The sequence below is a fragment of the Bombyx mori genome, chromosome 28, assembly GCF_030269925.1.
Source record: "Bombyx mori chromosome 28, ASM3026992v2".
Lineage (NCBI taxonomy): Eukaryota > Metazoa > Arthropoda > Insecta > Lepidoptera > Bombycidae > Bombyx > Bombyx mori.
The window spans coordinates 773,921-840,133 of NC_085134.1; the positions used below are offsets into that span (position 1 = coordinate 773,921).

Consider the following 66,213-nt stretch of genomic DNA (forward strand, 5'->3'; position numbering starts at 1 on the left):
TTCGAAATTGCATATTCAATCATATTAGCCTTTGCCACAACACTCAGATAATTCCATCTTATCGTGAACCTTCCCACTCACTTGTCGGCCGGTGTCGGCTATCATATTGGTTTTCCTTGAGACACACGTCAAAATTGACGTCATCACATTGTGCTTAGGAAATCCAAGTCCGTTACGTCAAGACAGTTGACCAAGTCAACTTTCCACCTGATGTAGGTCCATTGTGTTTATTCGTCATTATGTGTCATTTAACAACAACAAACATATTTAAAATGATTCATTTCGTCTTATCAGTGAGTGGTGTGGGACGAGTGTGGCTCTGTGTGCTTACTGCGAGTTTTTAACGTTATCGATAGCGTAAAAGTTAACTCATATTTGTATGCAGTTGGACAAGCGCCCCTAGCGGCAAACGTAGGCAAACGTTGAACTCACGGACTCAATCTGCGAAGATTTGTTAATACTGACCCTAGCACGAGCAGTGCTTTGCTCTACCGCCGGATCGAAATCGCGCTCTACTGAGAAAATCCGGCGAAAAACTCGGTGGGTTATAATAATATAATCTCTTCATATCTCCACAAATGACCACACGTCATCACGGATTCTTCCGATCCACTAACGGTGCTTTTAGGTAACCCAAGCACCGGTCATCGTTCTCGTCGAACCCGTCGCTTGCGACGAAGAGCTCGGCGAGTAAATTAACCCACAGACACAGCCCACAAAGTTTCTCGTCGGATCTTCCCAGTGAGTCGCGTTTCCGATCCGGTGGTAGATTCTGCGAAGCACAGCTCTTGTTAGGGGAAAAATAACGACGTATTTAGGCACCTTAGTTGTTGACACTAGACATCTTTTGAAACAGTGAAAGTGTTACCGTCACGAAATTACGTATTACTCATTTAAAAATATTAAACTTCGACGATATTCCCATATTTGAGGTCACTTTTGGAGAACAGGTTTTGGAAGCGGCTACGGTATAAAGTTTTATATGAAGCACATTGTTAAAAGTAGGTAATTCCAAATGAAGGATTCGTGGTTTTCCGTTTGTATGTGTTGCGTTTGCTTTTCGTTCATCCAATTGAGTTAAAACTTTGAGGACTTCTGGAGATCACGGAACAGATTTTTAAAATACAATCAATGTACAAACAGGTGACGCGTGATTTGTCAAATTGATTTAAAGTATTGCAATGCACACAGCGCATGCGTCGATTGAACTCAATAGCATTTTTAAATTTTTGAAAACGAGCTACTATTTAAAAATATGGACATTTTGGACATTTATGGACATTAATATGGACATTTATGGACATTTGTTAAAATATGGTTTCATTGTTCAAGGCATTCGCAACGCTGTTTGTCGAAGCAGACTGTCATAATTGGCGTATTTTTAAATATGTCTGTAGCGATGTTTCCAGTGTCTTCATTCTTATGTCTTTAGTGATAAAGTTGAAGTTTCAATAAGATAATGAGGAAGAATCGATAGAACTTATCCAATTGAGTTAAGGCCTAAATTCAAACAAAATGAAAGTGAAATTAGTAACGCAGCGTCACGCGCGAATGTTGTTGGGGGACAAACAGCATCGAATGTTGCCTTGTTTAAAATTTTTCGAAAATATATATTTTTTAATATTATTCTTGTCTGTTTTACATGGAAATAATGTTGAATTCTAAAATTCTATTCATTTTGTTATATCATTAACATTTATAACGACACTATTAAACTATTAAGAAACTTTTCAATCATATAAAAGTAACACAACTCAGTAAACTGTGAATTAGCACAAATACCGTTCGAACAATTCTTCTTGAAAATTTTACCTGGGAATAAATGGCACTAGGCTACTTAATGGAGCCGCTTCAAAGATGCTAGTGCATTAGTTTGAAGATAGTGCATTGTGTTGAACATCCGGGTCCTATCACAATTGTATTTCCTTAACATGGCAATTATGCGTTTAGTAGAAAATATAGTTGAGACATTATTGCTAAACGAAAAAAATATTTCAAGAACATAATATAATAATAATAATAATAAATAATAATTATCCACCACACGAGTTCTACATAGTTTTTAAGTCTAGTAAATTTGTTTTATAGACCGGCAACACATGTTGAATAACCAGTTGTCTACAATCTACGAACTTCATTCAGTACTTGTGCGTCCGCGCATTGTTCTAGACGTTTTTGTGTTATAAACAAACACACTTTCACAATGTTTTCAAAACGCTCTGTGTTATTGCAACTTACTGTGATTTTGTGTATTATTAGTGTACAAAATGTGACATCCAAGAGATTCGGTGGTGGAAGCAGACATTCGTATCCAAAGTCCGGAGGACTTTCTGGTCACGGCGGATTGTCAGGGTCGGGCGGACACGGATATCCATCTTCTGGCGGCCTATCTGGTCATGGCAATACTGGAAGTAGTCACGGCTACCCATCTTCTGGCGGCTTGTCTGGTCATGGCAACACAGGAGGTAGTCACGGCTACCCGTCTTCAGGAGGCATGTCTGGTCATGGCAATACAGGGAGTAGTAGCCACGGTTACCCGTCTTCAGGAGGACAGAGCTATCCAAAAACGACCCATACCACGATACACAACCATTATCACTACAGTCCCCCGCAACAAATAAGATACAATCCGCCCCACGGCCCACCAATGGTCTACCCAGTTTACCACGGAACCCCTCCGACCTACGTTTACCAGGCGCAAAACTCTGGAAGCAAATACGGAACGCTTTTAGCCGGATTAGCGCTTTTGAATCTCGGCGCGCTGGCTGGAACGGCTTACGCGCATAGCCACTCCACCTACAAGCCGAAACCGGGCGAAATTTGCAAGTTCGGCGTGAAGAGAGACAACGGGGATTATGAAGAAACTAAAATCGATTGTCAGTTGATCACCCATTTCATTTTCGAAGCGGAAACGAAGAACGCCGCCAGCAACACGACGACCGTAACGACGACGGTCACGAACACAACGGTTGTGAATACAACCAATGGAGTCGAGCCGCCCGCAGTGGCAACAACTACAATCGCACCAGGACCTGTGATATACGCTATGCTTCCAAACGGTACTTTAGTTCCGCTGAACGCTACAAACAATGCAACCGATAACGCAAATGCAAATGCGAATGCGACTGCAAATGCGAACGCCACTGCAAACGTGAACACCATATCGACCGTGACAACAACAGTGTCCAACACGACAGTCGTCAACGCCTTAGACGTGAAGGGTAAACCAGTGGACGTGACTCCCGGGATGCAGTGTTACATCATCAGGATCACACAAACTTCGAATATGAGGAAGGCCATACCCTGCGGAGTGCTGCAAAATTACGCAGTGCAATCATTAAAAAAGAATTCGTCGGGTAAAAACATGTTATCCATTGGAATGTTGGCAGTTGTTATGGTCGGAATGATAATGTAATATTATGTGAATGAAATCTTTATGCGTAGGTATCTTTCATATGTCATCAAACAAAAAAGTTTTTTCAAAAGAAACTTCCAGAATGCACTATTAAGCTCGATCGGTAAAATAGAAGTTTTTATTTCGTGGATATTGTCTATCGAAAGTAGCATCTAATTTAAACTTTATGGTCGTAACCCTTGAACCAAAATGAATTTAAAAAAATATCCTAATTTTTATTATTTGAATACGACAAGAGTGCATAGAATCTAAATGCGGTGAGTGTAATTTTTTTCTAAACAAATATTCGTCTAATTGTGAACACTCATAAAAATAGCAGCTCCCATTAAACTTTGCAAGCGTTTGAAGCTGTTGTTAATTTAAGTGTAGGTAGTATAAAAACCAACAGAACGTGTTCTGACTTCGTCAAACAATGAAACCGAGTTTAAAAAAATATGAATTCAAAAACACCAACAAAAACTAGCCAGGTTTTTGCAAAATCTGTTTTTTAAACGATGGATTGTGAATGATGCAATTCAAATATGGCGGAGAAATAGTCTCACTGTGGTTCAATATTAGTGTGTATTTAAAAAATAAAAAATATGAAGATCATCTTTTCCTTATGGTTATTTTTAAGACGAGCAGCTAGTTATGAAGAATTTTAATGTTGTCAAAAACGACAAAAAATCCGCCATGTCTGATTTCGACGGTAAAATCAGGGTTTTTTGAACCACCCTTGTTTATAATGATAATTATACATATTTAGTATTTGAAAAATAACCTATATTCGTGTCTGGATTTTTTCCAATACTAATATAATGCGTTTAGATTATAGCAGATACTTTAATTACCATTCTTCATACCTACATAATTATACTTATAATTTTGTTAGTTAGTAGTTAATTGTACTTATTTAATCGAGCAGCATATTTCATAGGATTTGTTAAAACAAATTTTAATATTAAAATCCATAAATAGATTTGTATTACTTGAACCCTGGAAAATATTTTATTAATAAATTTAAATTGCACTTGTTACAAAAATTATATGTTTAATTTTTTTTTTAATGGCGGCCAAGTTGTGTGCGAGTGAGCGAGTGTGCGTGCGTATTGCTCAACAAACAGCACGAATTTTAAAACATCGTTCATCCTTTTCTAACGCTGGCAGTAGAGAGAAAGCGAGAGAGAGAGAGAGAGAAATAAATGACTATATTCTCATTTTGTTTACAGCCGGCTTATTTACTCTACCTACAGATGCAAAAAACAATAAATAATATTTATGTGGTATTTAATTTATTACCGATGTTCACCTAGTATCGCAAGAGCATTTGGTTATTAAATATCATGAGAAAGGTTGAGCTGAACCTGGAATGCAACTTCATCGTAGATCCTAGATCAGTGATTCTCAACCTTTTATTTGTTGCGGCACATATTTAACGATTTTAAAATTTGGCGGCACACATTAAACGATTTTAAAATTTGGCGGCACACAAAGAAAAAGATTTAAACTATTTACTTTCTAAAACACTGCATAAAACGTTTATAAAAAACCATTAAATATACGAAATAAACTAATATATGCTTTAATAATATTTAAACGTTTAAAAAGGGATTAATTACAAGCTAATAATAAAAAAAAATATTTGATATAATTTAATAATATTAACATCATTACATATTGGCAAAATTTGGCGGCACACTTGAAATTTCACGGCACACAAAAGTGCCGCGGAACAGTGGTTGAGAATCACTGTCCTAGATGATAAGTAACCTTTTAAGCTCACACTGCAAACGATGTATTTCTTTTAGTAAAAATGGTAAACTTTGTAAATTAAATCATGAGTGAAATCATAGTTAAGACATCAGCATAAAAAACGAATAAATGCAAAAAAAAACTTCGAAATTTTGTAGTAAAAATGATAACTATGTAGAATATTTAAATTCTATAGTGAGTGAAAAAAGTATTGAATTGCATTAAATTTTTAAATTTCGCCTTTAAATATATTGACATAAGATCGAGGTCTGTAACCTATGTTCGCTTGATGACCGAAAGTCGACTTTAATTACCGAAACTGAAGATTTAGATTCATGGTATGTATCATATTTTCGTTTTCATTTTATTTTTGACTTAAAACACCACTATTGCCAGTTTTTATAAAACATTAAATTTCTTCAACAGCTAGTAAATAGAAAAAAAATCAATGGACAAATAGAAGAGAAAACGGTATGTACCTACCTAATTATTTTATGTTTGTCCGCTTCTATATTGATGTATGTATACAGCAAATAGCGCATCGGAGTTTAGTCTTTAATTGATCGTGTTTAAAGGTCACGTTGGGTTGTGGATATAACTTCTCAAACGTCCCACTTCAAGGCACTGGTAAACAGTCGACGTCGCCCAAAACACGTCATTATGGATCCTCCCGATCCATAAACGGTGCTTTTAGGCAACACAAACACGGTCACCGTCCTCGTCGAACCCGTCGCTTGCGACGAAGGGCTCGACGAGTAAATTAACCCATAGACACACTGAGTTTCTCGCCGGATCTTCTCAGTGGATCGCGTTTCCGGTCCAGTGGTAGATTTTGCGAAGCACTGCTCTTGCTAGGGCCAGTGTTAGCAACACTCCGGTTTGAATCCCGTGAGCTCACCTACTAGTTAAGGTTACGCTGAAATACCCTCTAAAGGTTATTAGCTTAGGTAGGGAAAAAAATCGAGGCAGCGGGACGTACGTTGCGACGTACCTTGACTTGACAGTTCATTTACTGCATTCCGGCGAGGATAATTTTCGAGGGACGTTTGAGTGGAGGTTATTTTTACGATCAAGCATACCGAAGCTCGCGTTGGAGGTTGAGACGAGTCGAGTTAAACTCATCACGGCGTCCCTGCGTATCTCCGTCGGCTGATCGGGTCCTACCTCGAGGATAGATCGGTCGTGTGCACCGGGCACGATGGGACGGTGCTCCGCTTCCCCGTCGAGCGCGGTGTTCCACAGGGGTCGGTCCTTGGCCCTCTCTTGTGGAACATCGGCTATGACTGGGTTCTGCGGGGCGCCCTTAGCGCTCCTCTCCCGGGTCTGAGTATAGTTTGCTACGCGGACGACACTTTAGTCGTGGCCCGGGGGAAGGATTTGCGCGAGTCTGCTCGTCTTTCTTGCGCGGGGGTGGCCTTCGTCATTGGCAGGATCCGAAGGCTCGGTCTGGAGGTGGCGCTCGATAAATCCCAGGCCCTGTTGTTTCACGGGGCCCGGAAAGCGCCGCCTCAGGGGGCCCACCTTGTGATCGGAGGCGTTCGCGTCGAGATCGAGGCGACCGGGTTACGGTACCTCGGTCTCGTAATGGACGGTCGTTGGAGCTTCCGCACTCACTTTGAGAGATTAGGTCCCCGATTGATGGCGGCCGCCGGCTCGCTGAGTCGGCTGTTGCCGAACGTCGGGGGGCCTGACGTGGTGGTGCGCCGCCTCTACACGGGGGTGGTGCGGTCGATGGCACTGTACGGGGCTCCCGTGTGGTGCCACGCCCTGACCCGCGACAACGTTGCGGCGTTGCGACGTCCGCAGCGCGCGATTGCGGTCAGGGCGGTTCGTGGATACCGCACCGTCTCGTTCGAGGCGGCGTGCGTGCTAGCTGGGACGCCTCCCTGGGACCTGGAAGCGGAGGCGCTCGCTGCGGATTACGCGTGGCGATGCGATCTCCGCTCCAGGGGGGAGCCGCGTCCTGGCGCGGCGGAAGTTCGAGCGCGGAAGCTTCAAACAGTCCTCTCGGACTGGGTGAATCGCGACCGAGGACGTCTCACCTTCCGGGCGACGCAGGTGCTCACGGGACACTGCTGTTTCGGTCGCTACCTGCACCTCGTCGCCCGGAGGGAGCCGACGCCGAAGTGCCACCACTGCAGTGGCTGCAACGAGGACACGGCGGAGCACACGCTCGCGTACTGCCCCGCTTTCGCGGAGCAGCGCCGCGTCCTCGTTGCAAAAATAGGACCGGACTTATCGCTTCCGACCGTCGTGGCTACGATGCTCGGCAGCGACGAGTCCTGGCAGGCGATGCTCGACTTCTGCGAGTCTACCATCTCGCAGAAGGAGGTGGCGGAACGGGAGAGGGAGAGCTCTTCTTCCCTCTCGGCGCCGTGCCGCCGCCGTCGAGCCGGGGTTCGGAGGAGGGCGTTTGTCCAGCTCCAGCCCCTATGAGGAGGCAGTCTCCTCCCGGTGATGGTCACGGGGCGACCTAAGGGGGTTGAGGCTGCGCCGCACGCTACCGTCACTAGCGCGCTGGCACCAGGAGGACGGGACGGCGCGTCGGCGGCTGCGGACTGCGATGCGGTCCGCATTTTCGTCGTCGCTGTCGTCGCCGAACATACTGTTGAAGAGCAACCCGGTCGGCGGTGTATCGCGTTCCGACCCGGCAGGCTGGTTCTGGCCCAGCGGGGTATCCCGGAACACCAGCGGCACCGCCCGGGCGGCCTGGTAGGGCCGCCGTACCGCGGAGACTGACGTCGTTGGTCGTCGACTATCGCCTCGACGACCCGTCGGTCGGGCGTCCTCGGGGTGGCGCCGCGTGTCTGGTTGTAGTGTTGACCGCGGGAACCCCCCTACTCTGAACGGGTTCTGACCCCGGACGGAGATCGGACGTCGGGTGTAAGAGTGCAGGGGAGTCGTTTAGTGGGTGGGCCCTAAAATCCTTGGGCCCGCGATCTGCTCTCAACACCTGCAGATCGTTGAGTCTCACATACACTGCGCGCCCCCTAGGCGCGGGGATCTCGTAGGAGGTTCGGCCCCCGGCCCGAGAAAAAAAAAAAAAAAAAAAGAGTCGAGTTAAACTCGAATGAACGACTAAAGATACGAAGGTGAATCTCGTTAACGATAATTTTAAGATAAGCTTGCATATGTACAACTTCCGAACAACAACGTTCGGACCGTCGGTTTACCGAGCAATATCACCCGCTCGGTGGAAGATCTTCCCTTTGTCGTGAAAACCCCTAAATATGTATTGGTTTGATCACGAAATCGTTTCCGTATGACTTATATCGAACTAAATCTTTTTTCAAATGTAAATTTGCGGCACGTAAATTAGGTCGCTTTTGTTTTTAGTAATAATTCCAATAACATTATTAATCATGACTGTCTATCGAAAAACAATTGAAGCTGAAACACATGTTGTTCGAGCTAATAAATAAACATTTGCTTACAAGCACCCTTCATGACTCTGAGCTCACACATATAACAAAGAAGATACTAATAGATAAGATTAAATAATATATACTATCAGTAATAAAGTAAATAGTTTGTGAAAGTTCCATAAAATCCGTCCATCTGAAAATGCATACAAAAAAAAACCGGTTGAAAAACATCTGATTGTAACGGACCAATAAAAACAATGGCTAGCTGATAGCTAGGCTTGATCAATCTGTTCTAACATAAAGTAATAAGTCATTTTGAATTCAAAATTTGGAGGTTGAGTGGAGTCGAGTTAAGCTTGTGTGAACGACTAAAGACGAAGAAAAAAAAAAAAAAAAAAAAATGTAATATTAAAAAATTAATAAATAATAATTGCTTATTAAAAAAAAAAAAAAAAACATGCCCGCTGAGTTTCTTGCCAATTCTTCTCAGGACGGAGGCTAGTTCTTGTGAATTGGCGGTAGTTCTTTTGACGTTCAACAAGTATGTACTTTCATTTATGTTGAATAAAAATTTTTTGATTTTAAAAAAAAATTTTTTGATTTGATTTGATTTGATACAGGGGTATTTTTTAAACGAGGGACGCTGAGAATGATGAAATACTAACATGGCGAGAAAATGCTGCTATTGCTGTTTTTCATTGGAATTTTGGATGAACAAGTTAAAATTATAGCTAGTACCAGGTATATTGTAAGCTTCTTTGATAATCTAAAATAATATTTTTTATTTATTTAGACTTTATTTCAGTTTTTTTTTGTTAAAATCATAACATTTTGTTAGTAAGAGTTACTTATAATCTATGTTAGTAACTTAAAAAATCTAACACTATCATTACATATATTTTATATCATTACATTTGTTTTTTTTTCTCTTTTCAAGTGCCTGCTGCATAGGCTATTTATTAATCAGCAGTCCCTCGATCTTGCTCGATATTAAAACAAGCGGAATGTGTAACTCCGTATGTTCAAGTAATCAACCGTAGGTAATCAAAATTCCTTCCTTCATCGACGAATCACTTAGTCGCCTTTTATAACACTTACACATCACTTACATGATGATATCAAGTGCCCTCGTAGTGGTCTGCAAGCAGACGTGAAAATATAAATCCGTCATTTATTTTAATATTTTTCCGTATTTCTTTGTACAACTGTTAAAACACAGTTTCATGGCTTTTATTACCGACGTACACTCACGCTCAGAGATAAAACAAAACGTAATAAGTTGTCATGTAAACAATTTGAAAAACTTACACGTTCGTTGTAAGTAACTAGTCAGGTCATAAGTATTGTCACACAGTAAAAACTTTTCTTTTAGAATGCTGGCCACAAAAAAGTTTATTGAATTCGAATTTCGAATTGTTCATGAAAATAAAAATGTATACTTTTAGAATTCTACTCATTTTTAAATATGGAGTGGACGCTTAAAGAAGACCGTGTTGCAGTTATTGCGTTGCATCGTTGCGGTTACGCGCCAATTCAAATTTTTAACATACTGAAAAATTTGAATATAACCAAAAGATTCATTTATCGTACCATCAAACGATACAATGAAGACTCTAGTGTAGATGACAGGTCAAGAAGTGGTCGCCCTCGGTCTGTTAGGACTCCAGCAGTGGTAAAAGCTGTGAAGGCGCGAATTCAAATAAATCCCAAACGTAAGCAGAAACTGTTGGCCCTTCAGATGGGGTTAAGCAGAACCACGGTGAAAAGGGTGTTAAATGAAGACTTAGGGCTTCGGGCGTATCGAAGAAAAACAGGACATTGTTGGAATGCTCGTCTAATGGACCTGAGACTGAAGAGATGCCGCGCTTTGTTGAAGCGGTACGCGGGAAAAAAATATCGGGAAATTCTTTTTTCGGATGAAAAATTTTTTACCGTAGAAGAGAGCTACAACAAACAAAATGATAAGGTGTACGCACACAGTAGTGAAGAAGCGAGCAACCGTATTCCGCGTGTCCAACGAGGTCATTTTCCATCCTCGCTCATGGTATGGTTGGGAGTTTCTTATTGGGGCTTAACAGAGGTACATTTTTGTGAGAAAGGTGTAAAAACGAATGCAGATGTGTATCAAAATACAGTCCTGACGAACCTTGTGGAACCTGTTTCTCATACCATGTTCAATAACAGGCACTGGGTATTCCAACAAGATTCGGCGCCAGCTCATAGAGCGAAGAGCACACAAGACTGGCTGGCGGCGCGTGAAATCGAATTCATCCGGCACGAAGACTGGCCCTCCTCCAGTCCAGATTTGAATCGGTTAGATTACAAGATATGGCAACACTTGGAGGAAAAGGCGTGCTCAAAGCCTCATCCCAATTTGGAGTCACTCAAGACATCCTTGATTAAGGCAGCCGCCGATATTGACATGGACCTCGTTCGTGCTGCGATAGACGACTGGCCGCGCAGATTGAAGGCCTGTATTCAAAATCACGGAGGTCATTTTGAATAAACTTTAGTGTCATAAGAATCTATGTTTTGTTAAGTTCATTTTGGTATATGAATGGTTACATAATGAATAAACTTGTTTCAATTATTTTACATTAAGCATGTGACAGAATTTATGACCTGACTAGGTATATATAGAAATGCTCAAAATAAATTTTATTAGGCATCAATTTAAACGGTATTAGTAGTTTGAAATGTTTCTGCGTCGCAAACTAGTTGTGAGGTTGTGAGAACAAGATAAGGAAACCGCTAATATAATTGTTTGTGTAATCTGATTTTTAGTCTCTGTTAATATACTAGAACATTCGGTCACTGATTTATTATTGTAATGTTGTCAGTCAGCCGTATGATTTCTAATGTTGGTAAGAACGGAGGCCCCGAAACATATTAAGTTTAAAATTTTGGGAAAAATATCTTAACAAAAAAATCTTGTTAGCTATTTGAATGGAGTAAACTTAATTGAAGTTCAATTAAAAATGTGTTGATGCTAATACCAAATAAAACGCACCTATAATTACAAAGATAAATGTCGTATATGTAACGGTGATTTTAGGTACCTCAAGCACCGGTCACCGTTCTCGTCGAATCCGAGTTTCTCGCCGGATTTTCTCAGTGGGTCGCGTTTCCGATCCGGTGGTAGATTCTGCGAAGTACTGCTCTTGCTAGGGCTAGTGTTAGCAAAACTCCCGGTTTGAGCCCTGTGAGCTCACCTACACATCAAGGCGAAGTTGATATAGCCTCTCAAGGCTATCAGCATAGGTAGGGGGTAAAAAAAAGTTAAATGTCGCTTAGACTAAATAATTTTTCAACCTTCGATATGTTACAGTCGAGAATCGAAGCGAGTAGTGGAAATGAAGACATACGATTTCTGGGAAGGAGGAAATTCTGGGAAGGGTTGACACTCATCACTAATGGTAGACGCTAAAAATAATTCGCATTACGTAACCACATACACGGTTTTAATAATGAAAACTCACTATACGGGAAGTGAATTTCACATAGTCGTATTATTGTTTGCACAAAGCCAAAACGGTTTTAAATTGCTTATACCTACTAGCCGGAATGTTTTCATATAAAGCTCTAAACAATTTTAGTTATTTGTCGGTGTGATTTTAGAAAAATAATATCGCACCCTTAGAACTGAGTGGCTGAATCTAAAAAACTTGTTTTTTGGTAAACGCCAAAAATGTAACTTTTAACACTATAAGCCTTAATATGGTATGGTATTGATTAAAAAAGAGACGGAAAGTGTACTTTGTCCTTTTCTAACTAAAAATTTTATTTTTTTATTTTAAAAACTAAATTTTATAAACTGATAGTATACACATTTTTAAGTAGTTTAAAGAACATATTATAAAACTCATTTTCTTAAATTTTTTAGTTAATTTTTTTATTTTTTATTAATTTCTTTATTTCAGATAATAATCCATATAAATGTTAGTAACGGTTATTTCTTAAAAATAAGTTAGTAAGGACACAGTAATAAAAGAAAACTACAACATACATACTACACACGATTGCAATGATTCAGAAAAGGTCCATCTAATCTAGAACCATGGCCCGGATGCTGTTGGAGCTAGCCCCTACTCTTCAGAGCAAGGACGCTTAGCCCTTAAGGAATTTAAGCCCCTTCAACTTCATTACTGGTGGTAGGACCTCTTGTGAGTCCGCGTGGGTAGGTACCACCACCCCGCCCATTTCTGCCGTGAAGCAGTAATGCGTTTCGGTTTGAAGGGTGGGGCAGCCGTTGTAACTATACTTGAGACCTTAGATCGTATATATCAAGGTGGGTGGCGCATTTACGTTGTAGATGTCTATGGGTCCCACTAACCACTTAACACCAGGTGGGCTGTGAGGTCGTCCACTCACCTAAGCAATAGTTAAAGAGCATCACTGCGACCCCCAGCCGCTTTTGTCTTCCACTATAAGCTTACATTAGTCTTTGTTGTTGTTTGCCATTCGGAATAAGCCTCGCGGTGCTTTCAGACAAGGTAAACCTGGATAGCTGATGTCCATGGGCGACACTGACCACTGGGTAGCGGTTGGTCGTACAGACATTTTCCGTGAAAAAATCTTAGGTTCGCTCATTAATACTAATATAATATTATAAATATAATAATAATTATATTAATAATATTAATATATATTTGTTATCACGCCTCATCGCGTGAAGTAGGTCGCTCAGAATATTTTTATCGTTTGAGATCGTGTTTCGTTGATAAGTTTTGATTTGAAGAGTATTTAGTGAATAAAATCTACAAGTGTCAATGACATATTTTAATTAAGGACAGTACCAAAAAAGAAAGATTGAGCATTCATATTATATTGTGTTTAGTGCAAGTTTTTTAACGTTTTCGATAGCGTAAAAGTTAACTCAATTTTGTACGGAGTTGTAACAGCACTCCTAGCGGCTAACTTAGGTAAACGTTCCAACTCCATACAAATTTGAGTTAACTTTTACGCTATCGAGAACGTTAAAAAACTCGCACTAAGCACACTGGTGTATTGAATACAGTCGTGATAAAGGATATTGAAAAACAGATGTGAAAATATTGTGCAAAGCGTTTATATCATCTTATATCATTGAGGAATTGTTCGAGATGATACCAACGTCTCGTTTTTACCATCGCACCGCCCGCCACCGTAGTAGAGTTCATCCATACTACCTGGAGCCACTGCGGTAATCCACAGTGCGTTTCCAGATATCTTTTTTGCTACATACCATCCAGCTATGGAATGAGCTCCCCTCCACGGTGTTTCCCGAGCGCTATGACATGTCCTTCTTCAAGCGAGGCTTGTGGAGAGTATTAAGCGGTAGTCAGCAGCGGCTTGGCTCTGCCCTTGGCATTGCTGAAGTCCATGGGCGACGGTAACCACTCACCATCAGGTGGGCCGTATGCTCGTCTGCCTACAAGGGCAATAAAAAAATATATATATATCATTATGTATAACGTGGAGTATTTCTTATAAAATTTCTTATAAAAAAACCTAATTTTGTTTTCTGTGATATAATAAGAAAACAACAATTAAAGCCCTTAATCTCCTTTAAAATTAATATTAAAAATTAAACAGTAAACAATTGGTCAACACACATACACAAGTAAAGATTAACCTGTATTAGTTAAAAGTCTTTACCTGCTTTTTAAAAAAGATTTTTCTTCAGTGTCATGCATTGAAGTCTGTCATTCAGTAAAAAAGATCAGTTTTGTAAAGTTTATTAAGATCAGTTTTGTAAAGTTTATTAATTAACAGTTTACTGTATTGATAAACTTTACAAAAGAGTTTACTGTATTCCTCTTAAAAAAAAAATTTTTTTTTTGTTTAGGATATGGCCTAGGTCTGACGACTTACCGTGAATCGTCCCGCAACCACGTCCGAAGGTCCTGGTCGAGGATGAGTATTGCCGTCAGAATCAGTTCATCTATCCTTCACATGTAGAAAGTCATAGGTCACTGTCACTATATTCCAGTTTTTTATATGAAAGGGGGAACTTTACACACTATTTAAATATAATGCGCGTGCCAATGCGGCTACAGCGGCTTCGCGCGAAAAACTCTGTTTTTGTTTCTTTGGCGCACTAACAGGCAGGCATGTGGTGGCGCTAGTGTCGCGCCGAAGAACCATTTCCCACGGAAATGGTGCATTCCGATACACACAATATGTCGCAGACCCAGTACAAGAAAAATAAGAAATGAATAATACATATAAACCAAATTGTGTCGCGTTACGTACTCAGAGAATAAAAAATAAGAAAAGAAATTATTCACAATAAAAATAATAATAATAAAATAAATATGTATTTTAGAACAAACTGTTACGGGACGGAACATTTTTTTTTAAGTAAATAGTTTTAACTAATAAAGGTTTTTCTTTACATATTATGTTCCCGGCGACCGCAACAAAAGGGTTTTCATGTCGTGCCGCCTTTTGAAAGTCGCGCAACGATGCCGACTGTAGATACAAGTATATAGTAAGTTAAGTTAGTAGTAAGTAGTAGGTTTACTTACTGAGTCAAGCTCCAGGTCATCATGGAGATCTTAAGAACCATGGTGCTCCGACGGCATCCTGCAAAAACGGGATCGAAGGACTTGTAGGGGCTTCAAGTTGGTGGGTTCAAGGTTATCAGCAAAGGTAGGAAAAAAAATCACTGCCTAATTATTATCTTAAATATAAGCGTCTAATGATAAAGTGTAATAAAGATACAAATGAAGATTAATCCTATATGGTTTTATCCTAAAATAAATTCAAAATTAATGCTCTCCTAGTACGTATTGAATTTGGCCTAAACAATAGCGCAACGAGGTGAACATATAATTTTCAAGGAATTATTTGATTCATTCAACAATAAGGTTAACGACTGAGTCGGCTGAGCGGCTGAGTCAGGAGTCAGTTGTCTGGTTGGCTGAAATAACAGATTGGCGTGTACCGCCCTCTATTCTAGACTAACATGTAACTACAAATTGAAATCACTGCCATCTAGCGGTGCTTCAGAAAACTAAGTAGTGTTTCTTTAATGTTTTGTGTTGATGCCAAGAAAGCAGCGCATCTATATAAAATTGTAATTTGTATTTTCATTGCTATTCATCCCATCAAATGGATAAAAGTAGCGACATCTACTGTCGAGCAGAATACGGTTAAATTAAAATTAATTTCAGTGATCGTTTTTTTTTTCCTACCTAAACTGATAGCCTTGAGAGGCTATTTCAGCGTAACCTTATTTAGTAGATGAGCTCACGGGGCTCAAACCTGACGACGTTGCTAACACGAATCCTAGCAAGAGCAGTGCTTCGCAGAATCTACCACCGGATCGGAAACGCGACCCACTGAGAAGATCCGGCGAGAAACTCAGTGGGCTGTGTCTGGGGGTTAATTTACGATTTACGATGACCCGGTACTAAAGTTATATACATGCGTCACATTTATTTAAGCAGCATCTGTACCTATGCTTACAATATAAACGATGTTCATGCTCTCGAAGTCGAAATAAAAATCCAAGGTAACAGATGTCAGATTTCATTTTTAACACCCGATTATATTCCCCTATTATAGAAGACCTCCGTGAACTCTTCTTATTGAAAATATAATTATTTTTTTTCTTAGATGGGTGGACGAGCTCACGGCCCCTCTGGTGTTAAGTGGTTACCGGAGCCCATAGACATACAACGTAAATGCCGCCACCCACCTTGAGACATGAGTTCCAAGGTCTCACTTTTAACAGTACAACGGCCGCCCCACTCTTCAAACCGAAACGCATTACCGCATTACAGCAGAAATTAGCAGGGTAGTGGTACCTACCCGTGCGCACTCACAAGATGTCCTACCACCAGTGAGTAGGTAAATACTTAGTTGCAAAACTACAAATAGTTTTATTTGGCGTATTTCTGCTCCTACAATCCTCACTAATCAGTCTACCTGCATCCTTAAGTATGCAATAGCACTCAGAGACTGGGAGCTCGATAAAATAAAAACCCTCAATTTTTTTTATTGCTTAGATGGGTGGATGAGCTCACAGACCACCTGGTGTTAAGTGGTTACTGGCGCCCATAGACATCTACGACGTAAATGCGCCACCCACCTTGAGATATAAGTTCTAAGGTCTCAAGTATAGTTACAACGGCTGCCCCACCCTTCAAACCGAAACGCATTACTGCTTCACGGCAGAAATAGGCAGGGTGGTGCCTATGTGCCAGTATGCCAGTGTGTAAATACTTAGTTGCAAAACTACAGATAGTTTTATTTGGCGTATTTCTGCTCCTACAATCATCACTCATCAGTCTAAACATGCAACCTTAAGCATGCAACAACCCTAAATTGCTATAGTAGGATTTCTTGTGAGTCCGCACGGGTAAGTTCCACCGCCCGGCCGCTTACTGCCATGAAGCAGTAATGCGTTTCAGTCTGAAGAGTGCGCCAGCCGATGTACTGTAAAAACTGAGAATTAGAACTCATATTATCCACTATTTGAACCAATAAATGAAATGAAACATTTCTTCAAAAAATTATCTATTTATTTACTTCAGGCGTTAATAATCGGCGTTACATGTTTCTTTGTTTTCTCTAGAATTCATTCATTATTATACATAGAATATTACTAAATAAAGAAATCGTTGACACGCATAGTTCATTTAAAAAAATGTGTGCGTGTACTAGTGTACACACGTAAGAAGTGAAACTTGTTTATGGCCTTATTTTTCGAAAAATGATCTACATGCAACTTTCTAGAAATTGGTTAAATAAAGTTAAATTAGATAAAGTTTAAACAAAAGGATTTTATTATCATAGACATGAATACAAAAAAGTTAAATTAGATAAAGTTTAAACAAAAGGATTTTATTATCATAGACATGAATACAAAACAGATGGCGCGTAACGGAAAAAAGTGACGCGTAACCGAAAAATGTGACGGTAAATTTTTTTCCAACGCCGATAAGGAAGTTTCACTTCAAAAAACTAAAGGTAAAAGTTTTGTGTTCAATAATTACTTGTACTATTAAGGACAAGGTAGAGGAAGAGGTGGACTTAAGAAGAAATGGATGGATTGCGTGAAAGACGATATGTATAAGAGGGGAGTGAGCGAAGAAATGGTATATGATAGAGGAGTATGGATGGAGATAATATGTTGCGCCAACCACAGGTGACTGGGAGAAGGGCAGGAGAATGATGACTTACTTGTGATGATGTACTCTTGGTCGCGGAATTCTATTTACTGACGTCTAAAGATCATTTTATGTAATGGATTTTCCTTTTAACATTTTGCATAGATAAAAAAACAAAACTATTCTCAAAAAGAGAATCGAACACGCCAAGTACCTACAGCTCGTCAATATAGCTAATAAACAAAAAAAATCGCTTGATAAACAGAGGAAAATTTGATATTTATGACAAAAATTTTATAACCATTTTATAAAAAAAGCTTTATAAACAAATATTTTTATCGGCAAGAATGTATGGAGAAGAGTGGTGAAGAAGATGGTGTGGGTACATGCGCACTATATTTATTTCAAATTAACAACTCAAATTCCCGACAAGAGATACGTGAAAAATAAATTAATAACATCATAAAATTCGGATAAATAGTTTCGAGAAACATTTCGTTGTAATTCAGTATAGTCAGAATAATGTCGTCTTTTCGCATTAAAAGTGTACAATTTACAAAAATATTCGAACTTGAGTGAACATGCATGCGGAATCATTTGGTATCACCAGTATTTTTCTCATAAATACTGTCAAAAGAGCGTAGTTTAGTTTTACTTTTTTTTTTAGTTTACTTATGTTTTGATTACTATTAACAAAATTAATGTGATGTATTAAATTTATGATATATCATGTATAAACTTTAAAAGACAGATAATGTAACTGGTAAAAAACAAAAAATAAATGTTGCAAAGATGATTGATATTAAAAATATCACATGTTAAACCTATAAAACACTCTCCTGTAAAATTAGTAAGTTTTGAGATTATACAGTTTTAATGCGAGAAAACGATGTGAGATTTGATATATTAGTTTCTCTATTTCTAGAAATTACACTATATATTTGTACAATCTAGTCTTTTAAGTAGACACTAAGCTAGTTAAAGCCTTCCACTATCTTAAATGCTATATATAGTAAATTTTCTGAGGAACTATAATACAATAAAAAGTGAATATCACTAAATAAAATTCACATTAATTATGTTTAAAATTTTGAAAATATTGTCGTTGTCAAACCAAAATCTGCTATGTGCACTTTTTGAGATTTATACTTTTTGACCTTTTCGTATAGTTCACAGCCCTATCTATCTACCGTATAACAAAAAACTTTTATGTTTTTATAACTTTAATATTTATCTATAGCTTTCATTTGATATATGAGTCGACTATTATCAAAGCCGGCAATGTGACTTTTGGACAATTATTGGTAAATCAGAAAAACGAATTATTGACTTTGTATTCCATTGGCAGTCACAAAACTCTTCTGAACGACATCTTAGATAACTAACAGGTTAAGTATTAACCTTTATTTAATGCAGGTTTTGAACCGTATTCTTTGAAGGAGACGATTATATTCAAATCAATTTGTATTGACATATCGATAACATTTTTTTGTCCAAATGCACAGATTGCCACCTTTGATAATAGACGACTCATATGTAGTTCTTAAAAATTCACCTTCATATAAATGCTTATACGAATGTTTTTACTCGTTAATTGAAAATAGAGTTTTTGCACATAGCAGATTTTGGTTTGACAGCGACGATATATAAATGGATTTTTTTTTTTGCTTAGATGGGTGGACGAGCTCACAGCCCACCTGGTGTTAAGTGGTTACTGGAGCCCATAGACATCTACAACGTAAATGCGCCACCCATCTTGAGATATAAGTTCTAAGGTCTCAGTGTAGTTACAACGGCTACCCCACCCTTCAAACCGAAACGCATTAGTGCTTCACGGCAGAAATAGGCAGGGTGGTGGTACCTACCTGTGCGGACTCACAAGAGGTCCTACCACCAGTGATTACGCAAATTATAATTTTGCGGGTTTGATATCCTTCTTACGTAGCTATTATTCGTCTATCAAACCAATGATCGGGTTCTAGATGTAATTAAATATCGGTGCATAACAAAATTAATATAACTTAACTAGTCTATCATCTTGTTAACAACAACCTTGTAAATACCAAATGGAACATTACTTCTAGAAGCTTAAGAACATTCCATATATCCAAAAAGGTTAGTGAATTGAAGTCCGTAATTATTAGTGCTGGAAATATGATTGAAACACGTAAACAATGTTTGATTTCAATGCGAATTTAATTTAGTGCGTAAAACATAATTATTTTTAACCCTCTCTTAATATAATAGTTTCGTTGCCATTTTTTTTTTCTAGAACTGTTTTAAAAGCGTTTTGAAATTAGCGTATTATTTTCCACATACGCATTAATCATAGTGTTGTAACATCTCAAATTAAGAACATTGATATAAATAGCCATCAAAGAATTTATCTTTGCTATATTATGTCGCATATTATGTCGTACATTTTCATTTATATTTTGACATTCAACAAGTGTGTTATGCTGACATCCAAGTTGAAATAAATGATTTTGAATTTGAATTTGAATGAATTAAAATTAAATAAAACCAGCTAAAGATTTGCGTCTATGACAATTTATCTTCTGTGAAATTATGTTTAGTTTGTGGTTTCTCAAAATCAACGAAGAACATTCTAGAATGATAATAGATTGTTGGAGTCGTTCACGAAGCGAAAAGCCGTTAAAATGTTTATGTTAAGCTATTGCATAGCTTTTATCGTGGGCTTTGAGCGCGGCGACCGAATCAAGAAATTCCGTAACGAAAATAAAATCTAACACCCCCGCTCCGCCTATCATGTAGCTCGCGTTCAACACATTCACACGTTGCGCTTGTGAATAAGCGTGCGGTGTGACGTCACACTGCATGCGCATCTTGAAAAGTCTGCGCATCTCTCTTTTTCGCGCGCTCTAGCTTATGAGTGTGAAGGGGACAGTTAATATTTTCTTTTGTTAATGTTTATAGATATATCGTGGTCTTGTTTTAATATTAAATTATTATTGTCTAATTATCATTGCATAAGTTGATAAAAAATGCTGTGCAATAGCTTTACCGCGGCAGTTCCCGAGTGCCACATGACTTTTGTTTTAATTATCTTTATATTGCGCGTAATTTATTTTAATATGTATGTATATTATGTATAATAAGAACTCTTTGTCATTTTGGGCGTCGGGAACTTTCTTTTACAGCCAAATACGAGTTAACATAGTTGGTAGGTTGAACGTGGTTGAACGTAGGTGCTCAGTATGCTTAGTGCGAGTTATTTAACGTTCTCGATAGCGTAAAAGTTAACTCAATTTTTTTTTGTTTACTTACGTTTCCCGCTAGGGGCGCTTTTCTAACTGCAAACATATTTGAGCTAATAGTAGGAGATCTGGCACTAATTTTTGGGTAGGTATTTGAGGCAAGCTGAAAACTTGTCACATACCTCTCCTATTATATTCCAACACGGAATTGCAGACCTGGCTGGTGAGTAGTGGGGCTAAATCAACCCCTACATTTTTAAAAATATTATTTTTTTTCCCCTAAAATATATTTGAGGCAATACGCAATTTATATATGTTGCAGTGTAATACTTAATAAATACGAAAAAAAAATAAGCCAGACAATTTTGTTTGTTGAATAAGAACCTACCCAAAAATTGGTACCAGCTCTCGAACTATAACTTTTACGCTATCGAGAACTTTAAAAAACTGACACTAAGCATACTGAACGCTCTAGAGCTGTCAGCATTAGAAATTAACGTTCAAAATTCACGTGGTTTGTCTACAAGATGTAGCTAGACGATTTAGAGAAGAAATAAAATATAATTTAAATTTCAAAACTCCTCTCACGACAATATCTACTATACGGATAAAGAGGCACACTTCACTACCACAAATTCATCTAAAGCTAAGCTTAATATAAAGTCTGATTTACTCAACAAGAGCATCGTGGAGTACGCTACAGATAAATACTGTGGCGGGTAACCATCATACAACGCGTTTGACAGATGCCTGATTCTCGCTTGTGACATTTTCAAGATAAACTTCCTTATATACAAGTTCCGAACAAGATTGGATCGTCAGTCTACCAAGCAATATCACCCGCTCGGTGGAAAATCTTCCCTTGGTGTTATTTTCACAATTTATTTATTTTTTATTGCTTAGATGGGTGGACGAGCTCGAACCTGGTGTTAAGTGGTTACCGGAACCCATAGACATCTACAACGTAAATGCGCCACCCACCCTGAGATATAAGTTCTAAGGTCTCAAGTATAGTTACAACGGCTGCCCCACCCTTCAAACCCAAACGCATTACTGCTTCACGGCAGAAATAGGCAGAGTGGTGGTACCTACCCGTGTGGACTCACATGAAATCCTACCAACGGTAAAGTAACCATCATACAACACAAGATAGGTATTTGACAGATGGCTGAATCTCGCTTGCGACATTTTCAAGATAAGCTTGCATATATACAAGTTCCGAACAAGATTGGATCGCCAGTCTACCGAGCAATATCACTCGCTCGGTGGAAGATCTTCCCTAGGCGTTATTTCCACAATACAATTGGTTTTAAGCTTTCGCGACAATCTTCATTACGCACACTACTACATGACGGATTCTTGGGCACGTCACGAGGGCCCTGCCCGGTCACCGTCCTCGTCGAACCCGCCACTTGCAACGAAGGGCTCGACGAGCGAATTAACCCACAGACACAGCCCACTGAGTTTTTCGCCGGATCTTCTCAGTGAGTCGCGTTTACGATCCGGTGGTAGATTCTGCGAAGCACTGCTCTTGCTAGGGTCAGTGTTAGCATCACTCTGGCTTGAGCCCTGTGAGCTTACCTACTAGCTAAAGTTACGCTGAAATAGCCTCTCAAGGCTATCAGCTTAGGTAGAAAAACTGGGCCCTGAAGTGAAGTTAGTTCTCATCTAAACGGCGTTAACATTACCACGCTCAAACAAACTTACTACGTGAAGGCAATTATTATTGAGTTAATTGACACAGAATAATATGAACAAAACCTACATTTCATATCAATTATAAATCAATGGATGAAAGATTATTCGGTTTAAGCGACATTTGCGCTAAACACGCGACATTTGTCATTGGAATTAAAGGTGCGTTTTATTTGGTGTTAGCTTTTTTTTTTGGAACGAAGTTCCTTATGTGACGATGCGGAGGGGTACCCTAACCGGGAAAAACGTCCGTAACGTAAGATTTTTATTAGTAACGCACACGGTGTACTACTTAACTTTGTAATAATGTACAAAAAATAACATATTTTTTTATTATATAATTCATTGACCACGATCTCAGAGCGTTGGTTTGCGCAATACACTAACTCTTATGCAAACAACCGTGAATGAAGTGTACCACAATAAGTTCGCACGTTACCAAATGACCGTGGGCTGTTGCGAAACCTCCAGTTTTATTTTATTTATACCTTGAATACAACTTAAAATTAATATTTTTATAATAAGGAATATCGTTCCTATCCGGTGTCCGACGACACCACACATCTTTTTTTTCCCTACCTATGCTGATAGCCTTGAGAGGCTATTTCAGCTTCTCCTTGACGTGTAGGTGAGCTCACGGGACTCAAACCGGGAGTGTTGTTAACACTGGCCCTAGCAAGAGCCGTGCTTCGCAGATCGGTAACGCGACCCACTGAGAAGATCCGGCCCACTGTTATTAGCATCAATAGTTCGATGTTTATAATTGAACTTCAATTAAGTTTACCTCATTCAAATAACTGAAGAAGTTTTTTTTTGTTATATTATTTTTACCAAATTTTAAACTTTAAATGGCTCTTCTGTAAAATTGCAAAAATGTTGCTTAAACCAAATATCCTTTTTCACCCCTAGAAAAGTTTTATCTTTAACTTATTCATAGAAATTGCATAGTGTATATATATACCAATTACATAGATAATATAAAGCGCTTTGCAACCATACTCAAAGCCGAAAACAGTTAATGGAATTATCAATCTAATTATCATTTCATGGGTTGTAATTTTCGAGAACCCGCAATGTATCTCAAACGAATACCAAGCGACGAATCAAGATTAAGTAGCAGCCTCCGAAGCGACTAGTGATTTGCCGCGAAAATAAAAAAAAGTGAGCTAGTATATTTTAATACACGCTATACTCAGTAAACTAGTATTTTTATTATACAGCGGAAGTTAGATATAGGAAAGGAAGCTTAGCTATGCTGTGCTTTTTTATTTTTATTGCTTAGATGGTGGACGAGCTCACAGCCCACCTGATGTTAAGTGGTTACTGAAGCCCATAGACATCTACAACGTAAATTTGCCACCCACCTTGAGATATAAGTTCTAAGGTTTCAGTATAGTTACAACGGCTGCCCCACCCTTCAAACCGAAACGCATTAGTGCTTCACGGCAGAAATAGGCGGGGCGGTGGTACCTACCCGTGCGGACTCACAAGACGTCCTACCACAAGTAATAAGCGCATCGTGTCAAAAAAAAATTACGAGTCTCATTACAATGAACCATTTAGGAGACGATTCAAAATGAACACGCCTCTAAATCCAATTAAAATCCAGAGAAGCGAAAAACACAAATTGTTTTTTTTTTTTATAATGACCGAAGCAAGCGTATAAAATGGAAATCATTTCCCGCGCAGCTGGAATAACCCCTTACGGTACTAGCGAAGGAAAAAACTAAGCCATCAAAAGCCTTACTACATTTTTTGTTTAGAACGTTACACTAAAGTTTTTTTTTTTATATTTATAAAAAATCTAGAAAAATTTAAAAATTCACAACCTATTATTTTGTCTATTAATTTAATAAGAGTTCAATTCGAACGAACGCTTCTTTCGTAAGCCTATCGGCAAAGGAATCTATACTAAATGCCGCAATATTCAATGCCTATTAATACAATAAATATTTAGATATACCAACTATTTTCTATTCACACAATAAAATTTTCTTTGAACATGAAGGATGGTTTTGTATAATATATATTTTGGTCTTTCGCCCTTATGGCACGTTCAAAACAATCATAGGACAAAAATGACTATCTTTATCCTAATCCAAAGTTATTTCAATGAGAAATTTCATTTTTATTCGAAACTCTAACCTTAATACTATTTTAATTATATTTAAAATAAAGTTTTTATTTTTGACAATTTTAAAATCCTTAAACGCCAAAAAGCCAACAAAGCCAGGGAAGGAAAATATAATTAAAACAATTCAATTAGAATATCTAATGTCACTTAAACGTTATTAATTATTGTCATATTTTTAACTCTACCAATAGTTTTGAGGCTACTTAAAAAATTATCTTTACAAAATGCTCTGGTATAGAGAAGACGTATCCGTTTGGTCACACAATGAGATTTGCCTGAGGAATTTTTTCACGAATAAATAATAGAACATTCTCGAAGTGATGGGCAATACGCTGACTTAATATCATCAAACAAGTGCCGATCATTTGGATTCACGTATACTTTTAACATATTGCTTGCGGCCTCATTATTTAGAGACTTCAGACTTTTCGATGCAAGAATGGACTTCTTCAGAGTCCGTATGAGACATGTCTTTTCGCATTTAAAGTGTAGAATTTCCAAAAATATTCGAAATTGAGTTAATATGCGGAATCATTTGTTATCACCAGTATTTTTCTCGTAAATACTCTCAAAAGAGAGTAGTTTAATTATTTTTTTTAGTTTATCTATATTTTGACTATTATTAAAACAAAATTAATACATAATTTTATCTTACTTTAAAATACAGATAATGTAACTGGTAAAAATAAATGTTGCAAAGATGATTAATATTAAAAATGTCACATGTTAAACCTTTAAAACACTCTCCTGTAAAATTAGTAAGTTTTGAGATTATACAGTTTTAATGCGAGAAGACGATGTGTTGCTTAGTTGGAGCCTATGGAATTGGAACAGCGCCCCTATGTTTGTTGCTAGGGGCGCTTTTCCAAGTCCATACAAATTTGAGTTAGCTTTTACGCGATCGAGAATTTTAAAAGCTCGCACTAGGCACACTGATAGGTCTTACAAAGGACCATTTCTTGATATACCCATAGGAACGTGGACAACCTGAACAATTTGTAGGCAGCGGCTTGGCTCTGCCCCTAGTATTGCTGAAGTCCATGGGCGACGGTAATCACTCACCGTCAGGTGGGCCGTATCTCGTCTGCCTACAAGGGAAATAAAAAAAAAAACAATCTCCGGTAGGAGCGATCGAATAAGAGAAACATAATTCCTTATGCTCATAGCTGCCTCATTAATACTAAACAATCAATAGTACTGAGCAACAATTTACGGTCATCACTATTATGAAGCATTTCTTTCTCTATCTAATAATAATTAGCTAATACACTCTATAAATCTATTATAATTTATTAAACTAAATTAATTATCTTAGTTTTCAAATTTAAAAACAGTATATAGTGATTTCCGCTTAAAGTACTATTATTGTCTTATTATTGTCTTATTATTGTCGTTCATTAATTAGGAAAGCTCATACTTAATATTTATAATTACATCGAAGGAGAATAATAATGAATAAAATTTTGGAAAATACATTTTTTGAACTAATTCACTAGATTTAGTACAGGAAGAGGTAAAAAGTGGACCGCTGTATTTATCTATATATATTTATAATGTGATTGCCTGCTAAAATATGGAAAAATGATTTTATTTAAAAAAAAAAAAACTATTTTATATACCTAGTTCACATCTAAAATTACATATTTTCATGACAATATCGATGAAATAAAATTTTATGATATGAACTTTGATATGCGGGTAAGGTATGATTTATCTAACATTTTAACTTATACATAAATAAATATTTAAAATTAAAAAGTCGTAATAATCAGGAGAACGATACACTAAAACTAAAAGTAAATCCAATTAAAAACAGGTAGCTAATTCTTCATCTACGCCGTTGGTAATATCATTGTCAATAATTACAAAATTACATACACAACGTACATTACATAAAACAATATGCTTATAACGTAAATTTAACTTTCAAAGAATTAAGTAACTTTTAAGGACATTGCAATTATTTTTCATTGGAACTATTAGCAAAACAGTACAACTAAAACAAGAAATAATTTGATTAAAATCTGTACCACTATATAAGTTCAATTACCTATATAAATATCAATGTCTTCATTACTTATATCTATACATATAATATTTCCACAAAACATGTGGTTTGAAATAAATATTTTCATTGGATAATAAAGCACAGCCAAAATTTGCGGTGGATTGGAACAAGGGTATGTCTACTGATTATCGTCTGATCGTGTTTCCTTAAAGATAAAATAGACCCTGCTTCCTTAAACCTTCAAAAAAACAATCTTCGTTATCTAAATCTAATCATATTCTTGTTAATTTTCCAATCAAAACTCCGTCTATTAAACCATCAAGAAAACACGACCGATCATCCCCACTCTACCTTTTAGGGGACAAACTTTGTACATAATTCGGGTCCATTTCATCGAGATCCTTCCCTTTAGTCTCCGGCACGCAACAGACCACAAAACACAATCCCCCCACACTAATTGATGCGTATAACCAGAATGCCCCATGGAGTCCTAGCGCCTGTTGGAAATCCACAAAGGTCTTGACTCCTACGAACGCGCACAGATAGCTAAAAGCTGTTGCCATTGCGCTCCCAAATGCCCGGTATTCGAGGGGAAATAATTCCCCGATTAACAACCATGATATAGGACTCATTCCTAGTGAGAAGGCAATTGTGAACACCAGAACGCATAAAAGCGGGATCCAATCGTTTTGACCATCGGTCTGATGGAACATAACGCTTTGTATTCTCTGGTTACGGTGGACCTCTTCATAGTAAGCGTAACTCCCGAAGCCGGCTAATGCCATTGACATCATCACAGAACTGAGTATTAACAGTGGCAGCCTACCCACAGTATCGATGAGCAGCCCAGAGAGACAAGAGGCCAGTAATTGGACAAAGGACACAGCAATGGCCGCTCCGTGTGGGTTCATACCTCCAAATGTCTTCCTGAAAATCGGTACAGCGTAGAACGAGAATGCATGGGCTCCAGACAGTCTTTGGAACATCATCAGACCGCAGGTCACAATGATGGGCCCAAGCAACCGATTCATGGTCCTAGCGTCAAGAGAACTAAACAATTGACCATTGGATATTTGGTGGCGTTGACTGAAATTCTTGCTAGCCAGCACGTTAGTACGAATCGTGGCTAGCTCCTGTGCAACATCTGAATCAGGACCTCGTAGCCATAGAAGACTTTTGTAAGCTTCTTCGTCTTTACCGATCAGAACAAGGTAGCTGGGGGTCTCCGGGATGTATAGAACTGTGCAAAAAAGTAGTAGGGGAGCAGCAGAAATGCACAGAGCTAATTGTTGCCAATCCAAATACGCTCCTATAGTGAAGCTAAAGAGTACTCCAAGATGGCCGACGATCTTCAAAACCGCGCTCAGACATCCTCTTATGTCAGGCACTGAGATTTCACTGATGTACACCTGTAATTAACGCAATACATAAATTTTAACAAAGAAGAAAACCAATTTGCACATAATTAGTATAACTATCATCTAATTTTTTTTTCCTAATTATGCTGATAGCTTTGAGAGACTATTTCAGCTTCGCCCTAACATGTAGGTGAGCTCACGGGGTCCAAGCCGGAGTGTTGCTAGCACTGGCCCAAGCAAGAGCAGCGTTTCGCAGAATCTACCATCGGATCGGAAACGCGACCCACTCAGAAGGTCCCGCGAGAAACTCAGTGAGCAAATCATCTATGCAGTCGTAGCTAGTAAATATGCTTACAAAGACTGGTGCGATGTTGATAAAGAAAAATGTGACCATATGAAAAGCACCAGTGTGGTTAGTGCGAGTTTTTTAATATTATTAGGTAGCTTAAAAGCTAACTCAAATATATATGGAGCTAGAACTTTTGCCTACGTTTGAACCACACAACATCTCCGCTCCACAAAAACCATCATTATTTAAGTCTGTAATATTTTATTGTACAAATATTTTTTATTTTATTTTATTATTTTTGTATGTACACACAAAAAAGAAGACATAGTACAGAGTAATAGGAAAATTGTGTACAAAAGCACTGCTTATTTCTTTAAGAAATCTCTTCCAGCAGACCTGCGAGAGGATTATGAGAATAATAATTAAAAGTGATGAGTGTGTGTAGAACAGCTAAAATAACAAATACAAAATGAGAATTATAGTAATGCATATACACATAGCAAATATTGTTAAACTTGAATTATTAATATCCATTGCACTATACAGTTTATCCATTTTTTATTATTATATGTATAGTTATGGCGTAATTGCTAAGTACGCTTATTGAAATGTTAAAGTTGGGAAAGTATTTCCCTGTCAAAACTGAATGGTCACCGTACAGATCGCTTCGGAAACATGCGGGCTCCGAAATTAGTTTCCAAAATTATTTGCCAAGGCAATTTCCCTTCTTCCGCCGAACAATAAGAAACAATTTCCGTTGTAGCGACTTCAGCGAAAATCCTGTCATATCAGCTAAGCTAATTTCGTATCTTGTTACAGAATTTAAGGTCTTGATTCGCTTGATTAATTTCTCGTAGAAAATTAGGGTAAGCCTGCTTAAGTTTAAATGAATGATTATCCTCGTGTATTATCTCGTCAGTGAATTGTTAAGTTGGATAAATTGGGACATCAGTGAGAGAATCGTGTGACAAAATTTCTGACGCAGGCTTTAACGACGCCGCGCCATTTGGCAAGCCTACACGGATTGGTTTCACCGTCCTGCCTATATATGTCGTGAGACACTTAAGGACTTCACTTTAAAAAAAAAATTAAAGATATGAGAAGAAGAAGTCGTCGTGGCCTAAACGATAAGACGTCCGGTGCATTCGTATTTAGCACAATACACCGCGGTGTTCAAATCCCGCAGGAAAGTACCAATTTTTCACGTTCACGATTGACTTCCACGGTGAAGGAATAGCATCGTGTAGTAAAAATCAAAACCCGCAAAATTATAATTACGCATTACTGGTGGTAGGACGTCTTGTGAGTCCGCACGCGCAGGTACCAACACCCTGCCTATTTCTGCCGTGAAGCAGTAATGCGTTTCGGTTTGAAGTGGGGGCAGCCGTTGTAACCATACTGAGACCTTAGAACTCATATCTCAAGGTAGGTGGCGACGTTTACGTTGTAAATGTCTATGGGCTCCGATAGCTACTAAACACCAGGTGGGCCGTGAGCTCGTCCATCCACCTAAGCAATTAAAAGAAATAAGGAGAGTATCCTTAATGAGTTTAGGTAACTGATTTAGACTAGACTAGGACGAATAATATCGGCACACGTACCTGAGATAGCATGGTTAGTATGGAGCAGCAAAACCCTCCCAGGAAGGCAGTAATGCACATCATCCTGACTGACGTAGCCAGTACTGTCAGCAACCAGGATAGACTGCAGGGCGCTGCTGCTAATGAGAGGACGCGGCGTCTCCCGTGCCTCATGGCGGCACCACCGGCCATTCCACCGAAGAGCGCCCCTTTAACCGGAGTAGAGTTCATTCATACTACCTGGTGCCACTGCGCTCATCCGCAGTGCGCTTCCAGAGGTCTTTTTTGCCACGTACCATCCAGCTATGGAATGAGCTCGCCTCCACGGTGTTTCCCGAGCGCTATAATAAGTCCTTCTTCAAACGAGGCTTGTGGAGAATACTTAACGGTACGGTACGGCATGGCTCTACCCCTGGCATTGCTGATGTCCATGGGTGACGGTAACCACTCAACAACGGGTGGGCCGTATGCTCGAGTGCCTGCCTACAAGGGCAATAAAAAAAGCGAGAAAATTGTTAAAGTAATTTTTGTCATAATATGTTTACTTATATTGCCCCTCCTTCTCTCTCCGTTTGAGCCTTCTAAAATTGTGTATGTAAAAAAGTATATCTAAGATTCCAAAGAAATTTATTTCAATCATATCGAGACGTGAAAAGCTCTTTGTTTTAAGCGACGTTTTTGCAACTTTACAAGAGGGCTATTTAAAGTTTAAAATTTGGAAAAAATATCTTTTTTTTTTATTGCCTAGATGTGTGGACGAGCTCACAGCCCACCTGGTGTTAAGTGGTTACTGGAGCCCATAGACATCTACAACGCAAATGCGCCACACACCTTGAGATATAAGCTCTAAGGTCTCAGTATAGTTACATCATAACAAAAAAACTTTTTCAGCTATTTCAATGAGGTAAACTTAATTGAAGTTCAATTAAAATCATTGAACTGTTGATGCTAATACCAAATAAAACGCACCTTTAATTATAATGATAAATGTCGCGTGTTAAGCGAAATATCACTTAAACCAAATAGCCTCTCACTTTTCGATTATGACAATACATTTTTAATTGTAAGCATTTGTGTAAATGTCGACTTTAATTTAAAATGATTTGTCAATTGTTTGATTCGGTTCACTTGAACTGTGACTCTTGTAACAGCGTTGGTGGTGTAATGGTCAGCATAGTTGCCTTCCAAGCAGTTGATCCGGGTTCGATTCCCGGCCAACGCACATATTTTTTTTTTCTTTTTTTTCTCGGCTTTCACATTTGCAATTCCATAGCTTACTGTGCACCGCTTATTATGTGATTTAGGAACTATTCCTAACTTTAACGGCCATCTGGTATAGTGGTAAGTGACATGGTCACTACACAAGGGGGTCGCGGATTCGAATCCCGCCAAGGGAAAATATTTGTATGATAAATATAAATATCTTTTCCAGGGTTATGGATGTATATTAAGTATATGTACGTGTATAGTAAAAATCTTACATTTATTTCCGTTATCTGGTATCTGTAACACAAGTTCTTTACGAACTTAACACGGGATCAATTAATTATTGTTAGTAAATATTTATTTATTTACTAGCTGACCCGGCAAACTTCGTAGTGCCTCAATAGATTAATAAAAGACTTAAGCTTTCGTATAAAATAAACTTAAAACAAACAAAAAGAATCCGTCCGACGGGGGACATATCAAAGGCGGACAAAATTGTTATTTTTATTTAATTCCGAGCATTTCCATATTTATCTACATTTTAACCTTCTTTGGACTTCTACAAATAATTCAAGACCCAAAATAAGCCAAATCGGTCCAGCCGTTCTCGAGTTTTAGCGAGACTAACGAACAGTAATTCATTTTTATATGTATAGATTTATTTATTTATTTATTTATTTATTTATTTACTTACCAAGAAACGACAGTGATGCTAGCCAGCTCGCCTGCTGGTCGGTCAACTGGAAATCCCTTCTGGTGGCATTGGCTCCAGGTCCTTGAAGAGAAGCGATGGCCGGAGAACTGTAGCCCTTACCGAGACCAGCTGAGAATGGCGCCAGAGACACAGCAAGGGCTGCCAAGACCTGAAAACAGATAAAGAGGTGCTTGCCTTCATGATTATCATTTTAACATTTTTAACTCGAACGAAACTGGTTTTTAAAAAACTATCTCTATATATAAAAATGAATTGCTGTTCGTTAGTCTCGTTAAAACTTGAGAACGGTTGGTTTGGCTAATTTTGGTCTTGAATTATTTGTGGAAGTCGAGAGAAGGTTTGAAGGTATGAAAATGCTCGAAATTAAATAAAAATAACAATTTTGTTTTTCCTTTGATGTGTCGCCCGTCGGACGGATTTTGTTTTGTTTTAAGTTTATTTTATACAAAAGTTAAGTCTTTTATTTATCGATTGAGGCACTACGAAGTCTGCCGGGTCAGCTAGATCCCTCAATGAGCATCCGAACAGAGCAGTTTCAGAAAGCGGAGACAAATTCTGCTCCAGTGGTGGGTGGCGCGGTGGTAAAATGAGTCTACCATATCACCACAATTGGAATAGAGCCTCACATATTGTATGGAATCAAAGAGAATCGCAAGAAAATATTTTGCTACTCATATTTTATTTACTTACAAGGATTTAAGAGTTAATAGGAAACACATCATCGAGATGACAAGATTCTTTTTCAAGGTTCAAACTATTCTCATGCCGATTTTCTCCAAAATCAATTCATTGGTCCTGGCACGATATCGCAACAGACAGACAGAGTTACTTTAAAATTATTAGTAGTATTATTTGTATAAGGTGTTAGAAATCCCAAATATATTTACAATACGATAAATATTGTGATATTATTATTTGTATATGGTGTTAAAAACCCCAAAATATATTTCAATTACGAAAAATATTGTGATATCCTGTACAATTGTGCTTCAAATTAATTCTTGTATATATACTTATATATACAAGAATTGCTATATATATAATCTGAATCTCGGAAACGGCTGCAACTATTTCCATAAAATTTAGTATACAGGGGATTTCGGGGGCGATAAATCGATCTAGCTACGATTTATTTTCAGAAAATGTTGTTTTATTCGTGTTTTCAATAATCAACTCTTCCCGACATCTATTGTCGAATAATAATACTATTTTCTGCTTTAAAGACACAAAAATATGGGGTTAAAAAAAAACCGGTCATCATCTATTTGACACTAACAACAGAAGTTTCGGAGTAGTATCGCTAACAAACAAACAAACAGAAAATAATTTTAGAAATCGTTGGCTTATTATCTGGTTTTCTTAAGTTACCCCCTTTTTTTATTACTTTTCATAATTGTACAGACATACCGGATTCTACTATTTTTTATATAAGGTCATATTAATGTAGGCTAAAAACTATCTACCAGTCCGCGCGTAATTGGAATATCCGCTAAAGCTGCCCGTGATTAGGTAGGGAATAGAAAAGATCTATGAAAAGAAATGACGACATAACGAAGCTTAACACAAACAAATTAGATTAAATGATGATCCTCCCAAAATTGCTTTTTTATCCGACTTTCTAATGAATTTCTCTTCCACGGTGTTTCCCGAGCGCTATGACATATTTTCCCCTAAGCGAGGTTTGCGGATACTGGGCTTTACCCCAGGGATTACTTACGTCCAGGAATTACGCTAACCACATATTACCAGCAGCGCCGTATGCAAAAATCATGATAGAGATAATAAATAAATTAATAAAAAACAAAAAATATAAGATTTTTATTTCTCAGTAAAAAAATATTTTTATTCCTTCTAGCTACTGATGGTACCCTGTTGGGAATCCGCACGGGTAGGTACCACCACCCCGCCTATTTCTGCCGTGAAGCAGTAATGCGTTTCGGTTTGAAGGGTGGAGCAGCCGTAATTATACTGAGACCTTAAAACTTATATCTCAAGGTGGGTGACGCATTTACGTTGTAGATGTATATGGGCTCCAGTAACCACTTAACATCAGGTGGGCTGTGAGTTCGTCCACCCAACTAAGCAATAAAAAAAAACTAAACGAATTATTTACCGATTTTAAGCTATGTAGTTCATTAAAAATCATCTGTAAATATGTCATGACATAATAAAATTACGAATTATTCGCGAAAATCCAATTACGCTTTTAATGTTATGATTTTGTAAAGGAATTCGCAATTGGTATTTATTTTCATTTGAGGTCATTTAGAGTCGGACACACACACACACACACACACACACACACACACACGCACACGCATACGCACACACACACACACACACACACACACGCACACGCATACGCACACACACACACACACACACACACACGCATACGCATACGCACACGCTCACGCACACTGTTCTCACGAAGCATCTTTAAAGTCTAAGAAACGATATAAACCAGACATCGTATCTTCTCTGCTTTGCAATCCTATCCTGGATGTCGCTTCGCAGATGTCTACAAAGATGAGACAAACGTTGTCACGCCTCATCGCGTTCCGTACGTGACGGCGAATACGTTTACGTGAAATGAAATTTGAAAGGTAAAATTTGGTAAACACTTTCACGTCGAATACACATTTTCGATACTTTGAAAGTTTATTGACATATCGGATAGGCTCGGCTGTTCGGTAAAAGTTTGATATTCGGAATCCAATCGACTTGTCTTTTAAGAATCACTAGACGATGACCGATTTCTTGATAACGCCATCTTGTTGTGTCTTTATTTATTTATTTATTTATTTATTTATTTAGACACACCAACAGCAATACACACAAAACATTCAAGCTTAAAATTAACATGTATAAAATTAAGTACTGGTATGTAAGCCAGTTACAGGCATGTACAGCAATCTCTTATAACACACTATGACATGTTACAGCAATTCTACAAACAGCGGAAAAATAGGCTAAATTTAAATGATAACAGTACGACAAAAAATTATATTTGAAAACAACATGAAAACAAGAGCTAACTACACACACTACTAACTTCACAGATTACTAAATAAAAAATAAATAAAAAAGTCGAGCGGTTAGTTGCAAAAATAGTATTATTATTCGCCAATTGATGTCGGGAAGAGTTGATTATTGAAAACACGAATAAAACAACATTTAGGTACTGAAAATAAATCGTAGCTAAAACGATTTATCGCCCCCGAAATCCCCTGTATACTAAATTTGATGAAAATCGTTGAAGCCGTTTCCGAGATTCAGATTATATACATTATATTAATATACAAGAATTGGTCTTTTAAAGTTATAAGATACTAGCGACCCGCCCTCGCTTCGCTTCGGAAACATTAAAACACACATGAAACCAAAAAAATTAAATAAAAAAATTAAATAAAAAAGTAGCCTATGTTCATCAGGGACAATGTCGGCTTCAAATGGAAAAAGAATTTTTCAAATCGGTCCAGTAGTTTCGGAGCCTATTCGAAACAAACAAACAAACAAATCTTTCCTCTTTATAATATTAGTATAGAAGATAAGATAAGATTTCTGGGATTGGGTAATCGATTTGAAAATTAGCTTTGACTGCTAAGCGAAATTATAGCTACTAAGGACGTAAACAAGGTATTTTAACACGAGACATAGGTCACGTCCCGCCTGCTGTGAAGTGGTTACCGCAGCCCAGAAACACTACAATATGATTAATGTCACTCATCTTTGGACAAAGCATCCATATCAGTCTTGTATAATAGATGGAAGATCAGCGCTGCAGTATCGATTGTTCGTTACTTTTATTGCTTAACCACTTAACACCCGGTGGGCTGTGAGCTCGTTCACGCCTCAAAGCAATAAAAAAAAAATTTACTAGTCCGCGATCTTTTTTTTTTGCTTAGATGGGTGGACGAGCTCACAGCCCACCTGGTGTTAAGTGGTCACTGGAGCATAGACATCTACAACGTAAATGCGCCACACACCTTGAGATATAAGTTCTAAGGTCTCAAGTATAGTTACAACAGCTGCCCCGCCCTTCAAACCGAAACACATTACTGCTTCACGGTAGAAATAGGCTTGTGAGGTTGTGTAGATCTTGTGAGGTTTAATACCTATCGGGTTATAGGCAAATCTAAAATCGCGGCCCGGGCTTGAAATAATAAGTAATATTATAAAAGCGAAAGTTTTTGAGGTCGGTTGGAAGTTTATTAGTCTTTTACATAAAAAATACTATACGAATCTGTATGATGTTTAAGGTAGATGGGAAAAGACTTCGGGGGCGCAGCCCAATACGTTGGTCCGACCAGATCCGCACTGCTCTTGATTCCACGTTTCACAACGCCCTCCACACCGCCAGAGACAAGAATGGATGGAGAAAGATCGTGCGTGCGAAGGTGATACAAAGGGTGGTCACGACCCTCAGCAATGAGGAATACGACGCAAGGAGGATGATGTTCGAACATAGATTATTTATAATCTAGATTATACCACAGAGTGGTTTTCATGAAGGTAAATAACTTGAATCGATTACTTTTGCTATAATCTGTCCGACGGAGGTTTCTTGTCCGTGATTCTACGTACCAATGGATTTACTAATCGACTAGTTGGTGTATCAACTGTGCAGCAACTTCACAGAAGGAGATTGCCACAAGCAACTTTGATTTCGGGAGGATGCGTTGCTCCAACATTTTTGAGTAAAAAATTTAACTCGATTCAATCTCGGGTCGCATCAATCATTAGATGAGTATTTAGAATGTTGTGTATTCGACAAAAAATAAGCTCTTAATTTTCTCATAAAAGCTCTGAAACAGAAACGAGGTTACGGCGCAAGGGTTAACTTTCAGGGCTCGCCGGCCAATAAGCTTCACTCGTTAGCTCGCCCTAATGAGATCTCGAACAGTGCCGTGGATTAACGAAACATATTTGTGGATATGTCGAGATATATTTTTACTGTTGGTAGGACCTCTTGTGAGTCCGCACGGGTAGGTACCAGTACCCTGCCTATTTCTGCTGTGAAGCAGTAATGCGTGTTGGTTTGAAGGGTGGAGTAGCCGTTGTAACTATACGGAGACTTTAGAACTCATATCTCTAGAGATATGACTAGAGTAGATGTCTATGGGCTCCGGTAACCACTTAAGACCAGGTGGCCTGTGAGCACGCCCACTCATGTATGCAATAAATAAAAAACTGAACAGATCTTTGGTCAGTGCTCAGTGCTTTATTCAATTTTTTTTATTGCCCTTGTAGGCAGACGAGCGTACGGCCCACCTGATGGTGAGTAGTTACCGTCGCCCATGGAATTCAGCAATGCCAGGGGCAGAGCCAAGCCGCTGCCTACCGCTAAACACCGCTACCGCCTCATACTCACTTTATATAGTTTGATAAATGTTACGTGTTACCCGTATTGGTAGAGAGGCAAGCCCTGTACCTAGTATTTCTTGCCGATTCTACTGTGAGAAAACTGCATTCCGAATCGTTAAAAAAGTTTTTACGATATTAAAGTGCTTTTAACAACCACTTAGGATTAAAACACTGATTTATTTGCGTTTTTATTCATTAAGTCAGATTTATAACTAAGGCGTTAAACAAAAACCTAATTATGAGTTCAAATTAAAAGATAGGGAGTATTGTCATGTATTTGAGTTTCCGAGCTCACGTTTTGCTGCTTGTCACAGCGTTCAATAAGCGCTGTCACTCGATATTTTTAAATCCATTGCATTCATTTAAGAAAGTTATCGAAAAAATCGTTATGCCACATCCACAATTTTGATGATCCACGTGCAATGACGTAAGCTTACACGAGGAAGACACATTCCAGCGTATTATGTTTTTATTAGCACACAAGAAATGTTGTATTACTTTTTGTAATGTCCCGTAGCTTGGTACTTGGACATTTGGTTTAGCTTCAGACCTCGTTACATTAATGTTAACATGTTCTCATGTTACAGATATAAATGCAACTCTGGTGCTAATTCTCTTGTATAAGAAATTTTTAATACTATATACAGATTTTTTTGTCTACCTCTTAGATGTTGGTTAGAGCTCACGGCCCACCTGGTGTTAACTGGTTATTTTTTTATTGCCCTTGTAGGCAGACGAGCATACGGCCCACCTGATGGTAAGTGGTTACCGTCGCCCATGGACTTCAGCAATGTCAGGGCCAGAGCCAAGCTGCTGCCTACCGCTTAATACTCTCCACAAGCCTCCATGCTGTACTGCTTCATGGCAGAAACAGGCAGGGCGCTGATACCTACCCATGCGGACTCACAAGAGGTCCCACCAGTCTGTCTGTAGCTATTTTGGATTCGTCGTGACTGGTGTGCGAATTCCCGGAGCTTAGCCTGAAAGACCTTGCTAGCATCTGCCCTAGGAAGAGCAATACTTCGCTGAATCTACAACCAGACTAGAATCGCGATCCATTTATTTAGAAGATCCGGCGAGAAACTCAATGGGCTTATGTTGCACGTCCAACCATTCGTCACGTCTGACGAGAACGGTGATCGGTCCCGAGAATAGCTAAAACCTTATTTTTTTCTGTCTTATCTGATTATCTAGAAAGACCGTATCAGCGTAACCTTAACTAGTAGGTGAGCTCACGGGGCTCAAACCGGAGTGATGCTACCACTGACCCTAGCAAGAGCAGTGCTTCGCAGAATCTACCACCGGATCGGAAACGCGACCCACTCTGAAGATCCGGCGAGAAACTCACTGGGCTAAAACCTAAAAGCACCGATAGTAAATCGCGAGGATCCTATGGCTATGTCTATTGGAAATAGTAGTACAGCTCTAGAGCTGTATTACTATTTCCATTCCAAAGCCATTAAAATTTGGAGCTCACATCTCAAAGGGTTAAAATATAAACTGTGAATTCAAACGTTTTGAAAATCCCTCCTGAATTGATCACGTCAAATTTGACCACAGTTCGGTTAATTCACACCTTCCTTACGGCCCACCAAGTGTTATTTGGTTACAGGGCCGACTGTTTTCTTCGTCCACCTTGAAACATGATATTTTTACGCCGAACGAAGGCTAGAATGCTCCAGAAGTACAACGCCATCTATTGTCAGATAGCGGAAACACAAATCGAAGGTACTCGACTTGTGAGGAATTTTCTCGACGATGCTAGGGATGTCGTATCGACTATAAAAGCGTTGCAGAATTGGCACGCAGCTAGCTAGTAATCGGAACTACTCGAAGCGAAACAGCGAACGGATCACCTGTAGCAAAGCGGAAGAAGTGAATTGAGTATTTTAAAGTGTTTTTATTATTCTAAGTGCAAATATAGTTGTAAGTTTATACTTCGGTAGAATTTTATTTATCCCGAACCCCAGCGCGTAACAATATCGTACTCAATTGTGTAGTATAACGGCTGTGCCACTTATCAAACCGGGACATTCGACCACTTCGCGGAAGAAGTAGGCGGGCTAGTGGTTTGTGCGGACTCACATTGGGTTCTACAATCAGTAAAAAGACATAGGCTGGAGATTCCGATAATATAACACAGCGAAACACCCGACTCCTCTCGTGAAACGATGCAGAATATACGCAATGATTAATAGAGTCCAGTCAATGGCAGATTATTAATTAAGTCGAACACGAACCGTGGTCAAATTTGGGGTGAATCAAACTCGGAGGGATTTTCAAAACGTTTGGAGCTTGAAGGTATTTTTGATACTACGGATACTTTACTATAAAAGACGGGGTAGACTTGAGGTCGTATTTAAGTCGTTATATTGCCGGTGGGATTCCCGATCCATTAACGGTGCTTTTAGGCACCACAATCACCGGTCACCGTCCTCATCGAACCCGTCGCTTGCGACGAAGGGCTCGACGAGCGAATTAACCGATGGACACAGCCCACTGAGTTTCTCGTCGGATCTTCTCAGTGGGTCGCGTTTCCGATCCGGCCGTAGATTCTGCGAAGCAATGCTCTTGTTAAGGTCAGTGTTAGCATCACTCCGGTTTGAGCCTCGTGAGCTCACCTACACACATTAGGGTGAAGCTGAAATAGCCACTCAAGGCTCTCAAGCATAGGTAGGAAAAAAGAAGAAAAAAGTGGGATTTGAACACCGATGCATCGCTACATTTGAATGCACCGGGAGTCTTATCCTTTAGGCCACGACGACTTCATTTCTTCATGAGTTTCGGTTACCAAGGCTGAGAAAACTGGCGTAGTTTAAATTGAAACTGAAACCTCATGCCTTAAGGTTGAGCATTCGTGTTCTGAGTTCGTTCTTCAGTGAACAGAATAAAAAAAAGTTATTAAGGCCAATATTCACGGTACAGTTGTTTAGCATAATGCTAAATATTACATTATGTTTCTAGAGAGTGGCGTAGCATGGCTTCAGTTAGTGAATGCTGTTCAATCTTTCGCAATTTATAAGTAACGCGGTACCTTAAAAAGTAAAAAGAAATAATTTGATATGTTAGGTTAATATTAATTTAGTGATCGGAATTTGTCAGTATATTACTGTTACGCGCTGGGGTTCGGGATAAATAATTGTTCCATCAACAACTAAAAATACAACACTTAGAACACTTCACAAACACTTTAAAATTCTCGATTCGCTCCTTCCGTTTGCTTACAAGTGATCCGTTCGCTGTTTCGCTTCGAGTATTTCCGAATTCCGATTACTAACTAACTGCGTGCCATCTCTGCAACGCTTTTATAGTCGAGACGAAATCCCTAGAATCGTCGAGAATATTCCACAAAAGTATAGTACTTTGTGTTTCCGCTATCTGACAATAGATGGCGTTGTACTTCTCGAGCGTTCTAGATGCTACGAGATCCTTCGATATTCGTTCGACTATTCGGCGATAGATGACGTTACTCTTACCGGCGTAACATTACCAAAGTAGGTATGGGAAGGTTCTTGAAAGTTTAGACGGATTGAAATTATGCGCTCTCGTCATTTTCTATTTTAAATTGGCTCATTGGAGATCAAGGTCGAGTGACAATGTTCTTGGCTATTCATGCCAGAGCATGTGACTGGTTCGCGGCAGAAACGTACAGACGGCATCGGATATTTGGGCCGGTATTTCCAAATATATTATTATACTAGCGACCCGCTCTCGCTTCGCTTCGGAACCTGTAATTTATTATTGATGTTATTATACGTATAGACCTTCCTCTTCAATCACTCTATCTATTAAAAAAACCGCATTAAAATCCGTTGCGTAGTTTTAAAGATTTAAGTATACATAGGGATATAGGGACAGAGAAAGCGACTTTGTTTTATACTATGTAGTGATTAACACGGTGCTATTTCGTCATTGTGGAAGTCGGACGTGATCATACTAGTACTATCATACCGGCCGTCTTACCTATTAGATTATTCGTCTTTCGATATATTAATATGCTTTGATTTTAGTATTTTTTTAGATCTTTATTGTCACGTACCATCCGGCTTTGGAATGAGCTCCCCTCCACGGTGTTTCCCGAGCGCTATGACATATCTTTCTTCAAATGAGGCTAGTGGAGAGTAGTACTTAATGGTAGTCAGCGACTTGGCTCTGCCCCTAGCATTGCTGAAGTCCATGGGCGACGGTAACCACTCACCATCAGGTGGGCCGTATGCCCGACTGCCAACAAAGGCAATAAAGAAAAAATTGTTTGATTCTAGTTAGCCTGCCTATTTCCAAGGCATAGCAGTACTGCGTGCAAGTTTCAAAGCTATATGTATTTACTATACTGATACCTTAGAACTCATATCTCAGGGTGGGTGGCGACATTTACGTTATATATGTCTATGGGCTCCAGTAACTATTTAACACCAGGTGGGCTGTAAACTCTGGGTGGACGAGCTGAAAGCAATTAAAATAAAATAAAAAAAATTGTGCATATCTTCTATCTTCTATATATATAAAAATGAATTGCTGTTCGTTAGTCTCGCTAAAACTCGAGAACGGCTGGACCGATTTGACTAATTTTGGTCTTGAATTATTTGTGGAACTCCAGAGAAGGTTTAAAAAGGCTTAGATAAATATGAAAATGCTCGTAATTAAATAAAATTAACAATTTTGTTTTTCCTTTAATGTGTCCCCCAAAAGTTTAGGTCTTTTATTTATCGATTGAGGCACTACGAAGTCTGTCGGGTTAGCTAGTAATAAATAAATATTTTAGAGCGACGTGGTAGATACCACCACCCTGCCTATTTCAGCCGTGAAGCAGTAATGCGTTTCGGTTTGAAGGGTGGGGCAGCCGTTGTAACTATACTGAGACCTTAGAACTTATATCTCAAGATGGGTGGCGCATTTACGTTGTAGATGTCTATGGGCTCCAGTAACCACTTAACACCAGGTGGGCTGTGAGTTCGTCCACCCATCTAAGCAATAAAAAAAAAACCTGGTGTTAACTGTTTACCGGAGCCCATAGACATTTATAACGTAAATGCGCCACCCACTTTGAGATATAAGTTCTAAGGTCTCAGTATAGTTGCAACGGCTGCTCTACCCTTCAAACCGAAACACATTACTATTTCACGACAGTAATAGGCAGGGTGGTGGTACCTAACCATGCGGACTCACAAGAGGTCCTTAATTGTGCATATTCTCAATAAATACTTTAGAACGACGTGAACAGACTTCGTAATAACGTTAATATACAGCGTGTTCATTATATCGATCATTGTCTGCCGAACAATGCCTCGGGATATGAAAGGTAAATATTATGAAGTCGAACGTGTGTGTGCTTTTGTTCAGCGCCTCAAAAATTTATTATCGAACACATTTCAACTATATCGAGGCAACAACATTTTTTTAGTAGAATTTTCATTGGAGATTTGAAAACTGTTCTGCGTTTTGTATTGAACTTATCGCACCCTTGCATTAGACGCCTTCAGGTCTAACACTAGGAGCAGGCTTAGGGACCCCGGTAACGGTACGACGAGTAACCTAACCCATGCATCAGCCCGCTGAGTTTCTCGCCGGATCTTCTCAGCGGGTCGCGATTCGCAGTAGTAGATTCATTCGCGAAGCAATTGCTCTTGAGTTCTTAGGTCTCATTTGGAGGCGCTCGGGCAGCTGTTAGCAAATCCCGGCCCTCCTGGCTGAGCCTTTGCTCGCCCACTTGTCCTGGTGAAGTTGGAAAGGCCTCTGGGTCACCAATACTCCCGCATTCATAAAAAATATTTTAGAGTTGAAGTGTCTTCATCAAGAGTCCCCGGATTCACTCACACAGGCAGGTGCTTTTAGGACCCTCAGCACCGGTCACCTTCCTCGTCGAACTCGTCGATTACGACGAAGAGTTCGACGAGCGAACTAACCCATAGACACAGCCCAATCAGTTTCTCACCAGGATCTTCTCAGAGGATCGTGATTCCTGTTCGGTGGTATATTCTGCGAAGCACTGCTCTTGCTAGGGCTAGTTAGCAAATTCTCTCAGGTTGAGTCCGTGAGCTCACCTACCGTAGCTGGAATAGCCTTGCTTTTAAATGCTAATCTTGCTGCTAAGTGCTGAGATAGGCGGATGAACTCAGAGCTTTACTGGTGGTAGGACCTCTTGTGAGTCCGCACGGGTAGGTACCACCACCCTACCTATTTCTGCCGTGAAGCACTAATGCGTTTCGGTTTGAAGGGTGGGGCAGCCGTTGTGACTATACTGAGACCTCAGAACTATATCTCAAGGTGTGTGGCGCATTTACGTTGTAGATGTCTATGGGCTCCAGTAACCACTTAACATCAGGTGGGCTGTGAGCTCGTCCACTCACCTAAGCAATAAAAAAAAAAAAGTGTGTGTGTCCGCTCCGACGCACGACTGGAGTTTACTGGATATAAATATAAATTTGTGTCAGTTGAATACAGTAAAATATGGAAGTTACGTATTCTAGTGAGAATGATCCGGGAGTTGCGGAACACGTGGATGCGGTAATTAAGTAAGTCTATATAATTCACTTTTACAATTAATATATAAGTTGTCCATTCACTGATAGAAGGAATTGTTTATATTTAATAAGCTTTATTAATAAATGATTTGTAGCGGGTTATATTCGGGTATCAACCCACTAACAGTTGATATGTTCAGGAATCGAACCCGAACGGCGTCCGGCCACAAGCAAAACGATGTCGGTAAATTAAACGAAACAATACGAGAAATAGTTCTATATTACGACAACACGATACACTACAGATTATTAACAAATTAACGAGACACAAAACAAACGACTAACAAATATATGAAAATACAATAATGAGAGAAACGCGCGATCAGTACGAGGCTTTGTGGCGGACTGCCGGCGCAGCAGCCCGGCGTCACCTGCGATAACGCGGCCGCGCGTTGGCTCCTGATTGGCGCGCGCACGCATCACGCAATCAGGAGCCAATCAGGCGCATAACGCATTTCGTGTGACATGCTATACTCTCTAGTACGATTTTGGTCCCCATAATTTTCATACCCCGGGCCTATATATGTAAATCGATTCTTAAGGAGTAAACTCCAAAAAAAAAAAAAGCTCACCTGGTGTTAAGTTATTACCGGTGCCCATAGACATAAGCAACGTAAATGCCGTCACCCACCTTGAGACATGAGCTCTAGCCTCAATTGTTATAATCCAATAACTGCCTCATACTTCAAACTGAAAAATTTTCTCACTCTCTCTCTCAAAAGGCTCACAGTCGGGATCTATAGATTTGAAAGAAAAAAATACATGGAACGTATTCTTTAATGTTACGCTGAAATATTCCAATTAAACGGTTCTCGTGTGTATTTCCAAAAGGCCATATCGAGGGGATCGACATTTCAAGTAATTTTTTTTGAGAAAATACCGTATACAAAAAAACTTCTTTAGCTATTCGAGTGGAGTAAGCTTCATTGAAGTTCAATTAAAAATATCGAACTATTAATGCTAATGCCAAATAAAACGCATCTTTAATTGCAAAGATAAATGTTGCGTGTTAAGCGAAATATCACTTAAACCAAATAGCCTCTCACTTTTAGATTATGACAATACATTTTTAATTGTAAACATTTTGTCTAAATATCGACTTTAATTTAAAATGATTTGTCAATTGTTTGATCGGGTTCACTTGAACTGTGACTCTTGTAACAGCGTTGGTGGTGTAATGGTCAGCATAGTTGCCTTCCAAGCAGTTGATCCGGGTTCGATTCCCGGCCAACGCACATTTCTTTTTTTTTTTTTTTTTTTTAAATCAAATTCAAATTCAAAATCATTTATTTCAACTTAGATGTCAGTATAATACAATTGTTGAATGTAAAAATATAAATAACAATGTTAACTCTACCACCGGTTCCAAAAAGAGCCACAGTCCTGAGAAGAACCGGCGAAACAAACTCAACGGGCTTTTTTTTGTTTTTTCTCAAATATTTTCTTCTTTTTTTTAAATAAGTAACAATATTTGCAATAAATGAAAAAACAAGTCAAAAAATACAATTACAAAATAATAATAATAATGAAATCGAATATCCTTTCAACCCTCGATATATACAACGCACGCTTAGTCTTGACAAACTGTATTGGATACAGTTACGATTGACAGATTGACAGCACGCATTATTCAAATTCAATATAACGACGGCTAAACTTAATTTTCGCTTAAGCGAATTCCTTGTCAGTCGATATGCGATGGAGACGGATGAGCATCGATTGAAAAATACCAGCGCGTGACGTCACTACTTTTGAAAGGCTGACAACGGCAATCGATGTCAAAAGATTCCCATTCGTTGGCTGTAAGGGTAAACTCCTAACTCTTAAACGTTTTTTTTTTATTGCTTAGATGGGTGGACGAGCTCACAGCCCACCTGGTGTTAAGTGGTTACTGGAGCCCATAGACATCTACAACGTAGGCGCGCCACCCACCTTGTGATATAAGTTCTAAGGTCTCAGTATAGATACAACGGCTGCCCCACCTTTCAAACCGAAACGCATTACTGCTTCACGGCAGAAATAGGTAGGGCTGTGGTACCTATCCGCGCGGACTCACAAGTGGTTCTACCACCAGTATTCTAAAGGTCGTGGCCTAAAGGATAAGACGTCCGGTGCATTCGTATTAAAGCGATGCACCGGTGTTCGAATCCCGCAGGCGGGTACCAATTTTTCTAATGAAATACGTACTTAACAAATGTTCACGATTGACTTCCACGGTGAAGGAAAAACATCGTGTAATAAAAATCAAACCCGCAAAATTATAATTTGCGTAATTACTGGTGGTAGGACCTCTTGTGAGTCCGCGCGGATAGGTACCACAGCCCTGCCTATATCTGCCGTGAATCAGTAATGCGTTTCGGTCTGAAGGGTAGGGCAGCCGTTGTAACTATACTGAGACCTTAGAATTTATATCTCAAGGTGGGTGGCGCATTTACGTTGTGGATGTTTATGGGCTCCAGTAACCACTTAACACTAAAAAATGAAGTAAATAATAAACGTATATAGATGAGATTTTGAATCATCTTGAGCTACAGACAGACTCTTGAACAAGTAACTTATATACTAAATGTTGCCAAAAATAATTGGCTACCCACATTAGAGCAATTTCTGTGGATAATAGGCTTTTAGCCGTTCCTAAGGATTCAAGTAGCAACTTGAGTGGCTATACGGAGTGTTACATGTTGTTCCACTAGCCTTTTATTGTTTTAGTTTGAATCTCGGTATAATGATAAAAAAATATTATTATGTGTGTGTAATATTAATGTACATAGCACGTATTCAAACAAATTAAATGATGAAAGAATCTATACTAATATTATAAAGCTGAAGAGTTTGTTTGTTTGAACGCGCTAATCTCAAGAACCATTGATCCGATTTGAAAAATTCTTTCAGTGTTAGATAGCCCATTTATTGAGGAATGCTATAGGCTATATAACATCACGCTAAGATAAGAGCATTAATAAAGAATATTTCAAAATCCGGGCTTAAACAGCTCCTTAGCATTCTATACTTCAAAAATATTTTATTTCTACGTAAATGAAGTGGGGGGTAAAATTTAGCGTTATGCCAAAGTAACTATTCCACGCGGACGGAGTCGCGGGTAAAAGCTAGTAGCTGTATAAAATTCAAACTGGTAGAGTATTTATTTTCGTCAATACGTTATTAACTTAGAAGAATTATTGGCGTCTGTCATAGAAGCTGTGTCCTGGGAGAGTCACATGACTCGATGCAAGTAGACCACGTATCATTTCTGACGAAAAACTTATCCAATAGCTTCGAAATAATGAGACTCATTCAAAGTGTTGGAAAGAACGATTTCTATGATAATTGTTTTTTATTCTACCTTAATTTATATGAAATTGTATCTATCTGTATATATGCCTGTGGTCCTTTTTTCTGTCTACGAACATTTTATGTCAAGACCATATAGTATTATCAATAACTAGCTGTACCCGTCCGCTTCGCTGGGCATTTAAAATTAACATTATTATTTCTCACCCCCACAAAGATTCTCATCATTAACGCCCCTTAACTGGTGTAGGGAGTCCAACACTCATATAAATATTAGCCTATCCATTAAGTACATGTATTTTCTACACGGAAACCAAGTTTCAAGTCAATCGGATGGATTGTTCAGTAGTTATAACGGAACATTCGTAAAAACCACTGTACATTTATATATTAGTATAGATTGATTAGCATTTTCAGTTAAGTCATTTTCGATCAAACTGTGCTATTTAACTAGAATCAAATACAAACCTGCGGTAAATGCCTAGTCTTCCTGACTGCGACATTTTCGTTCCTGGGCTGGTCCGATAAACACTTCCCGTTTGGCACCACTCTCGTCGGCTCCAACGCGCTTATCTTTTCCTCTGCATCTTTCAACGGCCTAGATATAGGAATGTTATGCTTCTCGAAATATCCACTCTGAATCATTTGGTCTAGAGACACTTCGAGTTCGCGCACTGGGACGATTTTCCGGCCTACGATCGGGTCGTCTACGATCATTTTACGATTGCAGCCGGAAACTTCGGAGAACTTAACGTTCTTCTTTGGTTCGTCGGGTTTCTTCGGGCGTGTTCGGCCGCGCTCGGGCGGGTCCGTGGTCCAATACCGAGCGTTCTTTTCGAAACGTAACGGCTTGCAGACCGCCACGTTCTTGGGCTTTGAATTTCGTATTTCGCTCACGACCTCTCTCGGCCTTTTCCGGTAATACTCGGCATTCCTCCTCTCGTTATGGATTCGAAAATCGTAATTGTCTTTCCTGTTTCTTCGTCTTTCGTCGTAATCGAAGTAGTTTCGGGGTAGGGAATTGTATTTAACGTCATACGAAGTCGGCAGGTTTAGGTACTCCGGTCTGATTGGCCTGAACAGGGACAGCCGGCCCTGCGCCTCGTCGAAGTCCGAGTATATGTCTTCGTAGACGTACCCGTTGGTACGTTTCGGTCTGTAGTAGCGCGGCGGCTTTTGTTCCTGCCGATTCCTGTTCGATTCCCGATCGTGTAGCTCGAATCTTTGACGATAGTATTCGGAGTCGTAATCAGGCTTCCTCTCGTAAAGGAGACGCTCCCTCGAGCCCGCCATTATCCATTTATTCGATGTTCTTTTTCGTGGTCTGCGAAAGAGGTATTGAGTGTTAATGAACGGTGATTTGGTCTGGTCAAAGGTCTCGATAGGGTTGAAGTTTTTTAAACTGAGATACGATAAGGTCTATGGTCAAAATATGATCAAAAGGTTTATTAATTGATCGATTTAATGTTTTGATAATGGTGTTACTTGTGCGAAAATGTGTTTCCAAAGAATTCTTAAATGAAGGGGATATTTTTTAGTAACCCTTGCTTTAAATTTTCAAAATTCCTTCCATATTTTGTACGGTTAAAGAAGGTATTTCACCCTTCTATCGGAAAAGCATGACTTTCGCGACAGAAATAGGCAGGTTCGTGGTACTCCTGTGGTTTCATTGGTTCTACCACGAGTAAGGAAATGGGCATGATAAAGTTTGTGCATAAACTTTTAGAAAAAACAACGATGATTCAGTAGGTCAGTGCTCATTAAAATACACTGATTGTAATTGATGTAAACATTGCCAAGATCACTAACAGTGCCTGTTGATGTTATTATAACAACTTTGCCGAGAGGCATTCATGAGCCCTCGTACTTGTAAACAAAGCGGCAGTAATTTAGAAAATTTCACTAATTATTAAAATATTTGTCCATTACAACAAAATGTAATCCCTTCGGGCTTCTACAATGTGACGTTCAGCAGTCAAGACGAGAATAGGGTGGGGAAATGCACAAAAATTATTTATCGATAATTTTCTGGATTTCTTGATTAGTGATTCAAAAATTTTAATTGAGCACTTAAATTTACGATTCGTATAATATTTCGTAATCAGGTATATTTCTATAAAAACAATATTTAATACAAAAAATTATAATCTGGAAGCCAAGACTGTCATACGACAAAAATAAAAACAAAAATAAGCAATATAAAATGATTTTTGCGACAAAAAATTTTGCAGATTTTTCCGTCAGTGTTTGGTATATCTCAATGGAACTTTGGTCTCGAAAGGTAGAGTAGCCGTTATTCCAAGGCTATTAAGAATAACACTTTATCTTGGCTGCCCTGTGGTGGTCAAGGTACATAGGGCTTTCCGACCATCAGTCTGTTTATGTCAGAGGAAGAGGAAGAGGTAGACCTAAGAAAAAATGGATGAACTGCGTGAAAGACGATATGTGTAAGAAAGAGTGAGCGGAGAAGGAGAAAACATGTTGTGCCGACCCCAGGTGATTGGGAGAAGGCCCGGAGAATGGTGAGTTTGTTTATGCCAATAGATTATGTTTAAGATATGCCTATCAATCGGCTAAGGGTGATGTGATTAAAGCAGCAACCATCAACTTTGATGCTCCGTACTATTAATCCCAAAAAAACCTGTCCACTTGCAGAGTTCAAAGATTCCTTGACAACTGCCATATCTTTTCGGCCTTTGGGATTTCGTTTCACATGGAGGACTTCGCCTTGACTCTTATAAGTATGAAGTACAAAAGAAGTCCGACGGTCGAACTTCTTTGACAAAAGCCTCATTTTTTTAAGGGATTTTATGACCTCAAGACATTTCTTATTTTAATTTATATTTTTATTTTCGAAAAATGATAATATGAAGTGAAATGAAATCGAGATGATTAATTTGAGACATTAATCAACTGGAATGAAATTAAATGAGATGAGATGATATGATATGAAATCTAATCTCAGTAAAATGGTAGTCATTTACTGAGATTTTTTCAGTGGACTTTTTGGAGGATGCCGAGAAGCTACGTCCAGCGGCTTTGTTTCATTTTCCCATATTTGTGCACTTTCACAGATATTAAACAGTTAATAAACCACCGTTATTACACATTTAAACCTGAAGAAACACTAAATAGACAAAATAAAACAAATCACACATCTTCACTCCTCGCCTTCCCGCCAAAAAGTCCACAAAAGCCTCAGGATACTTCAAGAGTCTGCTTATTATTACGATGTCGACCAGCTATTAACATTCACCTTCGACTATTTTTATCGATAACTCGTAAAGGGACGTCACTATTGAACCGAGCTGACGCAGTGCGCAACTGAAACTTATACATCGATAAATCCCGAACCCGCTACCTAACTACGAATCATTTCATTACTCAAATCAGTATTAATTAATAAACGACTTCAGTCATTCGACGGCTTGGTACCGGCTAGTACAATTGTCCTAATCCATTCGATCAAAAATACTGAAAAAGCTCTTTGAATGCTAAGTCAAGGTCTTTGTGGTTAACGACCGACATTATCCTGGCCTTACTGATGAGAATTCCCACGCCCTTAAGTATGACGGTGGGCCCGTCAACATTGGAAACGCTCGGATTGTTTTAAATTATCTCGTCACTATTTTATCATTGCACCACTGGTCACCAAAGCAGAGGTTTTTTTATTGCTTAGATGGGTGGACGATCTCACAACCCACCTGATGTGAAGTGGTTACAGGAGCCCATAGACATCTACGATGTAAATGCGCCACCCACCTTGAGATATCAGTTCTAAGGTCTCAGTATAGTTACAACGACTGCCCCGCCCTCCAAACCAAAACGCATTGCTGCTTCACGGCAGAATTAAGCAGGGTGGTGGTACCTACCCGTGCGGACTCATAAGAGGTAACCAGTTTATCATCGTTTATCATTGCACCACTTGCTACCAAAGCAGAATTCTTCCCTAATACTTCAAACCTTCAAGCCTCGCATTAAATGGCTTCTCAAGGTGTATCCTGAGCGTCATATCCATAGGTTATCCGTAAGTTAATCTTCATAGGAGGTCGAAAAGACATGTCTTGTTAGCAGTGGCTCAACTATGTCCCTAGTAATCATGATCAAGAGCACTGTACAACTAAAGCAAAATAGATATAAATCACCCTAATAGATCTTCAAGTTCCATTCGTTCTGATGTTTTTTTTTTATATTGCTTAGATGGATGGACGAGCTCACAGCCCACCTGGTGTTAAGTGGTCACTTGAGCCCATAGACATCTACAACGTAAATGCGCCACCCACCTTGAGATATAAGTTCTATAGTCTCAGTATAGTTACAACGTCTGCCCCGCCCTTCAAACCGAAACGCATTACTGCTTCACGGCAGAAATAGACAGGGTGGTTGTACCTATCCGCGCAAACTCGCAGTCCTACCACCAGTAAAAAAATTAAACTCGATAAAATGGGACATGAATTTAGTATCGAATAAAACTGCTTGTAAAATGAAAACAGCATTCCAACTTAGAAACGAACTGACGCAGTGCGGACCCGCATGGTTTTGTTTGCCAAAACGTTTTCGACGGCCGTAACCAATAGTATTGTATTCAACGCCAATTTATTACTGTTTAAATTCAACGTAATGGAAATAAAGAGATTTTTATAATAAGAAACGATGAGAACGCATCTCTGATAGATTATAGGACTATCCATATTACTCTATCTTACTCCAGCGTAAGTGAAACAATATGATTGATGCGTTAATTTTCTGGTTTTATTTATTGCTTAGATGTGTGGACGAGCTCACAGCCCACCTGGTGTTAAGTGGTTACTGGAGCCCATAGACATCCACAACGTAAATGCGCCACCCACCTTGAGATATAAGTTGTAAGATCTCAGTATAGTTACAACGGCTGCCCCACACTTCAAACCGAAACACATTACTGCTTCACGGTAGAAATAGGCAGGGCGGTGGTACCTACCCGCGCGGACTCACAAGAGGTCCTACCACCAGTAAAAAATGCTAATTACTATACAAAATGTGCACGTAAAGATATATCATCATAATGATTAGACGTACAAAGAATGAAATTAATTGATGTTCTAATAAATGTAGATAGAATGATACAAGCTGTCGTGGTCTAAAGGATAAGACGCCCAGGGTACTAATATTGAGCGGTGCGACTATGTCAGTGTTCGAATCCCAGGCGGGTACCAATTTTTCTAATGAAATACGTACTCAACAAATGTTCAGGATTGACTTCCACGGTGAAGGAATAACATCGTGTAATAAAAATCAAACTCGCAAAATTATAATATGCGTAATTACTGGTGGTAGGACCTCTTCTGAGTCCGCATGGGTAGGTACCACCACTACCACCACCCCACCTATTTCTGCTGTGAAGCAGTAATGCGTTTCGGTTTGAAGGGTGGGGTAGCCGTTGTAACTATACTGTGACCTTAGAACTTATATCTCAAGGTGGGAGGCGCATTTACGTTGTAGATGTCTATGGGCTCCAGCAACCACTTAACACCAGGTGGGCTGTGAGCTAGTCCACCCATCTAAGCAATAACAATAAATGCCGGTTGACAATCATAGTGTCCAAATTTCATTAGATTTCTCCGTTAGATCCTTCAGTCGCCTTTACGACGCCCACGAAAAGAGACACGGGGCTGCTGTCCTTGGGCTTTTGTGAGATTTAAATAAATAATAGTTTAAAAAAACAAAAAAATACGCTTTTATAATAAAATCCAACAAAAAAAAGAAAAAAAAATTGTCAATTTGAATTAAAAATAGTGTAAGAAAAAAATATTATATTGTAAAATTTTTTTTTAAAAAAATCTATTTTTTAGATGGATTTTTATAAAAGCGTATTTTGGTAGTTTTTTTAAACTATTATTTATTGTTCATTTTTTAGTTGAATTACAATTTTTTCATAATTTTTTTCACTTTTTTTTAAATATTGAATTGTCATCGGTCTTTAATAAGTATACCAAATTTCGAGTTAATACGATGTTTTGAAGGGGGTCAAAATCAGGTTCAAAGATTCCGTTACATACGTCTGAAGCTAATAAAAGCGTTTTAATTTTTTGAATTCAAAAGGACTTTTATTTAGTGTTTATGAATATTAAATAGTTTAATTTCGTCACCAGAGATTTGTAACTGATTAAAGATATTGAAAAGTTAATTACCTAAAGGTAACCTACCTAACAACTAAACAGTGCTAGCCCTGTCGAAAAACTGTATTATCCCTATACGTGACCCGATTCACCCCAAAAGGCAAGGTGAATCAGGTCAAGCTAGTTTTTTAAGTTTTTGTGTATATTTTTCAATGAACTATGTATAAAAATGCATTGTTTATGAAAATTTAAAGCTCCAGAACCATTTTAATCTCAATTTTATTGGTATTACCCTAAGAAAAACCGCTGAAAATTTGTGTTGGAATTGGAAAGCGTCCCGATTCGCCCCAGTCTCCGGTAATGCGTTTATATTTTAATGAAATAGATTAAGAAAGGCGTAATAAAAATCATGTTTGTGTGTGAAGTCACCAACCGTTTCACTGGCCCAACCTGAATAGAAAACCCCACATAACTATTCCCGAAGGGTTTTTTTTTCAAACTCTTATCTTTATTACTACAATGCGAAGGTGTTATTGATTCAACTCGGGTTACACGATATCGATTATTACTCGATTATGTATTCGGTACACGCGTTAAACCTTATTACGGCGCACCTACGGGATAATACGAAAACAATATGAAAAGGAATTTTCCGATTAAAACGTTTTGCTGATTTTTCTCGGAAAAACATTTTCCTTTAAGATAGCAACAGAAGATCATAGACAGGGTAATTGAAATCCTGTCACACAATCGAATAATGCTGAAGTTCTTTAAACCAAAACGGAAAATTGCCATACAGTAAGCAATGGGCTCCCTCCTCCTCCTTGCGTCGGTTTCCTCATAACTGAGGGTCGTGGTCATGGCCTTGAAACAGTTTGTTTTTTATAATGCACCGCCACCTGTTCCTATCTGCAGCTGAGTGCAGAGCATCGTGCACTGTGGTATCAAGGGCTGCACGAATCTGGTCCGTCCAACGGGTCGGGTCCCTGCCTCTTGGTCGCTTGCCGACCTTTCCAGTGATCACCAATTTCTCCAATGGGCTCCAGTAACCACTTAACACCAGGTGGGCTGTGAGCTCGTCTACCCATATGAGCAATAAAAAAAAGTTACGAATCAGAACATACCAAAATGAGTACCACCTTCTTTCTTAAATTCAGTTAACAAATCTCTAGTACAATCAGGCAACATGCCACTCCACCCTACAGCGATTTCCAATCAAACGCAATCCGTTTCAGTACATTAACACTTTACCGGCTTAATCCGTTTATATCCGGCTCGAGCCGTATAATGAAATGACCGGACCGACGCGCGGCACCAGAAATGATCCGGTTATGTGCAATGCAGATCTTTTAATTAGTTTAAAGGTGCAGTTAAATTGAAATTTATTTGTGGTAGAGAGCTTTTGCCTGTCTAACGGTGTGAAGGCTATTTAGGACACTTGCTGGCAGAGATCTTGGTAGCCTGAAAAAGTTCGTTGAAGTCGGTATAGTCGACGGGAAAAGATCAGCATATTGATTCCTCACAAGCTCATCAAGTTACATAAACTTTTTATCTGTCTGTCTGTCATAGTCTGTCTATGATTGAGGCATTAAAGAAAGCTGAAGGCGAGCTTTAAAAACTAGTTACATTAATCGTTCTTGGAAAATTCAGTCCGGGTACGACCTTCGACAGTAAATAGAAGGACAAAGAAGAAGAAAAGAATAGTGAAAGAAGTGGTGAAATCTCGTGGAGCGGTCCTGATGATTTTAGAACAAAGTGTATTCTCTCTCTCTCTCTCCAACACCTAAGCTGTTGGGTACGCAGCACGTCACATGTGTCAATAAGGCGTGTGACGTCAACCCGGGTTGGATGGGTTTATTAATCTTATAAGATTTCTTGAAATCCTATAAGACGCCGGATGCCCGTCTCGTGGCGATTATTCGTGTCGATCTGAAGCAGTCAATGTAGGGTCCTGAGGTGTACGATATCGTACAAGCTCACTCGAAATTAAAATTCAAAACTTTGCTACTGAACGTAAGCCGAGCCGACCGATCTGTCAATACAACCGAATTTCTTCTATATTCAATAACCGACGATCTTTTCATACACATATGTCTGAATACATTTATTTTGAACACAAAATTCGTTCAAATTCTAACAAAACAAAATTGTTTTTAAATTTTGTATTCACAATAATTGTTTATCAAAATCAAAATTTAATTATTCTTATAAAGGTTTGAATGTAAGCTAGTTATTTAAAATTTTTCAATTCGAAATCTCTTTAATAGTTCTATTAAGTGAAAGAAAATATGTTGAAAAACAGAGATATGACGCTTAGCAATATTGTTTGATTGATTTTGCCTTTGCCTATTTAAATCTGTATATTAATACGTAAAGCAAAAACTTTGTATCTCTTTTTACGAAAATTCCGCGGACGGAGGAGTATGAAATTTTCCACACTTATAGAGAATATAGAGAAAACATTACACACACTACATATCATGTATTTGACGCACACACGCATGTATACTATTTATTGTCAAACTTTTGTTCTTGACGTCTGTTGTCAAATTGAGAATAGATTAAATATTGTTTGTCTTTATTAATATTTTTTTATAATGTAGCCTTGGCGAAAATTGTGATTATAGAAGTATAAAATACAATCATAATAGTGTACAAACTTACAATTCCAATCAATTATAGTCGACTTTCGACTACTGCGGGACCTCTAGTACATAATATAATATCATTAACATCGCTTAGAGATTGGAATATTGAAATGATGGCTGTCATCAATCACCCCACGTAAATAAGTAGGCTTCTATTGGGCACAAGAAGTGTAGACTTCGTTCAAACTACCCATGCGCTTTGAGTCTTTAATATTCCAAACACCCCGAGAAATTGTGCTTGCAATCTCGCTGTTTCGTATCTACGGGCTTCAATAAAACTATATTTGGTTCTTTCAACAAATTCATATTCTAATAACTGCGAAATAAGGTACAAGCAATTTTTTTTGTTATTGCTTAGATGGGCGGACGAGCTCACAGTCCACCTGGTGTTAACTGGTTACAGGAGCCTATAGACATCCACAACGTAAATGCGCTACCCACCCTGAGATATAAGTTCTAAGGTCTCAAGTAGAGTTACAACGGCTGCCGCACCCTTCAAGCCGAAACGCATTACTGTTTCACGGCAGAAATAGACGGGGTGGTGGTATCTACAAGTGCGGACTCACAAGAGGTCCTACCATCAGTAGTTTTACAGAGCTGTCTGAAATCGCAAAATCATATGGTCGTTTTCAAGCCAACACACAAGCCTTAGTTTTTGTGTTTGGACTTTAAACTAACAATACCATAGGGATGACACATAACCCGCCCTCACATAGTAACAAAGTTTAGTACAGCTTTTGTTCATCTAGATAAAAGCTTACACTGGAACGTTTTATCGGACTTTTAACCAAGGGCGGATCCAGCTTTGGCGCCAGGAGGGGGTCACATAGTCAAATTTAGATGCGTTCGTTCCCAGACGTTTGCCATTATACAAAGTTATTATGTTATATTAAATTAATTAAATATTGAAGGTATGTAGTTACATAAAAACTGTATGGTTACAAAATATATAAATAAAATCATTATATTCAATTAGTGGTCCACCTAAGTCCTGGAACCAGCTCAGGGGGTGGTCATGACCCCCATGACCCCCCCCCTGGATCCGCCATTGCTTTTAACCCACTTTGAAAATAAAGGGCCGCAGATATATCGAACTTTCGTAGCCTAGTGGCAGCATTGTTACGCGCTGGGGTTCGGGATAAATAAAAATTTTACCGATTTAAATGTTAACACTGTATTAGCACTTAAAACACACACAGAACACTTTAAAACTCTCAATTCGCTTGTTCCGCTTCGCTTCAGGTGATCCGTTCGCTGTTTCGCTTCGAGTAGTTCCGATTACTAGCTGACTGCGTGCCATCTCTGCAACGCTTTTATAGTCGAGACGAAATCCCTAGAATCTTCGAGAATATTCTACAAAAGTCTAGTACCTTGTGTTTTCGCTATCTGACAATAGATGGCGTTGTACTTCTCGCGCGTTCTCGATGCTACTAGATCCTTCAATATTCGTTCGAGTATTCGGCGATAGATGGCGTTACTCTTACCGGCGTAACAGTATTCTACAGTGCCGAGCCCACGCTTATCACTAGGTTTTCAGTCTTTTACGTAACTTTCATGATCACGAGCACTCACTGCTCATGATTGGCAGCCTATTTACGTTATTAAAGACACAACGGAAGCTGAGCTTACCCTCGTAAACAACAAAAATTTATAGTCCGGATCAGTGATAAAGACGTAAATGACGCAGATGTGGCTATCTTTGATATCGAAGTCTCAAGAGGAGAAAAAAGGAACATAAAATTCTATTACGAAGTAGGAATATATGTATTTTATATTAGCTACATATCGTTATAATCGGCAGCATAAAAATAGACAAACATTCTGCACTAATGATCCTAATTTAACTATACCTTTTAGATAACCTTTTAGATACGTCGTGGCCTAACGGATAAGACGTCCGGTGCATTCGTGTCGAGCGATGCACCGGTGTTCGAATCTCAGGCGGGTACCAATTTTTCTATTGAAATACGTACCCAACAAATGTTCACGATTGATTTCCACGGTGAAGGAATAACATCTATATCTATACTAATATTATAAAGAGGAAAGATTTGTTTGTTTGTTTGTTTCGAATAGGCTCCGAAACTACTGGACTGATTTGAAAAATTCTTTTTCCATTAGAAGCCGACATTGTCCCTGATGAACATAGGCTACTTTTTTTAATTTTTTTTTATTTATTTTTTTTGGTTTCATGTGTGTTTTAATGTTTCCGAAGCGAAGCGAGGGCGGGTCGCTAGTCGTGTAATAAAAATGAAACCCACAAAATTATAATTTGCGTAATTACTGGTGGTGGGACCTCTTGTGAGACGGCGCGGGTGGGTACCACTACCTTGCCTATTTCTGCCGTGAAGCAGTAATGCGTTTCGGTTTGAAGGGCGGGGCAGCCGTTGTAACTATACTTGAGACCTTAGAACTTATATCTCAAGGTGGGTGGCGCATTTACGTTGTGGATGTCTATGGGCTCCAGTAACCACTTAACACCAGGTGGGCTGTGAGCTCGTTCACCCATCTAAGCAATAAAAAAAAATGAAGCTGACATTTCCTTATAATCGGCAGCATAAAAATAGACCTAATGATCGTAATATAACTGTCTTTTAAATAATTCCATTGTTGCCTATTGTCCGCAGTTATACTCATCTAATTAAACTGAAAGACTCTTAACACATTCGAACTACGATTTTCTTACAATGCAAGATATTGTTGTCAATTCTCGTTTCCCTAAATTCCCCGAGCGATTACTTGAGTTGCGTTATTCGTAAATATATTGGAATAGTTTTACGGAAGACGAGCTTTTGGGACCTCAATTTGCGTAAGGGAAATAGCTTTAACTCGCTCAAGAATGAAACGACTTTGTTGGCGGATTTTTTTATTTATTTCCTCCATGGAACGAGAGAAGTTTTTGGGTAATGAAAATTAAACCCGTAAAATATGTAGAGCCAGTAGCTGACCTGGCAAACTTTGTTTCGCCATATACATTATTTCAGGGCAATTTGTTTTTTTGGGTAGACCATACTTAATATTTAGGGGTATGAAAAATAGATGTTGACTGATTCTCAGATATGTACACAAAATTTCACGAGAACCGCATATGCCATTTCGGAGGAGTTTGGCAACAAACACCGCGACACGAGAATTTTATATATTGGATTTTACAATATAATTAAGACTACCTCAGATCTCAAGGGAACCCAACAGTCACGCTGTGATGTATAGGCCCCGATGGGCATCTAATACCAGATGCACACGAGACTAGATAGCGGTAACCGCAGTTGCACCATACTGTACCATAATCAGGTATTTTTCCACTATCCGCACCGGCCATTGAAAGTTCTATGAAGCCAGGTAACATAGCAGCGACCAGACGAACAGTCGGTGGACCTTATGTCCAGAAAAACTGGGGGAAAGGTGGTTTATCTTGTATTCGACTAAATCACGAAAATGGTAAATTTTCTCACTATATGTATACTCTACTAATCACACTAACTTCCACGCGCGAATATTACAAAAGTTTGTAATAAAAAAATTGGATTGAAAAAAAATGAATTTTCCGCTACCGAAAACGTCAAAAGATACTTATTACATACAAAGTTGGTTACGTAATTACTTCTTTTCTGTAATCTGTCAAATAGCCATTCCAAGCATCCGCAGATATTAGTGTTTGGAGCGTATTAAGTTGAACAAAATACCTGGTATTTAGGAATTGAGAGGATTAATGACAAAATACTATGATATGACCTCGGTACAGTACACGCCACCGGAGCAGTCCTTTACTAATTTGAACAAAATACCTAGTATTTAAGAATTGAGCGGTTTAGTGCCAAAGTACTATGATATGACCTCGGTATGGTATGCGCCACCGGAGCAGTCCTTTACTAATGGTAGGCCTCATAGGTAGGCACATTCTGCCGCGAATACAAAATTCGGAACCTCTGGGTCTGCGGAAGAACTTCAGTTCCCTCTGTATTTTGTACCGTATGTTCCATGGGAGTGCTCAGAGGAATTGCTTAAGATGATAACATCAGTAGAGTTCATCCATGCTACCTAGAACTGTGTTCATTCACAGTGCGTTCCCAGAGATATTTTTTGACACGTCATCATTCATCATTCTTCCCCATTACCCTCTGCTGGGGTGTAGGGCTCGAATCAAATTTATCCATTTACATTGGTCTTGGGCAGTCTGTTCTAGCTTCTCCCACGTCATGCCCAAGACCTCTAGCTCTTGCTGCACCGAGCGACGCCAAGTTGTTCTGGGGCGGCCTCTCTTCCTTAATTTTTGCCACGTACCGGCTTTGAAATGAGTTCCCCTCCACGGTGTTTCCCGACTATGCTATGCTATGACGTTTCCTTCTCCAAGCGAGGCTTGCGGAGAGTACTAAACGATGGGCAGCGGCTTGACTCAGTCCTCGGCATTGCTGACGTCCACGGGCGACGGTAACACAACCCATCAGGTATACTCGTCTATAGGCAATAAAAATAAAATCATTGAAACTTCGGCCTTATATCTCACAGCGGCTGTTGGTATGCGCGTTGTATAATGTTTACGGATTACTCAATGTAATACTAGTGGACATAGACCTTTTGCACATATACAGAACCACTCTGGTAGAAGTTACCAGACTGTCCTTTTTAGTAAGTAAACTTTACTAAATTAGATCTTGGTGCTTTCATTTAGAGTCAGTTTAATAAACTATTTAATCGTATTAACTAATATTGTTAATTAATAGCACAATACCAGAGAACCGGCAAGTCAAAGAGAATCATGAGCGATTTATATTCTAATAATTCAGTTATTAGTTAAATATTTCACGAAATCTAATAACGGTCTAATCGAACCCATTATATGTCTGCTATCGCATATCTACCGCATAACAAATACTAGTACGATATCACAATAGAATATGGTTTTATCTACTGAATAACAGATACCAGTGCGATATCATAATAGAACATGGTTTTATCTTCCGAATATCATAATACTAGTACGATATCATAATAGAACATGGTTTTATCTGACGAATATCAGATACTCGTACTAGTAAGATATCATAATATAACGTAGTCTCTAACTAGTACAATAAAAACGGGTACTTCGTCGAGAGCCGCCGGAATGTAACCAAACTTTAGGACATTTTGTAAATTTCAGTTGAATTCTCGCGGACGGATGAAAGAATGTCGCCCGCAGACAAGGGACTTTCATTTGGTGTTCATTTTTTCCTGTAATTTTCTGTATAAAGTTATCAGATTAAATTTCCTTTAAATATTGTAATTTGAGGAAAGAATAACATAATGATATTTCTTTTTTTGTTGTTGGTTCGACTGTTTTGTAAAGTTCCCTGTTTTTTTTTGGCTGAGGGAGTTTGTTTATTTATTAGCAAAGATGGTATTCTTGGCCTGGTGTTGAACAATTGCTATAGGCCACATAGAGGTTTTCTGCAAGCGAACTTCTGGAAAAAGTTAAAGTGCTCAATGAGACAGAGTTCTGCGTACTGGATTTATATATACGTTCAATGACGCAAGTGGTAGGATACAGGGATATGAATAAAAGAATTAAACTATCTATCTATCTATCTATATATATATATAAGTGAACTGATTTTGCTAATTTTGGTCTTGAATTATTTGTGGAAGTCCAGAGAAGGTTTAAAAGATAGATAAATATGGAAATGCTCGGAATTGAATAAAAATAGCAATTATGTTTTTCCTTTGATGTGACTCCCGTCGGACGGATTCCTTTTGTTTGTTTTAAATTTATTTTATACAAAAGTTTAGGTCTTTTATTTATCGATTGCGGCACTAAGAAGTATGCCGGGTCAGCTAGTAATTTAAATTTTTAGTTATTGTTTTCTTTTCAAAATTATCATGGGGGCTACAATATGAAAGATGCTAAAAAGAAGCGATTTCGTTTTTTTCTGTTCTTCGCCATGGGGTAATATAAACTTACACAAAAATATTTTAGGGTAATAATTTAAAAAGTTCCCCGACCGCTGGTTTTTTTTTTTTTTCTTTATTGCCTTTGTAGGCAGACGAGCATACGGCCCACCTGATGGTGAGTGGTTACCGTCACCCATGGACTTCAGCAATGCCAAGGGCAGAGCCAAGCCGCTGCCTACCGCGGAAATAATAATTGAAACAATAAGGAAATAATAAGAAATAATAATTGATTTACACACAAAACATATAGACACGACTCAGTCAGTTTTTTTTTTTAAATATACAACACAGACGCAGGTGCGTGCCGTGGCCTTATTAAAACGGCACCCATCTGCTCGGGAATATTACTCGTTGCGTATAAATTGGCTACAAGAACCGTATTAGATTGCAAAGTTTGAGGCCAAGGCGTTGCCGCGTTGCTACAAAAATGGTTTTTAAATGTAACCACATTTACAGATGTATCTAAATACGAAAGTCAATATATATGTTTTGGTTTTAGACAATAATTTACGACACCCCATTATTTGTTTTACTGTGTGACAAGGCAATAGAAAGGCTTTAGGGAAGAGGTAGAACTAAGAAAAAATACATGTGTGCAATTCACACGTGGTAGAAGTGAAACCTTCCAAAATTAAAATACAATTATCCTAAACGTCTTAAGTATATGTAAAATTTTGTCATTAGTAAATAATTGTAAGGTAGCGCCCTCTGTGAATTGATATTTTAATTTCACGTATAATCCTAAATTAAAATTCACTACAAGAGCTTTCATACACACGTTAGTATTAAAAAATCTCACAGATGGCGCTGTATTAAATAGTATGTATATTTCTGTCTCATTCTTTTGTATTTGTGTTTCTTACCTGTCGTTTTTTCCGTTGCATCCGGTTTGAAATCACAACGATTCTAAAGAAGTTTTCACTTCAAAAAATTGATGGATTGCGTGAAAGACGGTATATGTAAGAGGGGAATGAGCGAAGTAATGGTATATGATAGAGGTGTGTGGATGGAGAAAACATGTTGCGCCGACCCCAGATGACTGGGAGAAGGACTGGAGAATGATGATGATGATGATGATGATGATGACTATATATAAGTAGTTTTACTGGATTTGAGATTTTTATATGATTGGATAAAAAACAATATAAGAAAACAATGATTTTGTAATATTGTATTTGAATACGGAAATAGCGAGGCGTTAATTCTAAAATTAAATATAATATTAAATAAGTTAATTATAAACTTCATTAAAAATTTACTCCCATTAAAAGCGCTAGCAAAGCTTGACGCGTCGCGGTAGAAATATGCGCGATGAGTATGATATGGTAGTAGAACATATAATATATAAAATGATCATAGGTGAATTGGAGCGTAAAAGCTTTCTTTCGATATAATGATAATTAAGCTATTTAATGCAAACAACACATCATACGCAATTAAAGCTATCTAGTAAAAGGAAGTTTTTTTTGTACCACGACCACTCTTTTAAGTCTTTTCAAGTTAGTCTATCTTTGTTACAATAATCCAAAACTTTAAAAAAAAGAAAATGGAGTCTAACAATTTATTTTTTATTTTTATTGCTTAGATCGGTGGATGAGCCTACCTGGTGTTAAGTGGTTACTGGAACCCATAGTCATCTACAACGTAAATGCGCCACCCACCTTGAGATATAAGTTCTAAGGTCTCAGTATAGTTACAACGGCTGCCTGACCCTTCAAACCGAAACGCATTACTGCTTCACGGCAGAAATAGGCGGGGTGGTGGTACCTACCCGCGCGAACTCACAAGAGGTCCTACCATCAGTAATTACGTAAATTATAATTTTGCGCGTTTGAATTTTGTTACACGATGTTATTCGTTCACCGTGGAAGTCAATCGTGAACATTTGTTGAGTACGTATTTCATTACAAAAATTGGTACCCGCCTGCGGGATTCGAACACCGGTGCATCGCTCGATACGAATGTACCGGACGTCTAATCCTTTAGGCCACGACGACTTTCAGAAATGAGAATATCATCAAATTAGTTGAAGTCAATTAAATGTGGATTATTAAGGATAATCCAAAATCTACGGGTAGGATCTTGTTAAAATTCATACTGGACCGAATTAGAAGCATAAGTTCTAGGAATCATGAAAATCGTCTCACATAGAAAAATATTCAGAAGACAAATTAAAAAAAAAACTGTCGAATAGAGAACCTCCTCCTTTTCTGAAGCAGATTAAAAATTATCTTCATTAGTAACATCTACTTGGTGTTAAGTAGATACTGAAGCCCATTACTGGTGGTAGGATGTAAGTCTGCACGGGTAGGTACCGCCATCCTGTCATTGCTACCGCGACCAGTCATACAGTCTAAACAGCGGACAGCCATCACGCAATACAAACGAGATTTCGACCTCAGGCCTCAAGGGGGTTCACATTGAGATATGAGGTTTACAAAGTTAGAACATACGCTCCTGATAGCGATGGCACGAATACGCCGCGGCCGAAATAGGCACGTGCCACTAAATTATGGGGGAATTAAGAGCGAATGAGGATGTTAGGAATTTTGGAAAAGTTAATTAATAACGGTACCTCTTTGTTAGGAATAAGTAATTGGTTCATATATTACATAAATACGTAATTAGTGACATTTTGAATACGTTTCAGTACATTAAGTTGAAGTTTAAATATTGTTTATTGAAGAAAAGTCCTCATAAAAAATGGTGCGTGTACTTATGTACGCGCGTAAGAAGTTACACTTTATTTTTAGTAAATTTATTTCCTTTTTTATTTATTTAAATTTTAATCAATTTGAAAAAAAAAACAATTAAACAACATCCTCAAACACGCATATTGGACATCCCTTTTCTTGACATCGTATAAATTCGGTAATTCTCGGTACGGTTCGGAAAGTTCGCCTGCGGCTATATTCAGACTCGCCAAGTTACGTCGGTCGTATTGTAATGAGCGATTTAGTGGGCAACTTCATTCTGTTAATTTTGTGTCACGGTGCGCGCGCATCGTAAAATTTCACTCTTATGAATTTTTCACAACGCGCCTAAAGAAGTATAACTTCAAAAAGTGCTCTTCTCAGTCAGTGGGTCGCGTTTCTGATCCGGTGGTAGATTCTGCGAAACACTTGCTAGGGCTAGTGTTAGCAAATACTCTTAGTTAGAGCCTGTTTGTTGACCTACTCGTCAGGGCGTAGCTGGGATAGCCTCAAAGGCTACCAGATAATAGCAAGGGTAAAAAAAGAACAGAATTTTCACTTAAAATAAAAGGCTATTTACAAAAAAAAATTGAAAATTCTGTAGGTACGGTTTGGGCTGTTATACGTTATTTCTTAAAAGAGCCGCCATCCTGTGTGACCAGGATGAATCGGCAAGGATGAGATTTTAATATATAGATTTTTTTTTAAATACGACATCCCCGTGTGATGTAAGTTTGTTTACTACATTAGAGGCATTTAAAATCTCTGTATAACTCGAATTAAAGTAATGTCATGTAACATATTAGTTAGATAACCTTAATTACGTGATGTATTGAATATATGGGACGTTTATCTGTACAAGAAAAACTAGACTTACGTATAGTGTAGTTTTTCGATAAATTTCTATCACATCCTTGCTATGCACATTCTAACACCGATTTAAGTAGCAATACTTAAATAAAAACAAAACATTATGCCTTTATTTCGGATTTTGAAGACCGTAATGCCATATTTCTTTTTCGATTTTTAGGTTTTTTTTTTTGCTTAAATTCCAGGGTTAGCGTTTGTCACCCCCGCGACGTCCGTATAGCGGCGCAGTGCCGCCACGACTGAACCCAGCCTACCCAGCCCCCTTGTGGGGTAGGTTACCTATACTTGTGTGTTTACATCTTAAATGGGGTGTGCACAGATTAGCGCCGGCAACAGATACCGCGGCCGAATGCGAATCCGATTGGTAGTACTGCATCTTCTTCTATATTAATCCCTCACTACTGAAGATCGCGACCACATGCGATGTGCTTCCAATGTGCTCGATCATGGGTGGCATGGACAGCATGGTACAGACTACCACCGACTGCTTCTCTTGCCAGATCTGACCATCTGGCTGGTGCCCACGGCGCGCTTGCCTTCTATTCGACCCGTAATTATGAGCTTCTCTAATTCATGTCTGGGAGACCGCATGATGTGTCCGAAGAAGCTCATAACACGTTCCCGGCAGATGGAAGAGAGCCTTTTTCGGATGTCTAGCTGCCTTAGAATGGACTCGTTTGTTCTCATGACAGTCCACGGTATTCGCAGCATCAGCACATTTCAAAGGCATCGATCTTTTGGAGTTTTTAGTACTGCATGTAATACCACAATCTTGTGCGCTTAATGCGAGTTTTTTAACGTTCTCGATAGCGTAAAAGTTAACTCAGATATGTATGCAGTTGGAACAGCGCCCCTAGCGGCAAACGTAGGCAAACGTTCCAACTCCGTACAAATTTGAATTAGCTCTTACGTTATGCAGAACCTTAAAAAGCTTGCACTAAGCCCACTGATGTGAAAAGATTGTACTATATTATTATACTAT

The 66,213-nt window shown here is 38.7% G+C and overlaps 2 protein-coding genes and 2 non-coding genes across 4 annotated transcripts; 3 read left to right on the forward strand and 1 right to left on the reverse strand.

The window, feature by feature from the left end:
* Positions 1 to 2,081: 2,081 nt before the first annotated feature.
* LOC101743289 (uncharacterized) lies at positions 2,082 to 4,437 on the forward strand. The gene has a single exon (XM_004933473.5). The coding sequence runs from the start codon at positions 2,204 to 2,206 to the stop codon at positions 3,413 to 3,415; it is 1,212 nt and encodes a 403-aa protein (XP_004933530.2). The 5' UTR covers positions 2,082 to 2,203; the 3' UTR covers positions 3,416 to 4,437.
* Positions 4,438 to 27,011: 22,574 nt separating this feature from the next.
* On the reverse strand, positions 27,012 to 48,309 carry LOC101740162 (facilitated trehalose transporter Tret1). Its single transcript, XM_004933533.5, has 4 exons — positions 47,460 to 48,309; positions 31,792 to 31,960; positions 29,913 to 30,100; positions 27,012 to 28,073 (listed from the first exon to the last, which is right to left on the reverse strand). Exons 1-4 carry the CDS (start codon positions 48,282 to 48,284, stop codon positions 27,012 to 27,014), a joined length of 2,244 nt encoding a protein of 747 aa, XP_004933590.3. The 5' UTR covers positions 48,285 to 48,309.
* TRNAG-UCC (transfer RNA glycine (anticodon UCC)) lies at positions 31,042 to 31,113 on the forward strand. The gene has a single exon. It is a non-coding gene; the product is annotated as a tRNA-Gly (tRNA).
* TRNAG-UCC (transfer RNA glycine (anticodon UCC)) lies at positions 44,864 to 44,935 on the forward strand. The gene has a single exon. It is a non-coding gene; the product is annotated as a tRNA-Gly (tRNA).
* Positions 48,310 to 66,213: the final 17,904 nt, after the last annotated feature.

What these genes read in the sequence shown, in the direction of transcription:
- LOC101743289 (XM_004933473.5), top strand. Translation starts at nt 2,204, where the DNA reads ATGTTTTCAAAACGCTCTGTGTTATTGCAACTTACTGTGATTTTGTGT.
- LOC101740162 (XM_004933533.5), bottom strand. Translation starts at nt 48,284, where the DNA reads ATGGCGGGCTCGAGGGAGCGTCTCCTTTACGAGAGGAAGCCTGATTAC. An exon ending in AGACTAGGCATTTACCGCAG is followed by an intron (nt 31,961 to 47,459) that starts GTTTGTATTTGA and finishes ATCTGTTTTCAG; the next exon opens with GTCTTGGCAGCCCTTGCTGT. An exon ending in TACTAACCATGCTATCTCAG is followed by an intron (nt 28,074 to 29,912) that starts GTACGTGTGCCG and finishes CGTTAATTACAG; the next exon opens with GTGTACATCAGTGAAATCTC.